Below are 72,089 nucleotides of genomic sequence, written 5' to 3'. Positions count from 1 at the left end.
CATATGTCTGAAAGTCTGTAACAGTTCAAGGTACAATTAGCATTTGAACTTCTAATCTGTTCCTGCCCTGGGACTTTGTGGAAGATGCTACTATCCGACTCCAACATTAAAGGTTGTGACATAAGGCATGAGTGTTGCTATACTCTTAACTGATTAGAAAAACGTTAAAAATACAGCCTTCCTTCATTCAAATTAGAAATCTTAAGAATATAATGGAGTGAGATGGAAGCTGGGAAAGGTCTTAAAAACTTTCTCTTTTTTTAGAAAATCATCATTGAGAAAAGACTCAACAACATGTCTGGAATAAAATGGCCTTCAAACTCATCTCAGTGGATATCTTATCTGAATTAAGTGTTACAAATAATGTTAGGATTTAAAGAGTGACTTCATGCTTTTGTTCAGCAAGTTGGAATCATTTGACAGCTAATCGATGTATTGTGTGTCACAGTATATTTACAGTATATTTACTGTGACACAATACATGGTTTGGTAGTACTGCAGTATTGTACTCTCACCGCTGAGTTAGAAGGTTATAGGTTCAAGCCATGTTGTGCACTTTGTCCCAGAAAAATACTTTATTTTCACTAATCCTTGAAGAAGGACCATGCTCACACAAGGCAGATGATCAATGATCCACTTTCATACCCATCTAGTACACCAATGCAATTATGTACTGCATTAAACACCTCACCTTATGAAAAACAGCATGACTAGGTGCCCTCCTTCAATCGGGATAGTTAAAATGAATATCCCTGGGTACAAGTGACAGGAGTAGTGCCTTCACTTTCCATTGTGCAAGCAATGATATACATCACAGCAATCTTGGAGGAACAATAAGAAACCAAAACAGTCAACAATAAATAATGGCTATGGAATTTCGTACATACACTTAAAGAAAAGGCTCTCAATTGACTACAATTAACATTCCTTCCCATGTTAAGTTGTCCATGATTGCACAGGTCACCAATTTAGTTGAACACTATAGGAACACATCAGTTTTTCATCACAGTTATAGTTTATTACTGTTCCCTATATCTTCCGTTGTTGTGTTAAAGATTAAATATATTACTCGGCAAAATACCTCAACTTTGCAAATTATTATGGACGTTTATTCTTTATGTTTGTGTCATTTTGAACTTTTTGTTTCTCACTTATTAGAGAATTTAGTGCGTGTCATTTTTTGTAATATCTTATCTTGGTGTGATGTGTAGTCATGATGATATGCAATGTATCCTTATAGATCAGTCTCCTCAGTTAACCTAAATACACTGTGACACCAAAGTACCTTTTTTGAAAGTACTTAAAAGAACCTACAAAGAACTGGCTGCAAAATTAATGCTGCATTTACAAATTTGCCAAATTCTAGATGCTCTGAATTGCCTAATAAATAGAATAAATCTAGAGCAGGTGAAATCTCTCCCCAGCAATCTATCATAAATCTTACCCCAACATTCCAGCATAACTGTTGTCTCTAAGCGAGGCTGAACTCAACAGAAATCAATTTACACATCTTTCCAAATTCAGGATAGGCTGAATGATTGAAGAATAAAGACTAAAGCTCTTGTCTTTCAGTGGTGAGTCTCTTTGCTCAATTCTATCAATACCAAAGCTAAGATCAGAATACTCTTATTCATTCATACCTTGAAGGCTGTTTAATATACCCGTTCAATTGTTTGCTAAGGTGTGGTTTGCCTATGACTCCGTCTGTCTCCTCAGTTAGCTTAAATACACTGTGACACTTTATTCCATCACAACTATCCTAAAATTATTGTAAATACACTTCAATAGAATTTTTACAGGTAACACCATGTACGATCACCTTCTCTCATTCATGCAGGCATTTTTGAATGATGCATACCTGGTTCTCGATTTATGCTATTCATCCTTTGTCTCTTTTGTCTCTAATCATTAAGTAATGGGCGCCATTAACCAGTGTTATCACTGGAATTATTTTCAGCCAAGCAATCAGCACAAGCAGAGTCTCGATTTTAGCTGGTACCCAACAGACATCATGGGGTCTCCAAGTCTTTACTCTTGCTAGCCTATGCCTAAATTCTCTGAGATTAGGCTTGTGAGGTGTTTCCCTCTGTCTAATATAGAGTGTGCACACTCTATATTAGACAATTGGAAACCAGAAATATATGGAACTCTCAGTAGGATAGTTTGGTGACTCCTAAGTATGATGATGATTTTCTGTGTGTGTCAGCTACCAAGCTGAACAAAAATAAATTATCAAAGGAGCATGAATCAATTTTATAGTGATGTCAAGATGACTACAGTGAGATTATACAGATTTTATAGACCTTGGATGGTTTATCCTGTTCAACACCAACAGAAGCATCAGGAAATTCACATGCATATTTTTTAATAAATGATGTGCATTGGTGTGTAATGGTGTATGTTGATGTATTTGGTTTGGGTTATGTTCGATTGTAATTTATTGTGGTGTAAAGAGGCTTTGAACCATGATTTCAGAGTACAAAAATCATTCCCCGAGAAGTCATCATTCATACAGTTATCTGGTACAAATAAACCAAAACAGCTTGGTAAGGAGCATATAATTGAGCTTAGGAATGTTGCAGTCACCTAATAACAATAATAATGCTTGCTATGAAATAAAGCCTATAGTATTGAAGCATCTCAAAATGCTTCACAGATAATTGCTGTCAAGTGTAGAGAATGTGCATTCGTACGCAAATACAGCAGCCAATTTTCACACAAAAGGGTGCACAGACAGCCATAAGTTAAATGATCAATTTATCTGCATTATTGTTGGTCAGTGCTCTGAGAGAAATGACCTTCTCTTTTCAAGTAGTTCCATGAGATGTTTAACTTTCACCTGAACAGGTTGATGGGACCTGGGTTTAATATTTCATCTGAAGGACGCCACCTTCAAGAATGAGGTGCACCCTCGGCCTATTTTTCAAATAGTGTCATAGGATCTTTAACATTCACCTAAACAGGCAGGTGGGACATTGATCTTAACCTTTCATTTGAAGATTGGCAATCCAACAATGCAGCATTCTCCCAGCATTTGCATGTGCTTTTAGAATATAAATTCATTTCCTGTCATGGGATTTGAACCAACAATCTTCTAACCTACAAGTGAGAATGCCACCGAGTCAAGTTGAATAATCATGCTCTGAGCATCATTGACAACATGCATGTTGAAGGAATGGAATACCTTTTCATTGCCGACACCATCAACTTTCCTGATGGTTCCCAGTTTCCCATGTCTTCATACAGTACAGTTAGTGTGCACACCCAGTACTCTGGGGAAACTAGAAATAGTATAAATTCTCTGCAGTGTGGCCCATTGTTCACACTTTCAGAGAAATGAATGAATCTGCCAGCCCTCCACAACAGCATATCTATCACCTGCTGAATGTAGATGGACGTGGTGCCAAGAGCAATACTGTAGTAAACTCTATAATCTCTTCCAGGTGTCCAGAAAGAACATGCAGCATATAAATTAATAGTTGTGAATTTTACACTCACAGGAAGAGCAGTGGGAATCACTTGAGCACCCTGCAAATTTACCATCAATATTTGGAAACATCTCTCTGGGTGCCAAAAACTCTTTACTTACTATCCCCCAGATAACAACAACAACTTGTATTTAAGACAACAACACAAAATTACATGTGTATATCGATATAGCACCCCTCATACAGGTTAGTATCTCAGAGCACTTGACAGTGGTGGAGCACGATGCCGAGCTGGGGGGTGGGAGGAGATGACCGTAAGCGCGATTGAAGAGGAAGGTCTTCAGGCGCGATCTGAAGATGGGGAAGGAAGAGAGTTTTTATTTACCCAGAGGATAATTAACAACTGGTTGCCGGGTAGGAGGGCTGAGGCAGGAACACTGGACTCATTCAAAAAACAGCTTGGTATAGTGGTGGGAGGATGATATAGTGGGTGTTCTGGAGAGATGAAATCAGATAGGTCGAAGGGTCTTCTTCATCTGAACTAATTGTGATCATGCAAGACAACACATTATTTGGTTATATAGTTTATATGTGCATCTAGATATATCATTCCAATAATCTAGCCTCCTCTTAGCTCCTGTTTGCTGTGTTCCCCTGTGGTCTAGTTATTTGCATTCAGTGCTCTCACTGCCACAGCCCAAGTTAAATTTCCAGCCAGGAAATATTTTCTTTGAGGAATTAAACACTGCCATAGACTAGTTAGGCTGAATGGCTTCTTTCTGTGCTGTATCTTCTATGTAATCGATCCTAAACCTCCAAAGATAGAATAAGGGATTCTACTTACACAAGAAAGATTTTGGAAGTGAACAGTGTAATAAATGCAAACTATGAATGATTAAAATTATAAAATCACCAAAAACATGATCCAAACCAGTTGATTATTATTGACTCTGGTCCATGCCTTTGTCACCTCTCAGCTGGACTACTCCAATGCCCTCCTCGCTGGTCTCCCATCCACTACCATTCCATAAAATCCAACTCATTCAGAACTCTGCCGCCCGCATTCTCACCCGCACGAAACTCCACTCCCCGATCACCCCAGTCCTTGCCAGACTGCATTGGTTGCCTATCCCAGAGAGGATCGACTTCAAGATCCTCACCCTGTATTCAAGTCCCTGCACTCCACTGCATCTCTCTACCTCTCTGACCTCCTCTCTCCTCAAAACAGCACCCGTTGCCTTCATTCCTCTGGGTATGGCCTTCTCCTTGTCCCCCGAGTCCTCCGCTCCACTCTCGTCGACCGTGCCTTCAGCCACTACACCCCGAGGCTCTGGAACTGCCTTCCTCACTCCCTTCATCTCGTTCCCTCCCTTCCCATTTTCAGGTCTCTGCTGAAGACCTTACTTTTTGACCAACTCCCCCACCATCCCCTGGCTCAGTCCCGGGATCCGAAACTGTAAAGCGCTCTGAGACGCCGTCCAACGTGGAGGGCGCTATATAAATCCAAGTTGTTGTTGTTGTTGACTGACCACAGTGAGGCGTGAATCACCTAATCCCTGATTTTGCAGAATAGTTGCTCCAATGATATTTGAGTGCGACTTCATAAGATCCAGTGTAATTCTGATGACTAGTTTTCAACATGTGGAGAGCACTTCAATAAAGAGAACTGAAAAGGTAGTTCAAAAATCTTTGCTGAGAGGGTGGTTCAAATGTAGAAAGTGTTATATAGAATTGCATAGAATATACAGCACAGAAACAGACCATTCAGCCCAACAGGTCTCCCCATGAGCCTCCTCCTGCCCTTCCTCAACTAAGCCTATCAGCATAATTTTTTATTCTTTTCTCCCTCATATACTTATACAGTTTCTCCTTAAATGCATCTATGCTATTCACCTCAATTATTCCTTGTAAGCAAGTTCCACTCTCTGTGTAGAGAAGTTTCTTCTGACTTCCCTATTTGATTTATTGGTGACCATTTTATATTCATGGCCCCTAGTTTTGTACTCCTCCATAAGTGGAAACTTCTTTATGTCTACCCTGTCAAAACCTTTCATAATTTTAAAGACCTCTATTAGGTCACCCCTCACCCTACTTTTTCCAAGAGAAAAGAGTTTAAGCTTGTTCAGCCTTTCCTGATAGGTATAACCTTTCAGTTCCGGTATCATCCTTGTAAATCTCCTTTGCACATTCTCCAGTGCCTCTATATTCTTTCTATAATATGGGAACCAGAACTGTACACGATACTCCAAGTGTCTAATCAAGGTTCGGTATAAGTTTAGCATAACTTCCCTGCTTTTCATTTTTATCCCTCTAGAAATGAACTCCAATGCTTAGTTTGCTTTTTTTTATGGACTTATTAATCTGCGTCACTACTTCTAGCGATTTGTGTATCTGTACCCCTAGATCCCTTTACTACTCTACCCCATTTAGGTTCTAATTTTCCGGGCAGTATGCGATCTCCTTATTTCTCCTACCAAAATGTACCAACTCACACTTATCTATATTAAAATTAATTTGCCAATTGAATGCCCACTCAGCAAGTTTATTAATGTCTTGTAATTTGTTGCAGTCCTCCTCAGTATTAATTATACCTCCCAAATTGGTGTTGGCTGCAAATTTTGAAATTGTACTTTTGATCCCGAGTCAAAATCTTTAATCAAATTGTAAACAACAGTGGTCCCAATACTAATCCTAGTGGAACACCACTTCCCACCCTCTGCCAGTCTGAGTAGCTACCCTTTACCCCTACTCTCTGTTTTCTGTTTTATAGCCAGCTTGCTCTCCATTCTGCTTCTTTTCCCTTGACTCCACATGCTCTGACCTTATTCATTAGTCTATTATGCAGTACCTTATCGAACACCTTTTGGAAATCCAAATATATTACGTCTACTGCATTACCCTTGTCTACTCTTTCTGTTACCTCTTACCTGTTGTCATAAACCATAATGGTAGCAAAGTCAATACATTCTTCTGAAAGAAAATTGGATGACTACCTGACAAAATCGGGTATAATGGTCTATCTCTATGATACAACATTCCATAATTCTGGAATTCTGTACAGAATAAGTCATCTATTTATAGAGCATGGGAGACTTGCCTTTGAGTTGCTTGAAAATATTTAGCCTTTCTAAAATGAATGCATAAATAAACATACATTAGAAAGAATACTGCACTTTTTTATACTCTTTAAAATGTACATTTTAATATTTGCATAATGCAATAGATATGAAATATAGCAGCTTTAAAAGTTTTGAAACTATTAGAGAAAGAAAAAAATGCTTACCCTAGTTAGATCCTGTGATTTTTTTTTCATTTCAAGCTTTGCACACTATCAAATGGTCTCAAAGAAAGCTGCCATCAGCCTACAGAAAACAGATTCAGCAAATTTTCATATAACAAGGACAGATGTGATTTATTTCCGGTTTTGTCTGCAGCTATTTATTCCTGAATGTAACAAACATGTTGTGCCAGATATCACAGATCCTTTTCTCCACATTCATTATATTTGCATTAACAAGCAGCTCTGCCTCACCTCAGAACTTTTCCTAATTATTTGCTGACACGTACTTCAGAAATTTATAGAAGTATTTCTAATGTCATTAGTAAATATAACAAAATATCGATACTTGTAAATTGCTCTAGCTGAAAATATAACAACAAATGGAGTAAGCAACCCTTTACAAAGACACCAACACTCCTACTCCAGTGAAGATTCACACTTTTATTATCACACTTACAATCGCACCCACTTGTAATGTTTCTCTCAAATTTTAAAGCTAAATTACAATTCCCATAGGCACAGATATCTGCACAGTGATGCCGGATTTATATTACAATATCTGTTCCATAATAGGTGGCTCTCAAGTAGTGGTGCAACATTTGAATTTTCCTCTATTCTTTTAGTATTTAAAATCCCAATGTTTTGCAAGTTTGTATATATTTCATGCATGCACGAAAACTTTGACATGTTTTCTGATTGTTCAATAATTAAATCACCCTTGTTTTAATATTGAAGTAACCCTTGTGTATCAGCTTGGCTCAGTTGGTGGCATTCTCATCTCTGAATCATGTTGGATTCAAGCCACAAGTTGGGGCTTTGAAGTCATATAGTCTAGGCCTTTATGGTTGGCCAACAAAATAAATGATCTTGATTAATTTTTTCTTGATTTTATGCCATACTCAAGAAAGGTGGCCAACATTCTTCCAAGCTGACACTTCAGTGCAAATCTGGGTGTGTTCTGTATTGTTGGAGATGCCAATCTTCGGATGAGACATTGAACCAAGCTCCTGTCTGCCTGTCTAATTGTATGCTAAAGATACCATAGCATCATTTGAAAAGAGAAGGGAGTTTCTCCCAATGGCCCTAAGTTAATTTGTTATTCACTCGAAGTCTGCTTGTAGGACATTGCAGTAAATAAATTGTTTGCCTCTTCACCTATAAAATATACAACAACAACAACAACAACAACAACAACAAGATTCCATTTATAAAGCGCCTTTCACGTCAGGAGGACGTCCCAAGGCGCTGCACAGTTGGGTCATGACCCGAGCAGGGGGGAAATGGTCAGGGTGAGGGGAAGGAAGGGAGGGAGCGAGGAGGGGGGAAATGGTCAGGGTGAGGGGAGGGAAGGGAGGTAGCGAGGAGAGGGTAGATAGTCGAGAGGGGAGCTGAAGGCTCGGTCAAAGAGAAAGATTTTGAGACCGGCCTTGAAGGAGGAAAGGGAGGAGGCGGCGAAGGCACTGGGGGATGGAGTTCCAGAGCCTGGGGGCTGAAGGCCCGACCACCGATGGTAGGGCGGTTGGGGCGGGGGACGTGGAGCAGACCGGAGCCAGAGGAACGGAGGGTACGGGCAGTTAGGTAGGGGGATAGTAGGTTGGAGAGGTAGGAGGGAGCAAGGCCGTGAATGGCCTTGTAGGTGAGGATGAGGATCTTGAAATCAATCCTCTGGGGGATGGGGAGCCAGTGGAGGCGAGCGAGGGTGGGAGTGATGTGGCCGCGAAGCCTGGTGCGGGACAGTACACGAGCTGCAGAGTTCTGAATGACCTGCAGCTTGTGGAGGGAGGTGGCGGGAAGGCCGGCGAGGAGAGAGTTCCCATAGTCCAGCCTTGAGGTGACAAAGGCGTGAACCAGGGTTTCAGCAGCGTGAGGGGTGAGGTAATGCCGTAGTCTGGCGATGTTCCGAAGTCACATTACACTTACAGCAAATCCTGTGAAGCTCTTTGAGATGTTTTCCCGATGTGAAAGGCACTATATCACAGATTTTATTGCTGGAGGCTAAGAGGTGTATCTCAATAGTGAACAGCTTTGCTTCCAGCTTTTTGTTTTCTGATTCAGTTACCGTTATTTAAGCAGCGCTTATGCGTAAAAAAAGAATAAATGACTTCACCATATTCACATGTAGTATCACTGCATATATGATGTGATGCCTCACAGTATATTATATGGCATGTGCTGAAAGAAAAATTGTTGCCATTAATCCACTGACAGTGGGAACTAGTAGTGGGGAAGGCATTCTGTGGCAAGACTAGTTTAGCCATCAATGCCTGAAAACAACCATTATTTTTCACTTTGGATCTGCAGGAGTATCATCAGTGTACCCATAGTTTAAACTCAGTATGAGAATAGTTCACAAAACATATTGCAAACTGGATATATTGGAACTCCACACTAAGCCAATTGACATCTGAAGAAGCAGAGCACGCTAAAAGAACAATGATATGCTCAAGTGGATTTTTAAAAATAATTTCCTGTCTTTTTTCCAATTCCACTGTTATTTTTGACATTAGTTAGGAAAAAAATAAGGAAATCATTATGTCATTGTAAAACTATATTCTAAGCTGCAATATAGGTATTTATACAGTATAGTTTTTATTTTCATATATATTTTGCTGAAATTGATATAAAGTGATATTTTAAAGGGATTTTATTCTGATTTAATTTGACAGGTATTTAATTATTGGAAATGTCCTTAAAGTATTTTGGCAGATTGACTAGCTTGGAATAAAAAAAGACATTTCACTTAGGGACATAGGAAACTTTAAGGACATGAGGAGGCCAGTCAGCATATTGAGTCTGTTCCATCAGTTTATTACATCTTTTAAACTCAATGCTTCGCCTTTTTGCCTTTGTACCTCTCCTACCCAAGTAATTATCTACCTTTCTTTTAAACAGATTCAGTGGGCTAAGTGACATCCTTCTCTGCTGTAAATAACTGGATTCAATTCCTGACAAGTTTCCTTATTTCACACGCCTTTGTTTACCTAGCAATAAGTAGGAACCCGGTTGTTAGTCGATTGGCAGATCGCTTTTCCAGGGGTAATAATTCCTTAAAAAAAAACAATAAATTGGTCACCTTAATCCATGACTGCTTGTGGGAAACTGCTGTGCACAATTGGCTGCCGCGTTTCGACCATAAAAAATACAGTCAATTCACTTTACAGTATATTCTGTGAAGCGCTTTGAGACATCTCAAAGATAAGGCACTATTTCAAATGCAAGGATTATTATTATTACTATTATTATTGTTATCTGACTTTAAGCTCCATTCTCACTTCAGGATCGCCATGCCCCATTTGCACTTTCCCCATTTATATTTTGTATAGGATTTTGCTAATAGAGAGACAGGTAATCAACATACTGCTGGGTTGACTGGGATGTTGGCACTGGGTGCACGCTCTCATCACTGACTTCTCTACAAATAGAAATAGCTTTTCCCTATTTACCCTGGAAAAACCCTTCATAATTTGTGCAGCATAATTTGACCTCTGTCAGGTCCCCTCTCAAACTTCTCTTATGCGTTCTGAGCGTAAGCATTTTTTGTCAGTGTCACAGCTTTCTTGTTTCACAGTCACAAATGGATTGCTCTTTATATACATCTAAAGCCAGAGTTAAAAAACAATTCGTAAATTTTAAAGGTATGACAGGATTTATTCAATTAATTCCCTACACACTGGAGTCACTAACTACAGATTGGGCTACTAGCTCATGTTCAAACATATAAACCATAGAACCATGGAAATTTATTGCATTGAAGAAGGTCATTCAACTCATCATATCTATGCTGGCTTTATTATTATTATTATTATTCCTCAACAGCGAACCTTTAAGTCTCATTTACCTGTACTTTATATCCCTGCAGCTGATGCTTTTCAATAAAACTATAGAAATGGTGACCTGTAGGCAATATAAGACCCTTGAAGGATTGTAGAGGAGACCAACGAGATGAATCCCACTACTAGAAGAATGAACTATCAGTTATGATTAGACAAGCTCAGGCTCTACAGTCTTGAGAGAAGACTACTCAAAGGGGACTTCATAGAGTTGTATGAAGTACCACCAAGACCCTCATACATGCATTCATAACATCCAGGCACGACTACGCAAAGTCCCTGATTTTCAGGCTTCCCAATTCCTCCCTCCTTAGGTTGCAGATCATCCAGAACTCTGCAGCATGTGTCCTCTCCCACACTAGGATCCATGGCCCTATCATCCCATTCTCACCCAACTCCACTGACCTTGGGGCATCCTCCCAATGTGAAAGCCACTTTATAATTATAGCCACAAGCAGTATTGTAATTTTGTATTGTATTAATTGGGATTGAAAAGGTAAACCCAGAACAATACTTTAGGATTCACCAAGGCAGTCCAATAAGATGATATAGGTTGAACATTACAAAGGACAATTTCAGGACAGATACCAAGAGGTTTCCTTTACTTAGAGGATAACTAATGACTGGACCAGATTGCCAGGATGGGTTATTGCGGCCAAGTCACTGGACTCATTTAAGAAGGAGCTTGGTGCAATGGGGTAGATGTTCTGGCGGGATGAGATTGTGTGGGTCAAAGAGGCTTCTTCAACCAAACTAATCTTATGATCTTGTGAGATGGTCATATGCAATAAACAAATGGAAAGGGTTACATAATCAAGTTTTGTTACATACATAATTAAGGGCACGTTGATGCATTTGAATATGTTTAGCCCCATTACACATTTTAGATCATTTAGATCTTTCAGATCAAGTTTAAATAATTTCTATCAAAAAGACCAGAATTGAAAGTAACAATGAAAGTGTAATCCAAATAGAGTTGTTTCCTTTTCAAAGATTCTCTTGTGAAATATCAAAGTCCATTTTCTTTCGGGAGTTATGCCTGCAGACTCTAGCTAAAACGCTTTCAAAAGATGTCATTACAAATGAAGGGTAAATGTAATATATTAAAATGCAGACAATTTTTAGAGTACATCACGTGAAGGTGGATGGATAATGTGCTCCAAGGGGATTGCCTTGTTATGCATTGATGAGGAATCTAGACTTTGAGAAACATTAAATTACACGTGTAATTTTAAAGAACACTTTACTTCACCATGACCTTCAAAAAAAATTCCCAAAACATCTTTTGAAAATGCTGAGTCAATCCGAGTCCTGATTCAGTAGTTACTGCTTCTATAATTATATGTGAATGATAGAAGCACGGGGAATCTTTTAATACTGCCATATGTTCCTGCATCTAATCAGTTGCTGATATTGCAAGTTTAAATCCCTGAACTATTGCTCAAATCCAACCATTTTAAGATGTAAGGTAATTAAGAGGAACCAAATATTATCTCAGTAAAGGAAATACAATGGCTGGTGACCTTTTGTCTGCCACCCAAAGATTGTTTTTCCTTATAGGGATGCCCCATCCTGGAGCAAAGATAACAGAGAATTCAAGAAGCAGTGCATATTATCAAAAATATTTAACCATATGGATTCTTGCAACACATGCTATTGCATGAAATAGGTCGAGAAATACAAAGAACAATGTTAGTAACGGAGAAAATTCCAGCCTAACATTTGTAAAGTTCATGATGGAATTTGGTCGAAACACTGACATTGCTTGTGGCCATCCCTGAAATATCTCAGTACAACTGAACCAGTGCAGAAAAACACCAACTGGTATCACTGTTTGCAATGTTACCCCAGCAGAATTTTGAAACTAATAGTTATATAATTATATAGTTATATATATAAGAACTAACGCATCTCGAATTGGTAAAAATTTGCTCAGCAACTTACCGACACTGAGAGAATGTGCATATTTGTACAAGATTAATTTGTAATGCTTCCACCAAGCATTAATATAGTTTATATCTGAATGGATTTGATTGTTTGAGCACAATACACTTAAACCCTCTCAGTCGGACTAATGTGGTGGGTGGAGGGGGAGGGGGTGGGAGGAGGGATCCAGTTTGGCGAGGCAGAAATTCAATTTTTCAAAAATGCCAATTAATTCCAGTATCAGCATCGTAATTCTTTGAACCCCACAACCAGAAGACAGCAAATAAGCTATTTTATTGAAATAATCTGAGTCAAAGTCGATATCCCTGGCCACTGGGAAGATCAGCAAAGATATTGCTCAGTGCGGCGTTAATGTTCGCTAGGGAAGTTGGGAGTCTACGCAGGGGCCTACGGAAATGTTTTTAATATTTTGTTTACGGACCCTGTCCAGCTAGGTTCAAATTCCAGATACCTGGAGTCTGGTAAGATGGGGATTTACTGTAATCATACTCTGAGTTGCAGAAATAATATCAAGAAGGTAAATCTCCAGAGCTACCAACTATCGCAATGTCTGGAGATGTCTTGATGATGTCATAAGGCACTACATCAAATGCAACGATTATTATTATTATTAAAGCTTTGTGATTGGAAGAAAAAAAGCTATATCTGGATATTATAGGCCAAATAAATAAAGCATACCTATGTTTGTTCCATGATGTTGACAGTACATTGAAATATCCTTTAAACAGAGTTAATAACTATAACATCCATAAGCACCTTGTTTAACACAATAAATGTAACCTTCATTTATTTGGCAGAGTCAACAGCCTTCTGTTCTGAAGTGTATTCTGCCAGGTCATCAACAGGCTGGCTGCCTTGCTGATAGAGCACATGGCATAAAGATTCACAACAATAAAGGGGGTTAGCCATGATTGATTATGACTTCTTTGTCATTCCAGTGATTTATCCTTCCAAAAATTGAAGCTTTCTGTGACAAATAAGTCAATATGGGCAAGCAATGCACCACTGATTTGAGAACAAATATCATTGAATGGATAACACCAGTGACAATGTTGTCAATCCAAACCCAGCACAATTTCTGCTGACATTTAAGAAACACCAATTAGGTGACAATGAGGAATACTTGAAACTACCAGAAAGAAATCAAGATCCTTGTGGTTAATCACTTTCTACCAGATCTAAGCAACATTCAATCACATACAAGAGCTCCTCAAAATACAAAGCTGATCAGAGGACTACAGTCAATTTAATTTGCCTTGTCACTGCAAAGAAAGGCATGCAAAGCTAAAGTCCTCACCATTGACATTCAACAAGGTGGAGCTCAGATGCCAAATAAGGGAAGCTGATGAAAACGACTCCAGATTACTTCCTTGCCTTATATTTCAGATCAGTGTTGAGCTTCAGTTATTTCTTTCTTTATGGTTAGCCACAGAATTCTATATATATTGAAAGCATATCTATCCTTGAACATTTCAATGTCAATATACAGTGTGAAATCAAGAAACTCCACTTTAAATATGGTTTTAAGAGTGTGGACAAATTGTCATGTGTACAACTGTCAACATCTAGAAATGTAGAGCGTGAACCAAGTGATACATTTTAAGTAGATTGAGGTACCGAGTCTTTACAATTCTTCAAATCTTTGTAGTGAAAGCAAATCTCCCAACAATCCTTTGTCAGCTGATCTTTGAATTCAAGACTGGGCATTAATAATTATCCTTGCCTTTGATATAATGGTATATCGCGTCAAAGTGTCTCAACATGCTTCACAGAATATTTCCGCAAAGTGTAGTGACTGTGTACTCGTAGTCAAGTACTGATCTAGAGTGTCAGCCTGGACAATGAATTTAAAGTACCATTGTGGGGCTTGAAACCACAACCTTCTGACTCAGAGACGGAAATGCTACCAACTGAGACTGGCTGATATCTTCAACATTTGAAAGTGTTCTGACACAGAAATGCTGACAATATTGAAATATCTCAAAGCACGATATGCAAATTTACTATTAGGTGTAATGACTGTGTAATTATAGACAAAAACGACAGCCAATTTGTGCTCAGCAAGCTTGCACATAAGAAGTGAATTATCAATTTATCTGAGTATTTTGTTCAAGTAATTGGGAGAAATCTCCATCTCTTTTTGAGAAGTGCCTTTAAGTTTCCTTTTGATACTAAACTCGTACAAAGACTTGAAAGTTAATCTTATAGGAAAATTTCTCAGTATATACAGCATTGAGGTCTGGTTTTGATTAATTGATACCCTTTGCTTTTATTGTACCATCACAAGCAAAAATAAAGCCAATGTCGGGTCACATTGTGAGTTACTTTGGATTCCAACAGAATTCCTTATTAAGAAATACTTTTAAGAAGTGCCCAAAATAGACCCCATGGATTACCTATTAGAGCCCCAGCACTGGGCAGAATTAAGCCAAGCTTGCTGGTGTCTTAGTCACCTGGAATAAAAACAGAAAAATGCTGAAAATCCAATACAGGCTGATAAACATTTGAAAGATAAATATTTCCGTGAAGTCTGATACAAATTGGGAAATCCACCTGACTATGTGAAACATCCAGCAACAGTTAACAAGTTTACTCTAAAAGTAAATTAGGTTGGAGAGGTGTTGCCTTTATCAGTATGGTGATCATCTCTGCTGAGGACCTTTCTTTTCGACTGCGTTTTTGGTCACCTTCCCCTCCCTCCCCCTGGCTTGGTCCCGGGATCTGAAACTGTAAAGCGCTCTGAGACTCCGTCCGGCGTGGAGGGCCATGTTGTTCTTGTTGTGTTGTTGTGCTGTACTTAATGATATTGGAAGGAGACTCATTTGTGTACCTTATCTTCCTTAATCCTGTTGAAGATACATGACCTGGCACTTCAGCTCCATTTGAATAGCTCTATTTGTGCAGAAAATTGTCTATCCACGTGAACAACAACAACAACTTACATTTATATAGTGTGGGATAGGGTCTCGGAGCGCTTAGGTCAGGTTTTTAGGAATACAGAAGTAATGCAACTTTAAAGTGGTCATCTATTTATTTTAAAAAATCTATTACCTTATCATAATTTGAATCAAAATGTATTAAAGCCCAGCGTAAAGCCTTTGTGCTCTGAGACACTACCTTGCGTGAGGGGTGCTATATAAATGCTAGCTGTTGTTTGGGCCACTGACTGACAGCTGAAATCTGTAGTTTTGAAGGTAAACATATAAGCTGGCTTTTTGGCATTGATGATAGTGTCAGGAGGACACAGTCCACCTCCCACACATCCAGGTAATTCATTTTTAATACACAAGGTATCTGTAAATTTAGATTGCAAGTTCAAAGCCTCATGGTTCTATTTTGATGTGATATGCAGCAACAAAATGAACAATGATTGAGAAGAGAAACATATTCTTCAATCTCCTCATATCTAGAACGGTCCTTACAATAAATGGGAGTAATGTCTATTTGATGCCAGTTATATATTTAGTTATTGGATTCAATATGAATGATGAGTAAAAAGGTACAGTGGATATTGGTGAGAAAAAGAGATTAGTGAAAGGAGATTATGTTGCATTCTTATATTCATACCAGTCTGAACCAGAATTTTTAGTCCTGCTTGCATATTGTAGCAACATTTTTTCTACAGTATATATTTCAGGTGCTTCTCTCCTCTTTCCACATATATCATCAAATGTAGAGAATTGATCCCCCTTGTAATTTTACATAAACTTTAATTCCAAGCTAATGTCACACTGCACATTGCACACTTGACACCCAATGAAGCTACAGATTTGACACACGTGTGGAACGACTCTCTATTCAGCATCTGTGAGCAGCAGAAACATTCAGCAATGCTGAAGAGATATCCAATGTCAGAACTGCCACCTTTTTTTCATTTTTTCTTACTCCACAGCCTCTGTTGTTAGTCGATTGCCAAAATGCTTTCCGGGGTTAATAATGCCATAAAACATTTTTGGTCATTCAATCTACGACTGCTGTGTGGAATTGGCAGCTATATTTTACCCACAAAATAAACAGTCAATTCCCTTTATAGTATATTCTGTGAACAAATTACACTTGTATAACGCACAACACGTCAGAAAGACTTCCCAGGGCGCTGGACAATTAGGGGTTTTGGACCCAAGCTGGGAGTTGGAGTCAGAAAGGAAAGAGGCCAGAGGGTGGGGGTGGGAGGGTGGCCGAAGGCACAATCGAAGAGGAAGGTCTTCGGATGGGACTTGAAAGAGGCAAGAGAGGGAGTGAGGTAGAGGGATTGCGAGATAGAGTTACAGAGTGCGGGGACAGAGATGCTGAATGCCCGACCACCAATGTTGGAGAGGTAAGTGTGAGGGACCTGAAGCAGGCTGAGCAGAGGGAGCGGACAGACTGATATGGGGTTATGAGGTCGGAGAGGATGGAGGAATCAACAACAACATCAACAACAAAATTACATTTATAGAGCACATTTCACGTCGGGAGGATGTCCCAAAGCGCTGAACAGTCAGGTGTCGGGTCGGTGTCGGGGTGAGGGAAGGCAGAGAAGTGGGAGGGAGACCAAAGGCACAGTCGAAGAAAAGGGTCTTGAGGCCGGCCTTGAAGGACGCAAGGGAGGAAGCGAGGCGAAGGGACCGAGGGATGAAGTTCCAAAGAGTGGGAGCAGAGAGGCTGAAACCCAGCGGCCGATGGTAAGGCGGGTTGGGTGGGAGACATGAAGTAGGCCAGAGCCTGCTGAGTGAAGGGAGCAGACAGGTTGATAATGGGTCACCAGGTCAGAGATGTAGGAGGAGTCAAGGCCGTGGAGGGCCTTGAAATCAAGGACGAGGAATTTGAATTCTATCCTCTGAGGGATGGGAAGCCAGTGACGCAAGGCGACGGTGGGGGTGATGGGGTCACGGAGCCTGGTGTGGGAGAGGACACAAGCTGCAGAGTTCCGGATGATCTGCAGCTTGTGGAGGGAAGAGTTGGGGAGGCCAACAAAGAGGGAGATTCCGTAGTCGAGTCTTGAGGTGACAAATGGGTGTATGAAGGTTTCGGCGACCTGAGTGGTGAGGCAGTGGTGGAGTCGGGCAATGTTGCGGAGAAAGGAGAAGACAGGGCGAGTCATGACATGGATATGCAGGATAAAGGACAGTTCAGGGTCGAACAAGAAACCCAGCTTCCTAATTGTTTTGGTGAGGTGGAGTGTGCAACAGTGAATGCTGATCAAGCCAGTGCCTGAGGTACTGAGGTGCTGGCACGAGCCAATCAGGAGGGCCTCAGTTTGGCTGACATTCACCTGTAGAAAGTTGGCTCTCATCCAGGATGATGTCAGACAGACTGGAATCGAGGGTGGATACAGAGAGATAGAATTGGGTGTCATCCGCGTACATGTGGAAGTTGACCCCATGTTTGTGGATGATGTCACGAAGGGGGAGCATGTAGAGGTTGAAGAGGAGGGGACCGAGGACAGAGCCCTGAGAAACACCACACAAGCCTGTGCCAGGGCTGGAAGAGAAACTGTTGGCGGAGACAAATTGGAGGTGGAGTGAGAGATAAGAGCTGAACCACTCAAAGACAGAACACGGAAGGTTGAGGTGAGAGGAGAGGTGGTGTAGGAGGATGGCGTGGTCCATGGTATCGAAGACAGCAGAGAGGTCAAGGAGGGTGAAGAGGCAGAGGGAGCGCTGGTCACAGATGGACAAAATATCGTTTGTCACCTTGACTGGAGCAGTTTCCCTGCTGCGAGCATCATGGAAACCCAATTGGAGGGGCTCATGAAGGGAATGGTAGGAGAGGAATGAGTGAAGCTGAGAAGCAATGTCTCTAACAAGCACCTTCGAAAGAAAAGCGAGGTTGGAAATGGGCCGGTAGTTAGAAAGCAGGGATGGGTCCAGGGAAGGTTTTTTCAGTATGGAGAGTGATTGCATCTGTTTTTAAGGGGATGGGAACAATGCCAGATGAAACAGAGGAATTGATGGTGTTGGAGAATAGAGGGATGAAGAGGTAGAGCTGGGAGATAAGGAGAGCGGTGAGGATGGGGTCAAAGGAGGGCCTTGAAGGTAAAAACAAGGATTTTTTTTCTTGATTCTCTGAGGAAAGGGGAACCAGTGAAGCCGGACAAGAATGGAGGTGATACATTCCCGGAGCCTGGTGCGGGAGAGGACATGAGCTCCAGAGTTCTGAATAATCTGCAGCTTGTCAGTAAGAGTCAGTAAGTCCAATGAGCAGGCAGTTAGTGTAGTCTAGCCAGGACCCAATGAAAGCGTGAATCAAGGTCTTGGTGCCTTCCAGTTATAGGCAGTGGTGGAGGAAGGTAATGTTGCGGAGGTGGAAAGGGTCATGGCATGAATGTGGAATTTGAAGGATAGCTGAGGGTCATAAAGTACAACAAGGTTTCGGATTGGCTCGGTGAGGTGAAGAATGCAGCCTTGAATGGTGATACTGTCAGTGGCTTAGGTGAGGAAGTGCTGCTGGGAGCCAAGCAGGAGGGCCTCTGTTTTGCCAACATTGAGCTGCAGGAAGTTAGCTCTCATTCAGGATTTGATGTCAGAGAGGCAATTGGCTAGGACATTAAAGGTCCTGGAGTCGAGGGTGGAGGTGACGCGATGGAGTTGGGTATCTTCCACATACATGTGAAAATTGATCCCATGCCTGCAGATAACATCGCCGAGCGGGAGCATGTATACATTGACGAGAAGGGAACCGAAGACAGAGCCCACACATTGCAGTGCATGGGCTATAGGAGAAGCCTTTGGTGGCCATGAAATATAGATAGTGGGAAAGGTAGGATTGGAATCAGGCAAAAACAGAATCATTGAAGTGGAGGTGAGCAAAGAGGTGGTGAAGAAGAATAGAGTGGCCAACAGTATCGAAAGCAGCCGAGAGGTTGACAAGGTCGAGGAGACAGAGAGAGCCCTGGTCGCAGGTGGACAGAATTACTTTATCACTTTGACCACCTCTGTCTCTGAGCTGTGGGCAGCACAAAACCCAGACTAGAGGGGTTCATGGAGGGAATGCTGGGAGAGAAAAAAGTGAAGCTGGGAAGTGATGACTCATTCCATGACCTTTGATAAAAAAGGAAGGTTTGAAATGGGGCGGTAGTTGTAGAGCAGAGATGAGTCAAGGGAAGGTTTTTTGAGGGTAGAGGTGATTACGGTTGTCTTTAGGGGGATGGGTACGGTGCCAGTGGATAGGGAGAGGTCAAGAAAGTCTGTTAGTAGAGGGGCAAGGAGGTGGAGCTGGGAGGTGAGTAGAGGGGTAAGGATGGGGTCAAGGGAGCAGGTGGTGAATTTCATATGGGAAATAATGGAGGTTAGCGAAGAGGGGGAGACAAGGATCAAAAGTGTTGAGGGAGGGATGGGGGGGAGGGCTGAAAGCGGAGCAGGAGGTGGGTACGAGGTGCCAGTAGAGGGGCTAGAGGCGGCAGAGTGGATCCCCTTGACTTTGGACTCGAAGAAATCCATCATCTCCTCGCATTTGGTGTTGGAGGAGAGAATGGCAGAGGCATGGAAGGGTGAATGGAAGAGTTGGCTTATGGTAGAAAAGAGGAGTCTTTGGTTGTCCTTAGCTTCCAACATGCTTTTGGAATAAAAGGATGACTTAGCTTAGGTGAGAGCAGAGCAGTCAGGCTTGGTGCAGTCCTGCCAAATCTGACGATAACACTTGTGTTAGCATTAATTTACCTTGTTACGTTAACCCAAGGTCCCAGCTGCCTGTTGATGTTAACGATCCCATGGCACTATTTGAAAAGAGTCCTGGCCAAAAATTCCCTAAAGAAAATTGGTAACTTCCTTCATCCTTCCAAAAAACATCAACAGCAAAATTACATTTAGAGAGCGCCTTGCACGTTGGGAGGACATCCCAAAGCGCTGAACAGTCAGGTGCCGGGGCCCGAGCATGGGGGAAGGGTGGGGTAGGGGTGAAGGAAAGCAGAGAGGTGGGAGCAAGACCAAAGGCACGATCAAAGAGAAGGGTCTTGAGACCAGCCTTGAAGGAGGCAAGGGAGGAAGCGAGGTGGAGGGACTGTGGGGTGGAGTTCCAGAGTGTGGGGGCAGAGAGGCTGAAAGCCCGGCCACCGATGGTAGGGTGGGTCGGGCGGGAGACATGAAGCAGACCGGAGCGCGCTGAATGGATGGAGCGGGCAGGGTGGTAGGGAGTCAGCAGGTTACCGTCCTACCATCCCTCATTGCAGAAGTAAGCCACTTCACGGCTATTGATGGGGCAATGCTGTGAGCAAATGTGCTGCCGTATTTATCTATATCCTGTGAAGTGCTTTGAGACTTCCTTCCAATGTGATACGGTGCTATATCAAATGCAAGAATGATAACGGTTATTAGAATTAGTAGTAGTAGTATTACTTATCATTGTGGCTGGTCTTACTAGTTTGTTTTGTCCTGTTTGTTACGCTGATCAATCTTCTCATCGGTCTTGACATAAGGAGAGACATTATACAGATTATTGATGATCCTCATTGACTAATTTCAATTTACAATAAAATGAAAAAAACAATCATTCTGTGAGCAGCAGTGAGGGGGCCACTAGCCCTGGCAGCACAGCAATGCTATATCAGTAAATGTTATAGCAGCAGTGTAGATCACAGCTAGATCTCTGATATTCACAAAACTCCAAAGACCAATTGGCACATTAGTGGAGGTGGAGCTGTGATATTGACTTAATGTCCAATGCTTCACGACTGCCTAAAATCACCATCAACAAAGATAAAGCCTGGCAGAAAAACAACAGCAGATAACTTGTACGTATATAGCACCCTCCTCGCAGGGTAGCGTCTCATAGCGCTTAACAGTGGCATAGCCTGACTCCAAGCCGCATGGGGTTGGGGGGATGGGGAGGTGACCGTACGCTCGGTCAAAAAGGAAGTTTTTCAGGCTTGACTTGAAAAAGGGGAGAGAGGGGGCAAGGTGGAAGGATTGAGGGAGAGTTTTCCTGAGCTTCTGGCGTAGTAGTTGAAAGCACAACCTCCAATGATGGAGTGGAGGGTGCGAGGGATGAGCAGGAGGCCAGTGCCAGGCGAGCGGAGGCCCCGGATGGTGGATTGGGGAGTGAGGAGGTCGGACAGGCTAGGAGCTGCCAGGGAGTGAATGGATTTGAACACGAGTGTGAGGATCTTGAAGTCGATCCATTCGGTGATGGGGAGCCAGTGGAGCCCGGCCAGAACTGGTGAGATGTGGTTATGGAGTTTGATCCGGGTCAGTATATGGGCAGCAGAGTTCTGAATGAGCTGGAATTTTTGAATGGTGGAGAAGTGGGAGGTGACAAACACATGCACGAGGTCTTCAGCTGCATTTGAGGTAAATTACGGTCGGAGGCGGGCAATGTGGCTGAGGTGGAGAAAGGCCATCTTGGTCAGGTACCAGATTTGGCAGTCGATCCGGTCGCCTACATTGCACATGGTTCAATGAGTATGAGGGAGAGCCCAGGGAGGTTGAGGAGTTCAGATCCACAGGCGTGAAGACATTGATGGGAGCCAAGAAGTATGGCTTCCGTCGTGTCCACATTCAGCTGATCTTATATTATCTCCACTGTTATTTGCTCCTTCAGTTACATAAACTCTTGTCTGGAATTGTTTCAAGAAAGATAGGGTTCCAATTATATGAGAGAGACCTTTTATTTTATTTTGTTAAATAAAAGTAGTGAAATCACTGTTCATAATATTTGCTCATAAAATCACTGCGTAGAAATCCTCTTGTTAAGATTTTTTACCCCCTGCCAATTTCCTCATTATTTCCTCTTCTCTCACCCTCCTCACTATTATTATTACTCATTGTAACTTGTATAATTCTGCTATTTTCAAATTCTTAGAGGTATTCACCTTGCTACTTCACTCCTTGCTTTCACAAAAATCCTAAAAATATGTCTCCTCAATCTGCCTTTGGTCATCTATTAAATCTTCATAGTGGGTGTGCACCCTTACACATTTTCAATGCTTGGAATGTTCTTTCACATGAAAGTCGCTGTATAAATGCAAGTTATTATTGTTGTATTCTGTTGTGAAAGAACAATTTGTGGACCAAAGCCTTTACTTCACAGCATGTCCTGAAGTTGCAGAGCAAATTGCAGTGGGCGTATGAAATGTTTCCATAAGCAGTCTGGAAAATGTCATTCTACCAGCACAAGCACCTCACATTACCAAACCTGGCAAATGTCACTTGTGAGGAGTAAGAAGATCACTTCTCTCTCTTAAAAATAGAACCTATTTTGATGTGTGCCACTCTTCAAAATAAAAACGGCACCTTATGTTTAAATGGATTTGCTCTGTTAATCTCACTGATCACAAAGCGCTTTGAGACATCTCGAAGACGTTATAAGGTGCTATATCAAATACAAGAATTGTTATTATTAGTATTATTATTATTACAAACACCACTCTTGGCAGTTCCTCCATTTTGAAAGTTCTGCAGTGAACCATGGTGGAATCACAGCCCTAATAGGCCAGAACTGCAACAGATAACACATTATTACATTAATCTACTTCAGCTCATGTCTTCTGCCTCATTAACTACAAATTCTGGAAGGTAGTTCACATGATTTTTCAATTTCCATTGAATTAAACTCCAAATGCATTGTGGTCCTTTTGCGAATTATTGTAGGCTGAATGAATCAGTTGTATTTGCAACAAAGTGGATCTGTTTTGCAGTATTAATGGATTTGTTAATTGAGAAATTCAAAAGACCAACAACGGCTCATGGGAAGACTGCTCCAAGTTAGGCTATGTTCAAAGTGGGGTTTCTTTGAGTTGGAATGAAATGCATGATATGCTATCACTAAGCAGGAGATCTCACTCAGATTTCTTCAATAAGAAATCCATTAAGAAATACTGCAAAATTGACTGTTTTCTTTCAGTTAATTTAAGAGCCTTCCATTAAATGTAACTTGTATAATGTCAGGGACTGTGTTCTGGTTGCTTCTTGTGACAGTGGGTAACTAATCAACACAGTATTTTAGAAGCACATTCCTGAAACACCTGCTCTCTTTTGGGCATTAATCCAGTTATGGTCACAATGCAGTGAATCAGAAAAACATCTCCAAATGGGTGATTTTTGTCTACTTTAATTTAGAAACAAGTGAACTGAGTTTTCCCGAGTGATTTACATAATCCCTACTGCAGCAATCAGAAAAACTTTTTTCAAGCAGCTATGTTGTCAGGCTACCTTCCTTTCCCTCCGTGACATCCCTTTCAAACTAACAGAGACCTCCCCTGGCATTAACTCTCAGAGGCTCCATGTAAATGGCCTTGCTCTGTATGTGGTGCAAAACACATTGGTTCATTAGTTAACATACACCCTAAAGAGCACACCTTATTGCTGTTACCAGAAACACAGTTCCTGCATTGTGCTGATTTTATGCACGAGTTAACATATTGCATTCATGTGCATATAAAACTAAGATTACTCCCTACTAGAACAACTAGCAAAACACTGAAGGCAGAAAACAGCTATTCTAATTTTGTTTAAAAAAAATATTGTCTTTCCATGAATGTTTCATTTCAAAAGATGATGGTTTCCTTTTTCCCATCAATAACATTATTATATTTTTGCACATGATATGTAAGAAGCAAACTTGCAAAGGCAGCACTTCAAACTTGCCTATCTTTTCTTGCCCTGATATTTTCAGATATGCCAATGTGCCACAGGTTCAAGTTGCAAAGGACAATTTCAGGATAGTCACCAGTAAGTATTTTTTCATCCAGAGGATTAATAATAACTGGGTTACCAGGAAGGGTGGGTGAGGTCAAGATGCTAAACTCGCTTAAAAAAATAGCTTAATACTGCAATGGGAAGATGGTAGGATTGGTATTCTGGAAGGATGAAATCAAATCATCCAGAGGGTTTCATTTGAAACTCTTGTGAGCATGTAAAAAGTACTAAATAGTGGCAGCCTATCATCAGAAACTCGGGAGGCTAAGCCTCCATAATTGTTATTTTATCTATTGAAAGAGAATTTTATTACAATAACCAATAAAGTTGGGTAACCAGTTGTCTGACGTTTCATGATTACTGGAGATGCAATTTACTGGTGCTAAGCAGCCAAATTGTGCTCTGAGACACATCACCATGACATGACTACATGAGAGCGGAAAGGTTTTAATATTTCTGCACAGTTAGTCAGAGAAAGAATAGGTCAACCAGGCTGCATTCTAATGAGGATTGCCATGTATTTTGAAATCACATTACTCACATATGAAGTTGAAATACAAGATTTAGAGGATATTTTCACAGGAGGAGTTGTATTTAAATTGGGTCTTGTGCCCATTTTTGTGGCTGAATTGTCAGTTTGGTTGATAATTGGTTCTGTTGTGAAGCACTCACAGCAGAATGCTAAAAAAGAGAGTGAGTCGTTTACCACAAGACACACAGCAAACACTTGTTTCAGTACCTGAAAATTTCAGAACTGCCTTATATAATTCAAATGCCAAAGTTAACGGTTGTAGTGCTGGGTTCATTGTAGCAAAACAATGGGAAAGGCTCCATTCATAAGACTACAACATTGTCTCACTAAGGAAGAAAGGAAGTTTACTTTATTTTGTCAATTTTTGTTATTTCTGTCCTGAAGACACCAACACTTTACTGGGAATGGGCTCCACAGCCCTCTGCTCCTCACCCAAATGGGACTTCTTTATGTGTGACCCTTTACAGTGAGCATTAGGTGGTTGTAGGCATGGGGGCCAAAGCCTGATTCAGTGTGGCACTCAATATCTACACACATACTCTGTAATGAGGAAGCAGTGTGCGTAAATGTACATGTGTGTGTGGGGAGGGAGGGGTGGGATGTGGTTCATTGACTAATGGTCCTGGAGCAGGAATCTTTGCTGATTTTACCCTCACTTACCTGGGGTGCAGGATGCTTCCAGTAAAATGTATGGATTTTTTCTGTTAAAAGCTCACACACTTTAATAAATGTCCTGATGGCAGAAGAATCATATGGTTGAACATCAAAATGTTTTAAGTTTGGGCACAGAACTCAGGGGAATGCGAAACCAAGCCTTGCTTTAACCAAGACATTCTGTAGTGTAGTTTTCTGTGCTGCTCATTATAGTAGGACACAACAGTTTCTGGAAGCAGAATTTACAGGGGAAAGAAGAATTAACACAAAGCAAAATATTTGGAATGAAATAGCTCATGTTCAAACATGACAAATGAAGGTTGCTCCCCTTCTATGGTACAAATAATAAGCTAAACAAATCAGAGAAACGTTTGTCTAAAAATTTATTAAATTGCTGCAGTGTGTGTTATGATAATGTAAAGTCTGTCAGTTTTATTATGTCATGTAGCTTATTACAAACAACCTCCAATAAAATTGGAAAAGCAATCAGGTAAGGACTCTCCCAGCACCCTTAATGATTTTTAAATATAAGCGGTGAGTAATTGCACATTTAAGAAAAATTCATTATGCTTTGGAAAATCATTTCCTAAAGCAGATTGGTGTTGCGTCCATTCATGCTGTGCTGCTGTAAATGCTGGAGTGAACAGTTGACTGTGAACAAATCTGGCATTTCTCCAGCGAAGCAGCCCCATCAAAACAATAAATTGTTGAAATGTGTATTATCGTCCATCATTTCACTTTGCCTATGCACCCTTCTCATGTTGAACACTGCCAGAGTCACAGCTGCCAATTCCTATTGTTTTTGAATGCTATTTTTGATGCTATTTTTTAAAAATCCTCTCCAATTTTCTATCCTCCTCTGCACAATGTACTACTCATTATGGTGTTCCACAGGCACACACTTTCTTTCACCAAGTAACCATTCCTCACGTGTGAGCCCAGAGAGTGAGTTGTCAGTCAGCAGGCTATACCACCATGGGAGCACAGCAGTCATCCTGTCTACACCCACATCAACATGCATGCATTTTCCAGTCATAGGGGTGTATGGATAATGATGAAGATCAGGCTAGCTCAGTGGTTACACTCTCACCTCTGCGTCAGGAAGCTGTAGTTTTGAGCACCCCAATGGGAATATGAACTCATCGACTTTGCCAGGGTTGCCACTTGCCACACGCGGCAAATTTAGTAAATAAAAAATGAACAATAAACACTATTTTTGGGCATGTGGTCTCAATGCACATATCTATTTTGACCTTTTCGTGAATTTGTTGGTGACATGTTAAGACAAAAAGCAGTAAAAGTGTGTGCTTCACTTTCCTGGTTACTGCTTACAAGTTATCTGCTACAATGGTGTGTAACACGGGTGAAAAGGGCGGAATCAGCATCATGGAAACACCAGCAATATTATATGGTGAGGGGAGATGTCAATCCTGGTCAGCCCGATCAATTGGAGTAACCACTCTGGGCCAGCAAAAGAAAGCTAGTCCAGCCAATAAAGAGCAGCTCAAACAGGGCCCATCATGGCAAAGGGCAAACAACAGCCAATCATGTTCTGGATGGAGAGCAGGGGGCAGGTCTGACATGCCTAAAAAAAATGGTCCCTCAATCCACGACTGGTTGTGGGACATTGCTGTGTGCAATTGGCTGCCACATTTCGCCTACAAAGTGCACAGTCGATCCACTTTACAGTATATTTTGTGAAGCGCTTTAAGATGTCTCAAAGATGTGAACACCTTGGGACATCCTCTCAACGTGAAAGATGCTATACAAATGTATTTTGTTGTTGTCTCACAGCAACAAACTGCTGTGTTTGCCTATGAAAATACAGTCACTACAGTTTACAATAATATCCAATGAAGTGCTTTGAAACATCTTCCTTATGAGGAAATGTGAGGATTATTATCAAAAACGCACATGTGAATTCTACCTATCCCAGAGGTTTTGAAGCAAATTTACAGTAAAGCACTTTATGACACCTTGATGATGTGATATAAGACTATATAATATGCAAAGATTTTATTAGTATTATTATTATAAACAGTCACTCCACTTGATAATAATTGACTCTAATGCACTTTAAGATATTTCAAATTTATGGGTGCTATACCAAATTCTACACAAAAGACAAATTGGCAAAATTTAGCAAAGAGAGAACAGGCCGGTAGATGATCAATAAATTTGTTACATTTAGTGCAGAGAGCAGAATAACACTCGGCGTTTAACCTTTAAATATGAGTCTAGATTTGCTGAAGTGCATCTTTAGTCATTGTACACATTTTGAGCCTGACATGTTTATACACTAAAGAAATGACGCAGAATTGATTAAATTTTGCACAAGATGCATGTGTTTTGTGGAATACCTGGATATTAACTCTAAATAAGCTATAATTCTCAATTTAGACCTTCACATGTTCTGCCGTGGGTCATCAAGCACATGAATGCACCTAGTTTTATCTTTTGGAACAGTTTTTTACACAATATACAATAACTTGTGAGGATCATAGACATTTATGTATTAGTCAGTACTTAAAATCTAGCTAGTCATAATTTTGTTTTACCTCAAATTACACGTTCAACTTCTTTGGTACATGTAAGGCTTACATTTTATTGACAGCATAATAATAGTCAACTTTCAGTTCATAAATAGCAGGAACAGTGAGAAAATATATGGATTTTTTATATTTTTAATTAAAACAAATGAATGAAGATAAATTTTAAAAATTTACACTTGCTTTTGTGCCTTTCACGTTGGGAGAAGGTCTCAAAGTTTTTCACAGGATTTATTGTAAAGTTGAGTGCCTGTGGATTTTGCAAGCAAAAGTGGAAGCCAACGTGCACAAAACAATATCCCACAAATAGCCATGAAAGTTTCCTTCCCACTCCCAGGCATTTGTGGACTGAGACCAATTATGACACACCTAGTCCAAAACCAAGCTAAAGTAACCCATGGTAGCAATGATAGGAGCTCATCAAACTTGGGCTCTTCCTCCACCTGTGTGATTCAGTTCAACAGTGGACAGTAAATTCACCAACTGACCAACTGACCATCAGCAGAGCTACACATTTCTGTTTACAAGCAGTATCCCATCGTTGCCAATCCTTTTGATATCATTTTGTGATGTGGCATAAATCAACATTGGCAGTTTGATATTAAAATTTGAATTGTACAACAACAACAACAACAACAAGATTCCATTTATAAAGCGCCTTTCACGTCAGGAGGACGTCCCAAGGCGCTGCACAGTTGGGTCATGACCCGAGCAGGGGGAGAATGGTCAGGGTGAGGGGAGGGGAGGGAGGGAGCGAGGAGGGGGAAATGGTCAGGGTGAGGGGAGGGAAGGGAGGGAGCGAGGAGGGGGTAGAGAGTTGAGAGGGGAGCTGAAGGCACGGTCAAAGAGAAAGGTTTTGAGACCGGCCTTGAAGGAGGAAAGGGAGGAGGCGGCGAAGGCACTGGGGGATGGAGTTCCAGAGCCTGGGGGCTGAGAGGCTGAAGGCCCGACCACCGATGGTAGGGCGATTGGGGCGGGGGATGTGGAGCAGACCGGAGCCGGAGGAATGGAGGGTACGGGCAGGTAGGTAGGGGGATAGTAGGTTGGAGAGGTAGGAGGGAGCAAGGCCGTGAATGGCCTTGTAGGTGAGGATGAGGATCTTGAAATCAAGATACCAGACTACTGACTCACGTCTACAGTTTTATCATTTTTAAAGCAAAACACTACAGACAAATGACAACGAAAACATCCAGGACAAACTCCTTGAAATGTAACAGATATGTATTATACATTATGGGATATAGCACGTAGGTAGTTCGGGACATATGTGCATGTAACCACCAGGCAGGTGGAAAGTAAACTAGATGGACCTTGATCGTTTTCGTTTTCATTTCTTATGTTCTTATTTAATGGGGAAAACAGAACCAGGAATTTTAAGGATTTTTTCCACAAAGGATAAAACTTTTAAATATTGATTTAAAGTAAACCTTTTGTCTTCACATTCACCTGTAAAATCATCTAAATTGGAGAAAAAATATATATACTTCTTGCTCTTTCAAGAGCTTAATTATGCAAAGCCAGTAAAGTTTTGATGTAGCTGTAGAACTGAAAGTGCTTACAGCGCTCAGCTAACATTAAAGACGTTAGTGGCATTCAAATTAACTCAAATTAAACAAGTACTTTTGACCTTTTAAGAGTAAAAGTTTGTTGAAATTGGCTACCCATTAATTGGATTGATTTTGAGTTTGTGGTTGATTCAATTCTGAAACCAGAACACTTAGAGATGGTTTTGGTATTGGGAGTGGGCCTTAAAATTTAATAGGTGGGCTTAAGCCTATACTTTTTACAATGATTCAAACAAATATTGTGTTGAATCGATGCCAAAAGTGCTGCACAAATGGAGTATGAGCCTATGTTATGAATAATACTATAACCAAGAATCCCCCAAATAAAAAATTGGTCACTCAATCTATGGCTATTTGTGGGACATTGCTTTGTGCAAACTGGCTGCCACGTTTCGCCGACAAAATAATCAATCCACTTTACAGCATATCCTGTGTAGCACTTTGAGACACCTCAATGATGTGATAAGGTGCTAAATCAAATGCGAAGATTATTATTATTATATTCTTACATTCTTATAACCATTCTCAGTGCACTGCAAATCATTTAGTTTCAATGCCATATTCCCACAATGTCATAGAATCACAGAATTATACAGCACAGAAGGAGGCTTTTCTCTTTGAAAAGCGATTCCTGGCAGGGTGATACCTTGGGCAAGTTTCGTTACTCCACCCAACTGATAATAATCCCTCAAAAAAAAGCAATAATGGGTAATTTCAATCCACGACTGTTTGTGGGACACTGTGGTGCACAATTGGCTGCCACATTTCGCCAACAAATATAATCAATTCACTTTACAGTCTATTCTGCAAAGCGCTTTGAGATGTCTAGAAGATGTGAAAAGTTTTATTTCAAATGTAAGGATTATTATTATTATTAAAAGAGCTATCAAAATAAATCCCACTCCCACGCTCTCTCCCCATAGTCCTGCAAACTTGTCCTCCCCAAATAATTATCTGGGGAGGTCATGCCACAAAAACTAAATTATACATCTCATTGTATTAGCAATAAACACACATAATTATAGCATCATAGAATTATGCAGCACAGAAGGAGGCCATTCGGCCCATCATGTCTGTGTCGGCTCTTTGAAAAGAGCTACCCAAATCAATCCCACTGCCCTGCTCTCTACCTATAGCCCTGCAAACTTGTCCTCCTCAAGATGCATTTTATATAAGCAGCTGTGCACTGTGTTTTTGCTTCTTTCAATACAACAAATACATTGGTAAGGCTAAGAATATCAATATAATAATCTTTACATTTGATATAGTGCCTTATCACACCATCAAGATGTCTGAAAGTGTTTTACTTTCCAAAGTTAGGTTCCAATGAGTCAGTCAATAGAGACGTGATCCAATGTCAGGGCTTTGAACTTGCATAGTCGAGGACTAGGTTTACCTCTAGTGGTGATGAGCACTGTATTGTCAGAGGTACTGCCTTTACATGAGACATTGAACCAAGGTCCTGTTTGCCTGTTCGGGTAGACATTAAATGACTATTTGAGGAGAAGGGAGCTTCTCCTGTTGCCCTGGCCAACCATCTCCCCAAGATAAAATTGAGCGTTCATTTCACAGTTGTTTGTGGGACATTGCTGTGTGTAAACTGGCTGCTGCATTTGCCTGCACGTACACAGTTCATTACAATTTGTTGTAAATCCTGTGAAGTGCTTTAAGAGGTTTTGATGATGTGATAAGCCACTATATCAAAAGCACAGATTATTATTATTATTATAGTGTTCCATCAGATCATGTACACCAATATGCTATTGTAAATCCCATGCACAGAGTCTGCCTGCTCTACCTGGAATAGTCTGTCAGTACACTCATAACAGATCCTTCAATTTTGCCGGGATTTTGGAGTAGACTGTTTAAGGATCATGACAATGATTTAAACTCTCAAGAAATAATTGGGTTGACAACAATCCGTTGATCAGCCCTGGATTCCCTAGGGCTAAAAGAGATCATTTGCCAGCCAGGACATCCTACTTTTTGGGATTTATAGTGCACACTTATGAACTTGATAAAGTACTGCTGTATCTGAGGTGCATCCGCCATGCTTGCAAAACCCTCTACTGTGAAAGAACAGTCATTCTTAACTAATTGTCAGCACAGAAGTAAAATGACAGACACAAGACTCAACAGCAGTGTGGAGCTGTCTAATTAGAACAATGTTGACTGGCATTCTGGAACAATGCCAAATATATGCAGATTGAGAGTAATAAAAAAAACACTACTGTGTCAGAAATATACTAACATCACAAGAAATGGCAGCAGTAAGTATAGGTTTTCTAAAATTAATTTATCATGGACCAATAGCTGTATGGCTTTGACATTTGGAGCAGGTATGAAAGATCTCAGATAATATAAACGTGCTTCTCCCAGCATGAAGAGCTGAGTGTGCTTGGCAAAAGTACATAATTTTGTCATTTTAGGCAAGGAAAGAATGATCCAAAGACCCCCCACTGCTTGTGCAAGCAGCTAGAGAGCTGTAATGAGTACAAGAAAGTTTAAGTGTATGAATGGCCCTGACTGGTACTGAAAACTTTTTCAAAAGAAGCACTCATCAAAATCATGTTGCAATGGCAATAGAGAGTACATTGTCCTTAGTTGAGAAAGAGAAGTGCGGTGCAGGAAAAGGACCATTACTGTGAAGCTGAAGAGCATTAACCTGTGCAACACATTTACCCTGGAATGGGTTTCTTTGAAATAAAACCATTTTTTTGATTGTATATTAATACCCTGCAAAGCGCTTTGAGATGCCCGCCAATGTGAAAGGTGCTTTATCAAATGCAAGGTTTATTATTATTATTTTATTTACACATTTGTAAAACAGTCTCTCTCCTTGATTTTTTTTTCCTTTGCAATTCGCTTGCAACGAAACAAATCCAGCAAAAAATCATGACTGCTTTAATGGCAAACAAAGTACATTCACTTCAGTTATTTTTCATACTATTGTGGAAAGAATTGGTGTGAACACGAGTGTTGCGTAGAAGTTTCTGGAAAAAAATAACAGGAAAAGTAATTAGAGCACAGGAGCTTTATGCCAATTTGACCTATTAAGTGATCCATGTGAGCATAATTAGTTTGATGTGAAGTGAGCTTGTTCCATGTGAGACCGATGGTTGATGTGATGCATTGGTTTCCCCTGTGATCTATCGAGGCACAGGTGTGGGCATGTGACTGAACAATGAAAAAATGAAAAATACTCTCTGGATTACTGTGTGGGAAGTCTCGTGTTTGCCGGAGTTTGTGTAAGTTCAGAGATTTACAGAAAATTTTGAAAATATGAAATGGCAGTTTTATAATAAAGTCGCTGTCGTCTTGAAGGTTTTCCATAACGACTGTGTTCTTCCTATGGGGACCTCCTGAATCAAATTTACAAAGTTAGAATACATTGTTTGACCTTTCTCCTAGAGTGTGACACTCGCTCGGAAAGACAGATTTGTGTTGGACTTGCTGACAACCAAACACAGGGCTTTTGTCGTGTCCTAGTGCCTGCTAAGTTAGTGAAACTCCAATCACATAGTGAGGTGGTGTTTTGTTACAATCTGCAGTCTTTATGTCTATCGCTCATAACTTCAACAGCAAATTGTAGGATGTTGGCATTATAAGGCAATATTTAGCTCCCATAAAATACCAGCCTGTCTTATGACAGGGTACAATACAATTTACATTTATATAGCTCCTTTTCAGCCAGAAGCACCTCTCAAAGAACTTAGAGGAACAATTTGAGATGTACCTTAAATGAGGGGAGGGAGGGAGCAAGCTCAAAGTACTCTGAGATTGAGTTCCAGAGAGTGGAGGCAGAAAGGCTGAAAACCAACACGCCAGTGGTGGGGTGGATAGGGCAGGAGGCATGAAGCAAGCCGATGGTCACTGAGCGAAGGGTTGGTGTGGTTGGAGCAGGCCATAGAGGTAGTGTGGGGCAAGACCGTGGAGGGATTTGAATGTGAGAGTGGACACTGTGCAGTGCTCTGTTTCATGATGCCACAGATCATAAGACCGATGACATCAACTTACATATGCCCAGAAAGCCAGCCAGATGTTATTCGGTTGTAAAATCTATTGAGTTTTGAAGGACAACAACGGATCTGAAAAATAACAACATAAAGTGAAGCATAGCAATAGGTTTGAAGCAAAACCAGCATATGTGAAGCATATTAAATAATATATAATGATAATCTTTGCATTTGAAATAGCACCTTATCACTTTGTTAGAACGTCTCAAAGTGCTTGATTGGATTAAAGTGTAGTGACTCTGCATTTGTAAGTGAACAATAACATTATTTGACAGGGTTTAAAGCAGAATAATACAAACTAAAGCATGAAGAAGGAATTTAATTTTTAATTTTCAGACAACACAACCCAATCACATTATAAGCAAAGCCACATTACAATAAGGCATGGTATAACAGGATTTACACACCTAACCTCTGGATCTTTGGCCACCCTGCACCCTCCCTTATCCCAATCCTCCCCACCTAATTGTCCAGCGCCTTGGGATGTCCTCCCGGTGTGAAAGGCACAAATGTAAATTTTTATTTTGTATTGTATCTTCCTGCCTCAACCCCTCCGGCTCATCCCTCTTTAAATCCCACCTTAAAATCTACCTCTTTGACTGTGCCTATGGTCGCTTCCCCTCTCCCTTCTCCCTTAATTTGCTTCCTACCCCTCCATGGTGCATCACTTTGAGATGCACTACGTGAAGGGTATTTTAGGTCCCATAAATTTAAGTCATTGCTGTTATTGTCCCATATTGCCATGCTGCCACTAAATGGCAGTTTCAGCATTAGGGGACTTTGGTGGTGATATTAACATGAATTCAATATAAATCTAATTTTGCTGTTGCACTGAAACCAATTGAGATATTAATTTGATTTACATATTGCTTCAAATTCCATTATATGGTAAACTCTAACTGCATTATAAGTTTTACTCTTACCTCGGGCACTAATCTACTGTAACTCACAGTTCCACCAGACTATACTATAATCATATTTGAACTGAGAATTTGTAAGATGCTGTTTTTCTTACTTTAGGTGCAGCCACCATCAAAGGATCTTCCACAGAGTGACATGTTGGGTCAGACCATACCTTAAGCACAGAAGGATACACACTTCTAAAACTCTGCAATAAAGCTTTTAGGCGACAAGAGAGAGAGAGAGAGAGAGGGAAGCTCTGAATGACAACGTTCTTGAGCCAAGAGGAGGAGGAATGCTGGTCACCCACTAACACAATGAACAGATTGAGTGGAGACACAATTTTCTGCCCACTAATACCCAGTCCAATTTCAGTATATTATGCAAGTTGACATTGTCACTGTGTTCTAAAACTGCAGAATGCAAAATAGAACGGCAACATTTAATGGTCTGATGCTTCCTAGCCGAGCAGCTCCTGGAGGTTGGAGGTTGACTAAGTAATATATGGTCTAAACAGTTCTTGCTTCTGAGAATCTCAAAGTGTCCCTGCAATAAGTCTCCCACGTCTGAGTGCCATACAGAGGGATTTCTGTAGAAAATGTTGTTTATGTCATAAATGCCTGTGACCAAATAGCAATGGCATTGTTGCACAGCTTTTTAAATGTAATAGTCAACTTGTCACTTCCTGAGGCAGTAAATTTCAAAGACTTTCATATATTGTCTTCAATTAATGCTTTGGGTGAAACAATATATGATGCATTGAAATTTGCAATGTTTCTTTGGTGTTTGAATGCATGACAACTACCTAAAATTGCAATACAAGGATTAGTATTATTATTAAAGTTGAGACACCAACTTTAAGGGCTTTGAGATATCCTCCTCATGTTAAAGGCGCTATATGAATGTAAATTGTTCTTGTACTGTTGTTGCCGCACCACCTGTATTTTAAATGGATATGTTGATTTGGAAGGATGGGGAAAAAATACTAGCTTTAACAAATTTCCCTCTTTAAATATCTCTCTATCTAAGCAGGGTCTCCTTGGAGCTGAACTGGCTCCAAGGTGACACGCCTAGCAATGGAATGTCGAAATCAAGCCAGCCCTATGTGGTGGTGTCGGAAGTCCAGTTCCTGAGCCAGGTGGATTTGTAGTATTCCAGGGCACTGCTGATGCCAGCCCAGCACAGTCTGGGTCATCGGCAGGACCTGGAAGGGCAGACCAGTCACTGGGGGCAGAGAGTCATCCCACTCAGCTCTTGTTAACCCTTCAAGCCAAAACCCTAATCGGAAGGGTCGTCCTAGCTGGACAAGCAGTGGGAAAGCTTGCCAGAAAGCAATATCAATGGCAAACTATGTGGTTTTTGTTGGTTAGACTCCATCAGTGCCCCAATACACACTCTGGGCTCCCCAAGCATTGGCTCTTGCCAAGGAATTAGGTAAGCAGGGTTCGTCCCTCCAGGGAGAGAGTGCACATTCCATTCCAACAATCTATCTCTGGGATTTCCATGTGCAGGTGGATGCATGGATTTGTCAGCTTGGTTTGCATACTTTTAAGCATAATGATGCGTTTCCACATGTGTCAGCTGACCCCCATAAAAGAAAAAAATCTCTCTGTTCTCAAACTGACACCTGAATCACAAGCCTTCTGCATCTCAGGAGAGGACCATTGGGTCATCCAGCTTTGAACAACAATGCTGCTCTGGCAAGTAACTAGGTGGAAGTGCACCTCTTAAGCCTGAGAAAAGCTGTTTCTCTTCTATGTTCTCTTTAATGTCCTGATTATGGAAACTCATCACATACAATGCAGGCAGGTTCAAATGTCAACTGTTACTGACATTCAAATACTTTGCAAAATAGTACAGAGGAAGCATTAAGCATTAATCATTAATCCGAAAAAGTATTCATTGAGATTTTATGTTGTACCTCATGGTGGCAAAAACAATTAAAACTGAATTAATTTCTGAGACATTTATGTTTGGCTAATTCTTGTGTTATCTCAGACATTCCTGCCCTTTAGACCTTCCCAGTTCTGTGTGATTAGTTCTGCCTAAATCCACGTCTGCCCTTTGTGTTAAAATAATTCATGCAATAGTTCATGCAATATAATTAAAGATTCTTTTCCCCCTAAGATTTCTCTGGTCTTTCTCGTCGGATACGTGTGGTCATAATTTCCATCTGTGTTCATATGCTGAATACATTGCTGCTTGCACAGTCACTGATTGTTAGGCTCAGAAGATTTTTCAAATATCTTCTGTCTCTGTACAAAATATTTAACGTCCATCTAGTCCTATCAGGCTGAATGACTTTCAAAATTAATTCACTTTTTTATCTCTTCAGATGCTGTCAGATTTAATCAAATATTGTCAAGCATCAATGGCTGATGAACACAAAAATATACCAAATTTCTTATTTTACTGTAACAATATTCATATCATTTGTATTATTTATTAGAATATTGAATATGTTATAGCTTAATTTATGTTAAATCAATAATAGGAAAATTACAATGCAAACAATAGTGATTTTATAACGTGCCCTCCGGTTACAGGGAAACTACATAAAAATGTTAACCAACTTGATCTCCATTTCAAGTTAAAGTAGTTTTAATAAGGGTAATTGCAGGCTTCATTGAGACCTCTGTGCAGCAGCTTTTGAGTAAGGGAATACTTACATCTGAAATATAAACTGAAAACCGAGGAGATATACAGCAGGTTCAGTGGCATCCAGAACTCTGCTGAAGATCTGATGAAGGATCCCACCAGAAACATCAAATAGTCTTTCCTTTTCGCTGAATTGATTTGCATTTCCAGTCCTGTAGCTCAGTGGTTAAAGCACTTGCCTCGCAAGCAAGAGACCTGGGTTTGGTTCCCAGGCAGGGCGAAACAATGGGCAAGTTTCCTTACTCCACACACCTCTGTTTACCTAGCAGTAAGTAGGAGCCCAGTTGTTAGTCGATTGGCAGATTGCTTTTCCAGGGCTAATAATTCCTTCAAAAAAAATAATATTAATAATAATTGGGTCACTCAATCCACAACTATTTGTGGAACACTGCTGTGCACAATTGGTTGCCACATTTCACCCACAAAAATATAGTCAATTCACTTTACAGTATATTTTGGGAAGCATTTTGAAACTACTCAAAGACGTGATAAGACGCCATATCAAATGCAAGGATTATTATTATTATTTCTATTTTTACTTCATATTTCCAGAATTCATGATAATATTTTTGTTGCCAGTATTTAAATGCTATTTTCTCACAGAACTGAGTTTATTCTTATAATACATTGTAGAAAAATAAATCTTCCTTCTCAGTCTTAACATAATGTCAATTTGCTGAAGGTTTGGACAGACTTGAAAAAAATATAAGCTTTTAATAGCAATAATAATCCTTGCATTTTCATTTAATATCATCAGATTGTCGAGCTGTCTCATGGCAATTCACAAAAGTGACAAACAGAAACAGAGAGCTCATTTGTAAACTGTAAAGTGATGTGACTTTTCATTTTGTGGGCAAACAATAACTTATGCTATCCCCAGTACTCTTTGAAGATTAATGGTATTTAAGAATGGATCAAGCGAAACTGTCCCAATCCAATCGCTGAATACAGCAGTAAGCCTATATCCAATTCATTTTGTTTAAATTATAGTTCCAATAATAGATGGAGCTAAAAGTGACAAACAGAAACAGCGAGTTCATTTGTAAACAGTGAAATGATTGATTTCCTTTGCATACTGTGTCACAATAGACAACATTGTTATGCAATACATCCTGTCTTTGTACACTGTCATGGGGGAAAGGGCATTGACTGCCATAGCACAAGACGCAACATATAATGCCTAATAGAATATCACAGTTGCACTCAGGTGGAGCTCGGTGATTAGAGCACTCGCCTCACAAGCGTGAGACCTGGGTTCGATTCGCAGCAGGGCAAAGTGTTGGACAAGTTTTCTTACTCCACACGCCTCTGTTTACCTAGCTGTAAGTAGAAACCTGGTTGTTAATCGATTGGCGGCTTGCTTTTCCGAAGGTAATAATTCTTTCCAAAAAAAAATAATAAATTGGTCACTTCAATCCACGACTGTTTGTCGTGCGTAGTTGGCTGCTATGTTTCGCCCACAAAATACACAGTCAATTCACTTTACAGCATATTCTGTGAAGTGCTTTGAGACGTCCCAAAAAGTAATCCGCCAATTGATTAACAACCAGGTTCCTACTTATTGCTAGGTAAACAGAGGTGTGTGGAATAAGGAAACTTGCCTAACATTTCTCTCTGCCAGGGAATCAAGCCCAGGTCCTCTCGCTTGTGAGATGAATCCTCTAACCAATATGCTACAGGACTTCACCTAAAAAGAGAGGGAGAGAAAAAGAAGCATACGGTATGAGAGAGAGAAAAATACACAAATGTATGCACGCTCTCTTCTTCCCCTATTCTTGGGAGAAGGAATTGAATCTTCTTTTGGTTTGATGACACCTATAAGTTCAGAATTCACCAAAAGCTCAGTACACACATTTTATATGGGATATCAGAATTTTCCCTCACTCCTCAGAAGCCACATAATTCTAATATGGTTTTATTTCTCTTATGTTCTCCTAGTATGATAACTGAGTTAATCTATCATCAATCTGCTGAACCAATTATTTACCAGTAATAACTTCACAAAGCGGTTCTCTTGCCTCATAATGATTCCTTTAGTACTTGATCTACTAAACTGACTTAAGGTTGGTGGCTCAATTTCCAGCCTCACAATTGAGACTTTGAGATCACAGTCCAGGGTAACATCAAGATGCTGCAGAGGGAGCGTTGCATTGTCAGAGGTGTTGTCCTTTGGACAAGATGTTAACCTAGTCCTGTGTGTCTCTACAAGCAAATATTAAAGATCCCTTGGCACCATTAATACAGAGCAAGGAATTTGTCCTGGTGTTCTGGCCACGAATCCTCAAATAAATCTGTTCATTCACTTCAAGTCTGTTTATGGGACATTGCACAAATTGGCTGCAATGTTCAGCTACAAACTTGCAATCATCATATGTGACAGTGAAATCCTGTGAGGTGCTTTGAGATGTTTCACAGATGTGATAAGGCACTATATCTAATACAAATATTAGTTTTTATATTCTATTCTATTTTGATAGATGGTTACACCTGAAAAATTAACCATCTTTTTCTCTTTCAGCTGCTGATTTTACCTACTGTGCATTTTCATCATTTCCCAGTTTTATTATAAAATAAATGTAATGCCTTGTCACAAGTTAGAGTCCTAGGAGAAATTCAGATTAAGAAGATGAATTTTCACAGGAGAATTTGGGATTCATTTTTTCTGTCATGATTTGATACAACAATGTCACTAGCATGTTCTCTTGAGATGAAAACAATAGGTTATGAACTGGAAAAAAAATGCAGTGATATTTCATCAGGAATGACAAGGGAAGTAATGTCTAAAGATAAATGTTAGTTTGGCCAAACTAATATCAGCCAGTATGGCTGTTGATCTTCAGATATGTTGTATGTGGATTCCTGCTTTTGATATGTTTGTCTTCAAATGTTGTTTAACTTGAAAGTATTTTTATTTTAACAATGGTAGCATCCTGTGTGCCACTGTACTTTCTTCAAAGGTTCATTTTTACAATGAGTGTAAATGTGAATTGGCATTTATGAAAAAGGTTCTGTCAATGATGCATTTTATACTGACCCAAAGAAGATACATACAAATCACATGACTTGGAATAAAAGCAAACAGCATGAATCTTGTTGACATAAAAATTCATGACATAAGGTGTCATAAAGTACAATAAATTGATGTCATAATGTGCTAGGGTTTATTTCATTTTCATACAACTATATTTTGATTCAGTTTCTCTGTACATTAACTCACAACTTATTATAGAGTCTTAAGAACTGTTGCAAAATGATAGAAAACATTCAAGGTAGAGAAGACTCAAAACAGCAAACAGGATTCTGGGTTTAGAGTTTACATACAGAGTCATTAAATACAGATATCACAGTAAGGAAGTGATGATGAATCTGTATAGCACCTTAGAACGTCCTCCCAACATGAAAAGCGCTCTATAAATGTAATTTTGTTATTGTTGTATTAGACATTGGTTAGACTGCAGAACGAATATAAAGTGGAGTATTGGGAGTCACATTCTAATAATAATAATCTTTGCATTTGATATAGCGCCTTGTCACATCTTCAAGATGTCTCAAAGTCCTTCACGGAATATCCTGTAAAATGAATTGACTGTATATTTTGTGAGCAAAACGCGACAGTCAATAGCACACAGCAGTGTCCCACAAACAGGCGTTGATTGAGTGACCACANTTTTTTTAAGGGATTATTATCCCCAGGAAAGCGATCTGCCAATCGACTAACAAGCAGGTTCCTACATACTGCTAGGTAAACAGAGGTGTGTGGAGTAAGGAAACTTGCCCAACCTTTCATCCTGCCGGGAATCAAACCTAGATGCTCTCACTTGTGAGGCGATTGCTCTAACCACTAAGCTACAGGACTCCACTGATAGATAAGAAGATATTAGTGTTCTGGAAAGGATGCAGCATAGGTTCAAAAAAATGATAACAAATAGGGAAGGAAAAAGCTAGGAGAGACTAGATATGATGCGATTCTTTTTATTAAAGTAAAGAGGTTGAAGAGTCATAGGATAAAGGAGTTTAAGATAACATATGAGTTTAAAAGAGTTAATTACAAATAAACTTTCTGCTGGTGGGGATTTTGAGGACAAGATGGCATGAATTCAAGATACATTTCCTCTGCATTTGCTTTTTAACTGTTTTACAAATGTCCCAATCCAGTCTGCTTTAACAGTCACTTCTGGAAAATCATTCCTTATTCTGATTACCTTCCAGAAGAACCAAATCTTCTCCTTTTACTCCCTCAGTCACAATTTTCTGTGTTGTAACAATGTTTATGGGAAAAAAGGAGGGTATTGGTCTTAGGATAGATAGCACATTATATTAAGAGCTGTGGAGATGGTGCAAAATAGGTTCATGAGGATGATCCCAGAGATGAAAACGCTGCAAAATAAAGGCCGAATGGCCTGTTGCTTGTACATTTCTATGGTTTCTATGGTTGCTGAAGTTATTGGCTATCTGTATGTGAATCCAGGTAAAGTCACTTGGATTACTAAGTCGATCAATGCATGTCCAGAATCAATTTCTTTGCAATTTGATGTATTTGTCCAGGAATTGCATTTGTCAGGTGATGTTGTCACTGGAGATTAGAGACTAGAGCCTAATAACTCATAGACAGGAAGCAATTGCGAAACCCCTGCCCCTAACATGGTTTGTTACATCATCTCAGGTATCAGACAGGCTCAGTTCATAGCACTCTCACCTCTATTGTCAGTAGGTTGTGGGTTCAAGCCAACATTGACTCTTGGAACTCGTATAGTCTAAGATGACACTCCAATGAAGTCCTGGGGTGTGCTCCATTGTTGGAGGTGCTGTCCTTTAGATGAGGTTTTAAACTGAAGCCCCATCTGCCTGTTCAGCTGGACATTGAAATTCCCATGGCACTGTTGAAAAAGAGAAGGGAGTTGTTAGCGATGCCCTGGCCAATAAATATCCCAAATAAACTAAGTCATTCACTTCATGTCTATTTGAGGGACATTGCTATGTGCAAATTGGTTGCTGCATTGAATCTTTGCCTAGTTTCTTTGGTTCAGTGCTTCACCAGATGGTACTTTTATCTGTTATGATTTCTGAGACCTCTAGGATGAATCATCTGGATATTGATTGCTGTATATTGTGCACGTACCCACTCTTGCATGGAATCCCATTGTAAAAAAGGCATGCAGAGACTTAACTTTGATATTCTGTATAAACTGCTAAATAGTAAAAGGATTATAGCATTCAATTGCATGACAATCAAGTATCAGCACTTTCACTGAGCTCAGGAGAGTCCTATTGGGCAAAGCATTTAATGCATCAAATATTTTTCCAATTGAAGTCAAGGATACCTGCACATCTTTACCACAGCCAACACACAATACTACCTAAAAGCTACATAGAGAATTCCATCTGGATGCTGGTGCAGCATAGTATTTCTATACTGTACTTGTGACATGTAAATGTGAAGCTGCCAGTTTGGTGTGCCTTTCATAGAATTCCATAGAATCTACAGCAGTGTATCAGGCCATTTAGCTCAACTAGCCATGCCATGGAGTATTTATACTGCACATGAGCCTCTGCCCACCCCTAGCCTTTCCCTTCGCCCATTTATTCCCTTCCCTACATCATTATCAGAGCTCAGTGTCTGTGCAATAAAGGGAAATGGTACAATATCAAATGCAAATGCTATTTGTTATTATGATTACGTATGATTTTATAAAAGCCATAAGAAAGTAAAAAATACATCTGACCTTATTTTTTGAGGAACATTCATGGTATCAATTCAATACAATTTACATTTATATAGTGCTTTTCATGTCGGGAAGACGTCTCGAAGCAATTAACACTGCTGAATGGGCACCCAAGCCTGGTTGGCAACCAAAGGAGGTGGAGAGGGGTAAGACGACTGAAAGCTCTGTCAAAGGGGTATGTCTTGTGATAGGCCTTGAACAAGGTGAGGAACGGAATAAGTCAGAGGGACACCGTGATGTAGTTCCACAGAATGGGTAGTATTCAAAGGAATCAGAGCCAACTCAGTATCTCTTTTTATTTAGGAATCTATCCATTTCCTTCTCTGAAATCCTGTGTTTGTTCTAAGATGTGTGGGTTGTACTTTTGGCTTATTCCTTCAGTTGAAGTATTACTTCATGTCTAAAGCAGTCAGATCCTGTTATTTTACCTATTTTACCAGTGCCTTGGGACGTCCTCCCAACCTGAAAGGCGCTTCAAAAATACAATGTTGTTGTTGTTGCTAGTTCACTAGTTATGTTCCCCAGTTGTGTACTTCTGCTATGGCAGAAAGAATTATCTATATTCATTTACTCCTTTTTTATTTTAAAAATGATTTATGATATTCCTAGAGGTAGGGTAATGTGACAATTATTCCAAGTGATCATAACTACCAGCAATGATTATCACATCATGGGCCATTCATCTCCAGGAGATGTCCCACTTGATAGTCAATGTAGAGAAAAACCCTCCCCTTAACTTCATTCAAATGGTTCTCCCAAAAGCCACTTATTTTGGCTTTTATTTGATCTAAGCAGCAGTGCCTTTATTTCTGCCATGAATTAGATACCAGCTTTTCATTGCTTCTTGTGGAATACAAACTTAACTCAATTTCAATTTGTGCAGATCAGGAAGATCAGAATGCTGAATGGCTCAGTAGCTGAAGTAACTTTGTTTGGTGCAAATCTATTTGAGCATTGTCGAGGAATATTCTCCAATGGAGAATGTCCGAAACTCTGACTGTATTGGCCTGTCATCATTGATGGCCTCAGCACACATGTGAAGGATGAGTGAGACATTAATTGTGAAATGAGTTGAAATGTACCTCGGCAGAAGTCTACCATTTCAAGAGTTCAGGAAAGAAAATTGAAGAGAAAAACTCAAAACAAAAATCTTGGGCCAAAAAACTACATCTTCCAAAAAAAACTGAACAAGATTTCTCTTTATAATTAGAATTTGGACAAAGCAATAATATAATCCCCAGTAGACAATGGTCAGGAAAAATAAATGTAAAGTAGGATGTTAACATTTCAATGAAAAGCAATTCCTACAGTCTTTGAGCAGAACTCCGGTTAGTACCTCGATGATGGAAATGATCGGAAAATAATTGACAGTGTTTAGTTGCATTGTGTACCTTGGATCAGAAAGCATTGTAGGTAGCTTTTCAATGCAGAATATCTGGGAAGAGAAAATGTTGAAGGGAGAGCCCTGAGAGAACAAATTTAAAAGAAGAGTGTCTTAAAATAGTAACTGTGAAAGGAAGCCGCAGAAAGGGAATTAATAAGAAGTGAAGGAATTCAAAGAAAAGCTTCAAGCATTGCCTTAAGATAGGAACTATTGGAGGTTGAAACAGTCAGTTATTGCAATCCAAATAAAGAAACTGAATGTATGTATATCATCATAGAGAAGAAAGAGTATCTGCTCAAAATAAGAAGCCATCAGTGAGGAACCAAGCAATGAGAGATGGTGAGAATGACAACTGTTCGAGAAACGAAGAACAACTCAGAAAGAAAACTGTTAGCATAAAGGAATGAGAAGGGAAGTTATTGGAAGTGTGTGGCTAGAACAGTTTTCCAATAACTTACAGAAGTATATCTGATAGGATTTTACCATGAGGGTTGGCCAGAGAACCAAGATGTTGCAAGAATAGATTTCTTTTTCATTTGATATGTCAACAAATTACTCTCTGAATTCTATAATTTTGCATTGCTTTAATAGCACCAATCATTTACAACTGTTACTTATTGTTACAAATGTGCTTCAGCCTGATGTAGAAGAAACTAACATTGCTTGTTTAGAAAGAGATACAATGAGAAACATGTTCATTTAACATTCTTTCTTTTCACCATTTTCTGCTTTCATCCGTAAGTTTCTTTACCTTAGACTGAGACAAAAGTCAGTTCTGTCTTCAGATGTCACTCATCTCTTGCCCAGACCAAGTTTTGCACAAAGAATGTCATCTCACATTGTTTTACTGCCCTTGAGAAAAGATAAGCCTGGAGGAAGTAAAGTCATTTGACTCGTTGGCTACAACTGATGTGATGAGGATGCAGAGTTACGTAAGAACTTAAGAAATGTTAGACGAAAAAAGACCAAGGTCCATCTAGATCGCCTTCCACCTTCCTGGTGGTCGCATGCACATATGTCCCAAACTAGCTATGTACTATATCCCATAATGTTATTTCCTAAAAGAAAACAATATAATCTGTCTTTGAAAGAATCAACAATTCCTGCTTCAAATGTCTCCCTAGAGAACATGTTCCACAGGTTCACTATTCCCTCAATGAAAGAGTGTTTGCATAGATTTGTTCTGAATTTACCCCCCTTCAATCGCTGGTCGTGTCCTCTTGTTCTACTATTCTGGGTATGTTGAATCAGCCTCTCATGATCTATATTGTCTTGCTCCTTTAGAATCTTAAAGACAGCAATTATGTTGCCTCTCAATCTTCTCTTTTCCAGCGTGAACCATGCCCACTTTACTCTAAGTATGGTCTCACCAATGATTTATACAGTGGCAGGATTACTCCACTATTTCGGCTTGCTATTGATCTTTTGATACAACATCTGGTTTGCTTTCCTCACTGCCACAGAGCATTGTTGGGAGAGCTTTAATTTATTGTCAATCAGCACCCCCTGGTCCTTTTGATTTTCCATACATAGTATCTTCCTTCTGTTCAAATAATAGTCTCTTCCAGGTTCTTTGTCCCCATGTGAAGTACTTTACATTTTCCCACATTGAATTTCATCTGCCATCGATCTGCCCAATTCCCAAGTATGTTCAAATCCTCCTGTAAGTCATCTTCTTCAGCTTCTCAATTTACCACCTTCATTATCTTGGTGTCATCTGCAAATTAGCCAATGTGCTTGTGACTCCTATTTCAAGATAATTTATAAAAATATTAAAGAAAAGAAATCCCAAAACAGACTCTTGTGGAACTGGTAACATTTTCCCAGTTTGATGACATTCCCTGTACCACCACCCTCTGGTTTCTTCTGGTCAACCAATTGCATATCATTGTAATATGAGTTTAGTACAGATCAGTATGAAGCAGACATGTTACTTGGTCAGTATTAAAGAAAACATTGTGAGGGTCCTTAATATAGATTACCTGGAGTTTAGCAACAGTGTACATCATGCAATAAGGACTGAGACAGATTGCTTTGCTTTGTGATGACCAGCACCTTGACATTTATATAAAAAAGCATATGAATCATGAAAAATATAACTATTCTAGTTCTATGCTATTCAAAAATTGAACTTTTTTCCTTTTGAAGAGCACATATACCTAAGATATAGTTATTATCTTACAACCCCAAATGTACCATTTATTCTGGAGTTAGTTGATTATAAATTAGCTGATAAAACTATTAATTATTGTTGTGTTCCGCTGCATAAATTATGTTGCTAACAGCTCACAAGTATATTAGGGCACGTCAGTGACACAGCTTTGTAAATTGTTTGAATGAATCTGTTGAGCAGAAATTGTTCAATGTAGCATTAAAGTGGGAAGCTCTAATGAATACTTGATTCTCATCTTGAATTTAATGAGTAGGTTGCTTTAGTTCCATGTAATTACTAGTGCAAAGCATAGCATTAGGGATTGACTCAGCTTGACCTCAGATTTTTCAGTAATAGGATAAACAAGAACTAACAAGCCATGTGCTGACACTTCTTGACACAGGCAGCTAAACAAATCAAAGTGGCTTTGACAGGAACATGAAAAATGCTAAATGTGACTGAAATTTCAGGCAATGTATCATTTTGAAACAAAACTGGAGTGCAGTACAGATACACCAACATTATCGACTAGTTTTGAGATCACATTTGTAGATGTTTCACCAAAGCGTCTGCTACTATGCTGTCTATTGGTTAACTTCCTGTCAGTAAACAGAAGCAAGTGGTTGTGCGCATAAATTAAATGGACCCAGTTATTCAAGCATATTAATTCACTTCAAATTAAATGAAGACACTCACCGGTTGAATGGCTTGGAATGTATTAATTCAATTAGTCTCATTATGTAAGGTTAAATGCAGGAAGTGTGGAGCCCACTTTAAATCAACTCCAATAAATTAGTTCTGTGTTAAGAAGAACTTATTAAGATACTCATTTTCACTGCAAATAATATTGCATCTTCAGTCAGCTGGGTTGGAGCCTATCAAATCTTAATCGAGATGTTTGTGATTCATTTTGTTCAGATGGAAAACAAGAAGAAAAGCTATCAGTGCCTTGAATTCTTTTTGATATGAAGATATTTTGTGCAAATGCAGCAGTGGACTGACTTCATTGTGATATGAATAATTATACCCTGTTCTTTAAAGCAAGTAAATGAAAGGCCAATGAAAGTTATCCAATGATCTGTAACTATCCTCTGGGCAGGGGAGGAAAGCTGGCTGGCTCCAAGGTGACATGTTTAGCACGGAAATCAGAATTGAGTTGACCCTCAGGGGCGATTTGAGTTGTCCTGCTCCTGGACCATAGTATTCTAGAGCGCTGATGATGACAGACCAGCCAACCTGCCTTATCAGCAGGACTTGAAAGGTCAGAGCAGCAATTTTTCCCGCTCAGCTCCTGTTAACTCTGCAAGTCAAAAGCCTAAAAGGTAGTGTGGTCCTAGCTTGGCAAGCAACAGGAAACTAGTCAGACAGTGCTCTCAATGACAAATTATGCTATTTTAGCTGGTCAGACTCCAGCAGTATTTCAATTGTGAAGTCCTGTAGCTCAGTGGTTAGAGCATTCGCTTTGCAAGCGAGAGACCTGGGTTCGATTCCTGGCAGGATGAAGACTTGGGCAAGTTTCCTTACTCCACATGCCTGATAATAATCCCTATATAAAAAAAAATTGGTCATTTCAATCCACGACTGTTTGTAGGACACTGCAATTGGCTGCCGCATTTCACCCATGGATGTACAGTCAAATCACTTTACAGTCTATTCTGTGAAGCACTTTGAGACATCTAGAAGACGTGAAAAGCGCTATATCAAATGCAAGGATTATTATTATTAATGCACACTTTGGGATTCCTACATCGTGGCCTTTGCCAACCTCCATTTAATGCTCCCTGGAATTGGATGAGAGAGTGTGCATTCCATTCTAGACCCTGGGAAATATTCAGGTGTAGGTGTCATGCATACATGGAATCCTCTGTCTAATTTGGATATTCATAAGTATGATGATAGGTTTCTGCATGTGACAAATGCTTTGTCCTGCATGAAAGTTGATAAATAAACAGAAGTTTTAATGTTGTCAGAAACTGGCTGACCAAAACAAAAGTCCATTGAACTTGCAAATCGGTAAGAAGTAATGCCAATTTACAGGACACCAGTTTAACAATCCGATGGCTGACATGTCTAACACAACTACAGAGGGCGGCTTCAAAGCCAACCACTGTAATGCAGTCACCTTGTATCCAGCCTTTAGTTATTGAGACTAAAATGTACATCACTAGCTAAGGTACCAAGCTAGGATTGTTAAATGCCTTGGACATACTCCCGATGTGAAACACGCTGTATAAATGTAAATTTCTGTTGTGCCTGTATTACATCAGACATCACAATTTTCACCCAATGTTTCAACGCTACACAGCAGGGTAGCACAAATTTAATATTTGAAAGCGTGGATGTTTTGGTGAAAATACAAGATTAATGTATTTATTACAGTATGATGTGTACAATAAAAATTACAAACAATATTTATAAATAAGCAATATGTAATTCATTGGATAGATGAGCTGGCTGTATTTTGTATGGGTTGCTAAGCATTGACCTCAGAATATAAAATGTGTGATATCATTAGCGGTTTTTAATTTGATTCTACAAGTGTTTTGTTGATTATAGAAACAGTGTCCTTTTCCATATTAATGCAGAGTTAGAACTGTGACCAAATTAGTTGTATTTTTACCCATAAAAATAATCAGTATTTCCTCCCTATCTCTCTGGAGAGAGCTGTACAGGAAGAAATAGATTATACATCTATGCATTTCTTTCGACATTGAGGAATAACTAAAATTTCAGTATTTCTTGTCTTTATTTTTGCTGAGATCTGATCGTTTCACAATATTATTGCAGCAAAATTCGAAATAGCAGGTTTGTGAGAAAACTATTGTTTTAGGTTTTGTTATGTAATTGCATCTGGAAAGTTGAGGAAAAAACTTTTGATAGATAGCTCAGGGTTTATTAATAACAGTTATCTTTGTATAAAATAACAGCTGACAAACAGATTATCACTTTCAACTGTCAATAACTTTGATGTAATATATACAAGAACATTGCGACTTTATTTAAAGCTCTTAAAGATTTCTAATGCATGTTTAAACAAAACAGACATTAACTCTTTTCCAGCCAGGCATTTTAGGTTTTTTACATTACGAATGCTCACTGATACTTAACCAAGAAGCTCAGTGAAATAGAAATGCCTCCAGCAGGGTTATTATTCTAAACTATGGTTATAAAGAGCTAGTTGGGAAGACTACAGCACAACCCGCATCTCAACATCAGGAAAACTGACCTCAGAACATAAATTGCCTCTCCTCCCAAAACCCCAAGTGTTTATGTCAATCCTAGAGATCATGGTTCCATTTATCCTAACATTTTTTTCAGCATCAAGGAGTAATCGTGGAGTCCTGTAGCTTAGTGGTTAGAGCACCCGCCTCACAAGCGAGAGGACTTTTCTTTGAATCCTGGGCAGAGAGAAACATTAGACAAGTTTCCTTACTCCACACGCCTCTGTTTACCTGGCAGTAGGTAGGTTATTAGTCAATTGGCAGATCGCTTTTGAAGGGGTAATAATCCCATAAAATAAAAGGGCTCACTCAATCCACGACTGTTTGTGGGACACTGCTGTGTGCAATTAGCTCTCACATTTTGCCCACAAAGTATACAGTCAATTCACTTTACACTGTATTTTGTGAAGCGCTTTGAGATGTCACAAGACGTGATAAGGCGCTATATCAAATGCAAGGATTATTATATTATTATTATATTGATCATGTTATTTTCACAGGAATTCTTTTTAAAGCGTATTTCTGACTGAATTGTTCATATATATTATGCATATGTTTGATGTAGATGCAGGTTAAAAGCCACCAGGTACCACATTGTTAACAATGGTGTATAACTTTCAGCAAGAGAAGCTTAGTAAGGCAAATAGAAATAGACAGAGGGTGTCAAGGCAAAAGGATGCACATAACAATGTTTTGAGTTACCTGTCAGTTAGTAAGATGCAGCATATAGTGGGACACAAGACAACAGTGAATAGAGGAACAATAGGATTGACCGTGCTATTTTGTAATAGCTGTTCTATGAATGAGAATTGTTAGCTATTTTGAATTATGCTGGGGAAACAAAATTAAATGCTAAAAGCAATTTCATATTGATAATTTAATGAGTTTGTGATATAGAGATCCACTTTTTTTTTAAAAGTTTATCTAGATACCTGTAGATTCACCATCCAGCTCCTCAAAGTAATTGGCCTTTTACATCCTTTTTTTAGTGTCTGCGGGATGTCTGACACATGTGGAGAACCCATCACCCTGCTTTTTACACCCTTTTTGATGATAACTACTTGATCAATTGTAGTCTATTTTAATAATGTGACAAGCTACAAACTTAGGTTGATCAGAGATTGTCATTTGCGTAATACTGTTACTGCGCGTGTTGTGACATCGACGTCCTTCATTCTTTATTCCTTTATTCTCTGCAGACACAGAATTATTCACTCGATCATATTTCGGAATCAGCAGTTTTATATCCTGTTGCCCTGGGCATGCTAGTAATAGAGAATAAATATACAATCCTTGGGTCAGGTTTTAAAGAGGATTGATGTTTTAGAATTATTTGTCTCAAAGAGACGGGAGCTCATGAATAATTCATAAGATGTTAACTCCTATCTGCAATGCATGTGATTGAAGCATATGGTTTGTAGGTTGTAGGTTGTGGAAGAACAGGTGGACAGAGACATATAAGGGCAGGCTGGCAATGTCCTAGAAGAAAGGGGAAATAAGTTGCAGGAATATCAGTGGGTCTGAAAAATAGACTAACAAACCAAAATTATGTTCATGGCACAATGGTTGCCTGATTATTGTTTAACTAATCTCATTTGGGTCCACTGAACAGATACAAATGTACCACGAGTGCTTCAGTAAAGATCAATCCAATTAAACAATTCCTGTTTTCTATCTGTTTGATCATCCTAGAAGAGCTGAGAATGACTTCAATTAGGATTTTTTTGGTGTAATCCTGCAGGAAATAAACATGAACATTTAATCTGTAGATACAACAACAAAATTACATGTGTGTAGCGCTTTTCATGTCGGGAGGACTTCCCAAGGAGCTGGACAGTCAGTGATTCAGACCCGAGCTGGGGATCAGTCTTGGGGAGGGTGGAGAGCAGTCGGGGGGGAAGGATGGTGATCGAAAGCATGGTCAAAGAGGAGGGTCTTGAGATGGGTCTTGAAGGAGGCAAGGGAGGGGGCGAGGGGGCGAGGTGGAGGGTCTGCGGGATGGATTTCCAGAGGATGGGAGCAGAGTGGCTGAAGACCCACCTGCCAAATGTAGGGCGAGCAAGACTGGGGGATGAGAAGCAGGCCAGAGTCTGCTAAGCAGAGGGAGTGGACGGGTTGTTAAGGGGTAAGAAGGTCGCACAGGTAGTGGAGAGCAAGGCCATGGAGGGCTTTGAAGGTGAGGACCAGGATCTTGAACTGTATCTTCTGTGTGATGGGAACCCAGTGGAGTGGGTGAGGAAGGGAGTGATCAAACTCAACATTTAAATAGTTTAATTTTGTATTTGGATAGAAAATTAAACTTTAAAGATTGTATGTTTTCCTTTCCTTTGATCTATTGCATTGGTTTTGCTGTACAAAGTTCCACAAAAGTAGATAAAAGATACAGTGTTTACCAATATGTTAAAGGTATAAAACACAGCAATGTCAAACAGGATATTTTGCATTCAAGAATGTGAGTGTGAATACTTATCTGTGACTAAAAATATATCAAAATATACCTCCGGGAAAGTTTCCCAAGGTAAATTGAGTCAAAGAGACTTTCTGCAAATCCATATGATATACTTCCCAGATCCCTCAATGAAGGAATATGATTGGAATTGACCATATTTCAGACTCAATTGAAAGATTGCCAAATGGACAAGATATTTATTGGCCACATCTTCTATGCTTGTAGATAGGAATTGAAGTTGGTTAATAGAGGTAAACACAACATTGGGAGACTATGATCACAAATTGTGTCAGTAAATTCTAGAGGGAATCTAATAGCTATATAGTGAGGAAATCAATTGTGAAAACAGAGTTTTGTTTGATTTTCTTTTTACTTTGGGATTGGACAGAAGGCCTTTTTCCAGCCCAGGATATTCCTATTTTCCCACGTAACTTATTCTAAAGAGAATGATTAAAACTCAGGAATTAGGATTCAAAAAATTACTTTGCAAAAATGCTTATGTGACCATAAATGCCCCATCTTTTCCTATTGGTAGATAATACAGATCAGGCTATTTCTGGCTTTGCCAGTGAATGAGGCTACCTGGGGATTCTAATGAAGGCAATAGTGGCTCTTTAATTCAATTTGAGGGCTGGATAAAAAGGAGAACCTGGTAAAATATTGCTTCATGCAATGTTGAAATCTCTAGAGTCCTTGGACCCATGTGTTTCGTTTTCAGAACATTAGTGACTATATGTTCGGAACATTGAGCATGTAATTATGTAAATAAATTGCTTTTTCTGCATGAAGTACTGCAATATTTATATATCAGCATGGTTAATTCAGATGGGCAGGTGTGCACAAGCCATTTACTTACAAAGGCAATTTAAGAAAACATTCAGTAGAGTAATGCACAGGTGGAGAGCAAAGAACAATAGCAGTAGAACAATGTACTCCTTTTGCAAGAGAGTCAGAATTTAAATCCTAATCTCAGTTAACACCTGAAGCCTTAACATCCTCTGGAGAGGACTTAGAGGAGCATGTGGTGGCATACAGCTGCATCTCAAAGGGAGGGTAAAAGCACATCTCTAGTTATTGACCAATTCTGACAGTGAATATCTCTGGCATAGACCAGCATGGTTTCCAATAGATAATAGTGATTGTTACCAAAATAAAATAGAGAATACATTTACAACCAAATAAAAATGATTTAATTTGCCAAACAGTGCATAATAACACCTGGAAAATCAATGGGATTGAAAACGGTCTACTGCTGCCTAGTCACCAGAAAAAAGCAACTGAAAACATCAAGTGTATCTCCAGCAGGGAATCCCATGTCAAAACTAAAGACTCTCAAGTCAGCATGAAGCACAAGCAGATGTTGGAGACACAGTTTACATTGGGAGGATCTTTTTCCGGTGGCAAGGTGCCAATAATCCTGCCACTTTCCTGAGGAGCAATTTTCAATCCCTTTGTTGCTTTTATACATCTGTAACTATCCTTTGTTTATACCCATAGTGCTGGCTTGCCTAAAAATCAAAGTGGAAATATTTCACTGTGAACCAGACTAGCAAGGCTATAGTTGTTATCCTGGTGTTAACTAGGCTCAGCGGGTTGTTATTATAACTCTAATAATTCTTAAAGAGAAGGAAGTTTCTCCCAGTATCCTGGTCAAGAATTCTCCAGATAAAATTGATCATTCACTTCATGCCTATTTGTGGGACATTGCTGCGCACAAATTGTCTGTTGCATTTGCCTATAAAATATATAGTCATTACACTTTGCAGTATCTCCTGTGAAATGCTTTGAGAGGTCTCACTGATGTGACAAGGAATCATACCTTAGCATGAGTTTTTGCCTTCTTAACTAGGAGTAGAGAAAACTAGGAGAGGAGAGAGGTATCTTAAATATAAGGATTTGATATTTTTTAATAAAATGATTCATTTTTAAGATGCTTAAAATTCTTTATCTGTTCTTTTAGTCATAGATTGCAAATATCAATTCTGTGTGCACTTCATACAGAATTCCTTTGTGACCAGTTTTGACTCTGGCTAGTATATGGGAAAGTAGGAATGTAAAGGATTAGAAAAGACCTTTGTGGTTCATCTCGCCTATCCCAAATGAAAAATAACTAAATAGTTCTACAATACTCTATCTCCCATATCCTTTCACTTAATCATGAAATTGTGAGTTCAATGCATCAATGTTTTTTCCATTAAGCTCCTGTTGCAGCAGCTCAAATTGTACCTGCATGTGGTTTAATGCATCATTTCAACCACTGTGTTTACACTATATCAATATTCCAGCAATACTTGTTAAACAGACACTTGGTCTCAGATCATATTTGTTTATTTTTATGCTCAGTTTATGAATATTTATAACAAAATATGACCTCCAGGGTGTCTTGCAGTAGATCTATATTTTTCTAATATTCACACAATAGAGACAGTATAGAATATTCTGCTTCTGAATGCTTTGAATTTCATGCTCGTTTAATAGTAACTTAATCCCATGAGAGTGAGAAATGATCTGATCTGCAATTGTAATAATTCTCGTAATTGATATAGTGCCTTTCAAATCCAAAGGCGGTCTCAAAGCGCTTCATGTGAGATACTGTATATATAGTGCGTATGTATACAGTATATCATGTGAAGATGATGTGCCTTGAAAATATACAGTCACTGCATATATAGTGACTGTGTATTTTTTAGGCAAATGCAGCAGTCAATTTTCGCATGGCAATGCCTCGCCACAGTCATGTGAATGCATAACCTTATTTGAATGATTGCTGGCAGTGACACTGGAAGTAACTTCCTTCTCTTTTAGAATAGTGCCATGGGATCTTTAACATCCACTTGAACTGATAGATGGGACCTCTTTTTCCTGCTCACTTAGTCCTTGGGTACCCCAAAGTGTGAACTGGGGTACAGCTGGATATTAACCAGCTAAAACCAAGTAACTTACCATTACAGAGCACTGGTAAACTTTTCAAGTGCTTGATCCAGCTAGGATCATCCTACACATCAGGGCTTTGGCTTGCAGAACTAACAAATCCAAAGTTAATAAGCAACCTGAGTAACACAAGTTGTGAATCCTTCCAGAAGATGGGAATACATCCCATAGACAGATAGGAACTCTGTTGCAAACCAACTTGTTTCCAGGACAGAGTTACCACCCATTAATGGGACTCCTCAATATAGATTCCAATTACAGATCTCATTCATACAGTGGAACTAATAAGAAGGACTTCAAATTGGACCTTATTATTGCAAGTCAGCTCTCTCTCTCTTGCAAGTATTATCCATCTTATTGTTCGATCATACACTGCCTGAGGAGTTGATGCTAGATTAAATTGTGGTCCTGACAAAATTTTATCCTGTTTTATTTGTGCAAAATCAATTTACAGAGAACAGCAAAAGAAATCTTCCTTATCCTTTTCAATTTCTCAAGGATCTACCATACCTCACTAATAACTACTTCTGTTTAACTTCATTATTGCTAATATTTATTTCCCTGACAACCAATTCAGATCATGTTTTAGAATCACCTTCAAACTATATCCTTCAAAAAGGTGCAGATCAGTCATTGAATACCCTTTAATTCAGGAAAAATGCCCTCAAGTGACGGTGCCTCATAAAGAAGCTCAATACATACAACATTCAATTAGTCTAATCTTAGCATCACCTCTAGTATCTCAATGCCAAGTGGCAGTATTTTCAATCAATTTCATTCAATCATAAATCTATCCCCATGTAGTATAATTTGTTGCTATTTTTAAAGTCACTTTGATAAATGGTCATTTTAATTAATATTCACCCATATGATACAAACTGCCTTTTTAGCTCTTTCATGACATCACATAGAACAGATCAGTCAAATACTCTGCTCCTTGGTAGGAATTATAGCATTATCCTGTCAGTTAATCTGCTTATTTATTTTGAAGCCTCTGTGATGGGAACAACAACAAAATTACATTTGTATAGCACCTTTCACATCAGGAGGACCTCTCAATCAGTGTATCGGCCCCGAGCTGAAGGTCAGGCTCGGGGAGGTGGAGGGCAGCGGAGGATGGAGGGTGATCAAAGGCACGGTCGAAGAGGAGGATCTTGAGTTGGGTCTTCAAGGAGGCAAGGGAGGGTTCGAGGCTAAGAGACTGCGGGAAGCAGCAAAGTTTCTGTTGGGGACATTATGTCCCACCCCAAAATCTGTCATTCACATTGGTTGAAGCTCAGAAGCATGTCAAAATTGTGAATTTTTAGTTATCTTGCTTCAAACAGAGTACAACACTTCAACAAGGACTAAAGTAAAATTATTTATCAGACATTATTTTGTATCATCTCATGCACATAAATGGTGTCCGTCTGTACCGAGAGTATTGGGATCAGTCAGTGTGAAGTGCCACTGTGTTCCCATTTAGTACAATGAACATGAGCTTTCATTTACCATCAATGTGCTCAATGCATGAGTTGAGAACACAATGGCTCTTTACACTGACTGATCATAATAGTTTATCTAGTGAACTGAGACTCATGGTGAGCCCAAAAGAGATACAAATTAAAGCATTTCCTCCACAAAATGAGAGGGATGTTCATAATGACTAGATTCCAGACCAGTTCTCATTAAATAGCAATTTAACCATCAATATTTTGAATACAGAATATTCTACATTTTATTCTACATTTACAAGAGTTCTTCAGTTCATTTAAGAAGAAACTCTTTGTTTTCCACAACAAGGGCAACTGTGTTAGTGAAACCAAAATGTATCTGTCCTGCATCTAAGAATGCTCTATTATTAACATGTTGGCTGAGAGAGATGATATATATTCATAATTAGTTTCAAAGTATAATTCCATTAGATATATCATACCAACCTGATGTGCAAGGCAAGCACAACAACTTGCACTTATATAGCGCCCTCCATGCAGGATAGCATCTCAGAGTGCTTAATTAAGGCAATATTCCAAATGCAAGGATTATTATTATTATCATTATTATTATTATTGTTATTATTATATGGTTTGGAATTGGATGGAATTCACTTATAAAATACACAATCATTACACTTTACAGAAATCATGTTAAGTGCTTTGAGACGTCCTCCTATTATTTCACAGGATGGTATTTTATGTGGTATGGAATATGGAGTTTAATACAAAAGTTTGACAGCAAAGCATCTTTACTGTGCATGTTTAGTTCATACAGCTCATCGCTGGATTTCTGGAGATATGTGCTTATATCTGTTGATTGAAGAATTTGCTACATTTCTGACCTAGGATTTATTCACTCAGGAAAAACTTGGTGATGATTGTGTGAGGAGGACCCACAACACTCTATTTAGTCATTCCTCCAGTTATTGTATCTTAATTGCATAATATTAGTTGTCTGTACGTCTATCATTATGTAGATGCTCCCCACATACTAGAACTAGGAGCTGGCAACAGATCAGTTCTGCTGGGCTTGGAACAAGATGGCATCAAGGTGGAGCTAATTTGCTTAAAAGAAACACCCGTATTATGTAACAGCGAATACACAAAGACGATGAAAGTTATTTGAAAGTCACTTTTCTGAAATAAAATGGTGGATTTTAAGACAATTCTTCCTTTGTGCTTTATTGCAATCAATCAGACACTGGGAGAAACTCCCTTCTCTTTAAAATAAGAGATTATTAACGTCCTCCTGAACAGGCACTTGGGTCCTTGGTTTGTAGGCTCATCCGAAGGACACCACCTTTAACAATAGAAATGCTGCTAGCTCTTATGTGTGGTGGCATTACAAAATTAGCTAGTTATTAATCAGGTTCAAATTTTAAATTGGTATTATTGGGAGGATAGTCAGTACGTAAAATGGCAATTAATCTATGACTCCAGATCAGCATTAGAGTTAGGGTTAAAAGGATACTGAGAAGTACAGAGATATGTGATTAGAGAAAGTAGCTGTTCTGGATAGGTAGAACAATACAAATATGATGCAAGGAATGCCCTGCATCTGAGATGTAATATCAATAAGTTTCTACTGTTGAGGCAAACCTAAAGGTTGCACCAATAATTACTTTGACATATCCACAGTTATTGTTGCTGGAAATACATTCTTGCACATATCTTCATAATCAGCTTCAGGACTTCAGCACTCATTGCCACTGAAATGTCAACCAACAAGGGAAAATCAGAACACAAGACAAATGGTTTTGAAAATGTTTGCAGAAAAATTGGCAAACATACAAACATGATGAATAATACCTCAGTATTAATGTTGGCTTCCAACGGAAGGAAACTCACTTAAAATATCTCTTTTACAAATGTTTTCTGCAAATGTGAAGCTGTCATTGGAAAGAGATATTGATTATACTGAGCTTCCTGCTTAACGTATGAAAAGAAACTTTCTAAATTGAAGTTTTTTTCACTGTAAAAACAGAGATTGAAGGGGATATGATAGAGGCCTCTAATGTTCTGAAAAGCTATGATAAGGTAAACCATTAAAAACTATTTCCTTTTGTTGGGACATCAATATAAAGGTGGAACAGTCTCAAGGTTATTGAAAGAAAATTCAGTTGTGAGGTTAGATGGAATTTCTCTACTCAGATTGGATCTCATTACTACAAGTGGCTATGGGGGCTGGATCAATAGAATCCTTATTGGATAAACAACTGAACAATAAAATCTTAAGACATGTGGAAAGAGCTGGGAAATTAGATTAATAAATAGATTATATAATAATGCAAGTAGCAAGTATTTATGTTTCTATGTTGAAGTTAGTATGAAGCTTGTCCCTTGGGGGTTTGTTTCCTACTCAACTATTTCAACAGACTTCCATTGTCTCCACAATTGCTTCCACTCCACAATTGGATTCGGGTGCAAAGTTGTTCCCATTTACAGTATTATCTTAAAGTGGACTGCTAAGCTACTTCAATAGTGAGCAATTCTCATGATCAAAGGGAAATGTTCATTGGTTGCTATGTTTTTATGACCAGCAGTGGAATTGCAATTCGAACACTCAGCACTCAGGAATAGCACCAATCAGGCTCTGAAAGTTCATCAAATCGATTTTTTTGTTTTATGAATTTGAAACCCAAAGTTTTGATTTATATTGTTCTAGCATTGACAATATAAAGTGCAACATGTACCAATTGTATCCATGTAATTCTGCATCTATTAAAATCCATGCATTCCTCCAGAATTTTTACCTACCTCTCCTACTCTTGCTCGCTTTCTGTCTCTCTCTCTTGCAAAGTTAATACCCAAGAAGAACATTGATCATAAATGCATCTGCAAAGATCTTAATCTGTATTTTGGGAGGGCGGGGGTGGGGGTAAATGGGAAATTTGCCCGAGGAATCATTTGATCAATGGTCATTAAAGTAAGTATCCATAAAATTGCAATCAAGGATAATTCGAAACAGCTCTCATTTTTTGTAAAAGCTCAGGAGTTATTCAAAAGAGATGATATCCCAAGATTGTCCCCAAACTGTCAACACCACAGTCTCTTCAGCTATTTTTATCAAAGGGAATTTGCTGATTTATGCAAGGCAGAAGCTAGAATCTTAAATCCAAGCACATTTTTGCAAGAGTTCTTCTGTTCGAAATTGTTGAAAATCTTCCCTGGTATTTTTCACCCAGCAGTCCATCAGCGCAGAGGATGTTTAGGGAAAAGAGAAAGATTACATAAATAGGAAAGTGAGATTGCAAGTTCCTCCTGACATGTTACTTCTGTATTCCTTATAATGTACAGATCGTCCTTGTCTATATGAAATACAAAATAAATAATATAATGAGCAATCTTCAGTGACAACCTAGCTAATAAGTACTTCAGTCTTTACAGAATACTAAATTTTTAATGTATTATTGCTGCCCCACAGAGAAAAAGGCAGCATATTCCAACATTCTTAATCTACCATGCTGCTATTAGCTAATGGCATTTTATTAATTTGCTATAACTGTTCATTTACAATTCTTTATGCCTAAATAGGTGACCCATTAAGGGGACCAGACCATATAAAATTCAGGATCTCTGACTGGGTTTTCTGGCATCTTAAATCCAATTTCTATGACAAATTTGTGCCAAAGTAAAGTTGGCATTTATTAAGTGCTCCTCCAAAAACCTAAAAGTATAAATTCTGCCAAATTGTGCACTGATTACTCGCCAGTATGAAAAATTATCCCTACAGGGGCTGGTTTCATGAGAGTACAAGCTCATATGCACAGCAATGCAAATTCTGCCTCTAATCTAAACTGATATCTCTCTATCTTAGTAGCCTCAGGGTACTATTTCTACAGATGTTCCCTTGCTGGCATCTGTCCAATAGACAGTATATTTTAAATAAAAATTCACTTTAAATCTTGCAGAATTAATAGGTTATAATTCACTATTCATTCCCTGGGTAACTGAACTACTGTTTGACAGGAACATACTGATACTTAGGTCTGATGGTTCGCTTTCTTATGGTTACCAATGATTCAGTGCAGTCTATCATCACTGAGTTCCTACTGCTTATGGAGGTAACCTTGGGAAGCCACAGTTATTCGAAGATATAAATGTTCAGCTCAGCCTGTACACTTTACCTTCTCCAGAGATCCCTCCTTTGTTTACTTGTTCGCAGTCATGAATAAACACTCAAGGATTCAGTATGCACAGAGCCAGTGACAAATGGAACTGTGTTTCCAAATTCAAATACTGCAACAGTGCAGAGAAGTAATATGAAAGAGACAAAATAAAATCCCTCTGTTTGCTCTTGAGAAACTCATAATACATTAATTCTAACTTCCTCCTGTCACAACACAAATATTTTTCACAAGGGTGAAACAGGGATTGAAACAACTCCAACATAAGACATGTTGCCACACCAAAAGAGAAACTTACCACCACTACTTAATCTTTAATACTAATAAAATAAATTGCCTTTTATTTTTAAGCTATTGTAAAAACATTGTTTTCATTTTTGGGGGGGTGGAGGGGGAAGGAGCGAATAACTTAGATCATCTGTCACCTATGCCCTCATAAATAATTGTAACAAAGTGTTATATTTATGGTTGGATTTAACTGGGAAATTAAATTTCATTGCAGTTATTTGTAGGTGTCTATCAGCAAAAATGCTATGTTTAGCAAGGACAGCAGAAAAATCCCCATAATGAATTCAACATGTATATAAGAACATAGGAAAATAAGTCGACCATTTTAGACTAGGCATTCTTGAGACACTACTCCACATGAAGGTCGCTATATACATGCAAGTTGTTGTTGTTGTAGACCATTCAGCCTGTAAAGCGTGTCCCTCCATTTTATTAGCTCATTATTGATCTTCACTTTATCACATTTCCCTGTCCTTTCACCAAACACTTAATAAGTCTGACTACCATATTCATCTACCTCCCTCTTGGATATTTCAGTTGACACCGACCACAACACTTTGGTGCCGTGAGTTCCAAATTTCCACAGCCCCTTGTGTGGATTTTAATTTTTTTCTCTGATTTTATTCTTAGCTGCCCTTGTGTACTGGATTCCTCCACCAGAGGAAAATGGTTCTCTATCTCTTTATCAAATTTCATTATGATTTTAACAGCTCAATCAGAGTACACCTTAACCTTCTGAATTTGCACTGCATGCCCTCTATGCCAGTAGGTTTTCCCTAAGGTTTCAAAAATTGATCACAATACTCTAGATTAGGACTGACCAGAGATCTGTACAAATGAACAATCACTTCCTCAAGTTTACATTCCAATTGGCCAACATCTATTACATCAACAATAGTTTATATTTATATATAGTGTCTTTACACATCTCAAAGCCCTTTCTACAGCTGACTGGATATCTGAGCTGGAGGTTGGGGGAAATGATAACTGAGAGTGTGATCATATATACAGGTCAAGGGGTGCTTTGAATTTGAGGAAGGAGGGGTTGAGGGGCAGAGGGACTTGGATGAAGTTCCAGAGTCAGGGGCAGAATGGCTGAAAGCTCATCCACCACTGGTGAGCTGGATCAGATGGCGACCATGAAGTAGGCCATTAACTGAGTGATCTGTGTTGTAGGAGATCGCAGAGTTACAGTGGGGCAAACTGGCAAGTCCAGTAAGCAGGGCATTGGAATAATCAAGCCTACACTATTACATCCTGTTGAACTCCGTCTAACCACTCTTTCAATGTAAATCTGTAAATAATATAAAGCTGCAATAAACTACTCTGCAATAAATGATTGTTCTTTGGATTGTGAGTGTATTGTGTATTAATTCATAATAGATTGCCAATATCTAATTTGTTGTTCCCTTAATTTCACACCATGTTATTTTAAGGAATAATTAAGCAATGCACAAATTGTATCCCTATGTGTGCAATAGTTTACTTTCATTTGAATGAGAAGGGTCTTAAAACATTCACTGAACATGACGAATGAGACAGAACATGTATTCTTCCTCAGTATGAGCTGTAATTGTTGAAGTACTACATATTTGATGTGCTATTCAGTACTCATTTCCTTTGATCATTAGTATTTGTGTCATGCGCAGCATGTTCTTAGCAGTAGGATTCAAAAAGCTAATGAAATCCTGATACTCTATCTTGTGTTTTCACCTTGATGAAACACTTTGCACCAAAGCTATGTAAATTGCATTTTAAAATCATTCTAGTTTATGTGCAGAGGATAATTGATCCTCACATGCAAAATTCCACATAAGTTGTGATTCTCTCTGGCCCTGGTACGTATTGAAGTGTATTGGATTGCTTTGGAAATTTGTTCACTGGTAGCAATTACTTTGAACCAGTGTTGGTAAGGGAACAATCTGTTGAATTCTGATCATGAGATAGTGCAGGGATACATTTTAAATAGGTAGAAACAGCGTGAAAGGCAGCAACATTTGTACTCCAGGCTGAATGTGAGAGGCAGATAACATCCCAGGTAGCACCATTCTAGCAGTCAGATAGATTGCTTAAATCCCATTGAGCAACAACCTCTGTACTGTTTAACGATGGCTGGGGGAGACTGTGAGAGAATTGTTGGAACTAGTATAGACCCAAAACTAGGGAAAATGTACATTTAGCACAATATTGCTTCTGGCTACAAAGATTGCAATAGCCCTGGACATTTATGCCTGTGGTTCTTTCTAGTGGGGCAGTTTGTGAATCAGTCAGTACACTGTCAGTCTACTGCCTACAGTGCACTAAAGAAGTGATTGATGTTCCAGAGTCAATATCAAAGCCACATTGCATGTAATGTATATTATGCGATTGGGCAAGAGCACACACATACACACTCAAGACTTTAGAAGGAGAGAGAGACGGAACTAGTATAACACAGTGCTGTATTCTTAAACCAAGAAGTGACTTTTTGAAGACTTTCTGACTGAACTGAACATTTTGGACTTGACAGTACATAGATTTGAATTCAGACTGGCTCAAAATTTGGACAGGAGTTTATTTTTCATTATGTTGTGTATAGGGGTCAGTGACCACAACAACAACAAGATTCCATTTATAGAGCCCCTTTCACGTCGGGAGGACGTCCCAAGGCGCTGTACAGTTGGGTCAGGACCCGAGCAGGGGGTAAATGGTCAGGGTGAGGGGAGGGAAGGGAGGGAATGAGGAGGGGGTAGAGAGTCGAGAGGGGAGCTGAAGGCACAATCAAAGAGAAAGGTCTTGAGACCGGCCTTGAAGGAGGAAAGGGAGGAGGCAAGGCGAAGGCACTGGGGGATAGAGTTCCAGAGCCTGGGGGCTGAGAGGCTGAAGGCCCGGCCACCGATGGTAGGGTAGTTGGGGCGGGGGATGTGGAGCAGACCGGAGCCAGAGGAACGGAGGGTATGGGGCAGGTAGGTAGGGGGACAGTAGGTCAGAGAGGTAGGAGGGAGCAAGGCCGTGAATGGCCTTATAGGTGAGGATGAGGATCTTGAATTCAAACACACATGTTGCCTCAGGACTCCCTCCAGCAATGCCTTATCATATTGTAAGGAATCACTGAACATCTATATTTTATGGGACCATTAATGGTGCATAATGCATGTGAATGGCAGGTATCTTGAGGGGAACCCTTGTTGCTTTTAACCTCTGGGCATTTTCCATCCCTTATACGTATGAAACAATATGAATTCTAGTGGGATGGTTTCTAGGTCATTTGGGCAACACATGACTGATGACTCTTTGCTACAATCCTATATTACCGCGGAGCATGTCTGTGCTGTAGCCAGGTGTATTCACATACTAGAATCCTCAGAGAGGACTCATGATAGCATGAAATTTGCCAGGTCCAATTTAAAATCCATTTCCATGACTCTGCTCGACAGACACCTGCAGTTCTTTGGACATCAGTGGAATGATGTATAGGTTCACTGTTTACTGTACGTTTAATTGTTTTGTTTCATCTAGGCATGGTTTGAATGGTTCTCATGCTTCCTTTTAATGGCTGGCAATGATCAAAGATGTGGTGGAATCTAATGAATTCTGATATGCTATTGTTGCCAAAGTGTGAATGACAATTGTGATGAATGACAGTGATCTGTGGAGTCCTGTAGCTCAGTGGTTAGAGCACTCGCTTTGCAAGTGAGAGAGCTGAGTTCAATTCCAGGCAGGGCGAAACCTTGGGCAAGTTTCCTTGCTTCACACGCCTAATAATAATCCCTCTAAAACCAAAAACAATAATAAATTGGTCATTTTCAATCTACGACTGTTTGTGGGACATTGCTGTGCGTAATTGGCTGCCGCGTTCGCCCACAAATATACAGTCAATTCACTTTACAGTGTGTTCTGTGAAGTGCTTTGGGATATCCTCCCGATGTGAAAAGCACTATATCAAATGCAAGGATTATTATTATTATTATTATTATATTTCTCTCAAGTCCTCTGCATCTTCCTCTGTGTTCTGTTGCTGTTCTGCTACAACCTCTTGTGAGAATAAAGGTCAATAGGAATATGTGCCATTATGTTTCAGTAGGGAATGCAGAGCACCAAAAGTAGCACTCCAAATTACGGTTCAGCGATGGTACCAGATTGTACTTCTTTAGAAGCAGCTGCAAACTCTTGGCAGTCAGTGACTTAACTCAGCCAATACAGAATGTGTGAGTGAAGGCCCAGAACTGTCAGTGTTAAGAGAGGGGATTGCTCCACACTGGCCATTACTGGAGAGTATTTTGCTCCTGCCAATCATTGTATTCTCTGATGACAGAGACGACAAATACCTATTTGCAGTCATCATAGTCCTTCAATATAGTTGCCTGCATTATAGAATAGTTGTTGAGATGGGAAATGCTCTGCCAAGTAAGGTGCCAGAGGCAGAATCCATTGTAGGTTTCAAGAGGAAGGTAAATGGGAATATGAAAGATAGACACTTTCCTTTTCGACTGTGTCTATTGTCACCTGTCCCTTCTCCCAGCTCGGTGTCAAACTAGGCCATTGAGAATCTCTCTGAGATATAACACTGCGTGAATGTCGATATATAAATGCAAGTTGTTACTTTTTGTTGTTGTTCAAGAGGTATAGAGATAGAGCCAGGCAGTGGGATTTAATGAACAGTTTCACCTGAGAGCCTGTGCAGACTCAATGGGCCGAATGGCCTCCTTGATAATAGATTATATATTGGCAATTGTGCTATCACATCTGTCAATAAACATTGCAATACAACCTACTCCTCCTAACTTTGGCACAATGGTTGGGCGTGAAGTGTGTTTGAAGTGTGTTTGAAGTGGTTTCTGCACTGCCATCTTTGTTTTCTACTAGCAGCTACGATTCTTGTTAATAAGATCGCAAGAAAAATTTCAATGAACAAGTTCCTTCAGCCCATTTGGCATTCCAAAATACTTACCCTATCATCCTATAGTATCTGTCTGCCATCCCAGCTTCAACTATTTTTCCTTGTAACCCATCGTAACTCTTTGTATCTTGCTCCCAGGATCAGAATTACCCTAAGGCAGTATCTCATGGAGAATGAAAACAACAATGGGAATGACTCAAATTGAGACTTGCAGCTCACAATCTCAGCAGACATTCCAGTCCAACAGTGAGGGAGCAAATCATTGTCCTTTGGATGAGGCATTAAACCAAGGCTCCTTCTACCTGTTGAAGTGGACATTAAAGATCCTGAGTTCTTATTTAGAAAGTGGAGTCCTGTGCTGCTGGGAGTACATGGCTATGCATAAATTGGCTGCCAAATTTGACTACAAATGCATAGTCATTAAGTTTCAAAGCTATTCCTTGTAAAATGCTTTAAAATATTTTGGGATTATTGTTGCTGTATAAAATGTAAAATAATTACTTGGCCCTAACCATTGTGCTGAATTCTGGGTAGAGTGACTTTATACCAGTCTTTAGAAATGTTTCATAGCAGATTTGGTGACGCTTGCAATAATTATCAAAGTGGTTCTGAAACATCATATTTTAACCCCATGGTTATTGATTCCACACTTGACATGGGCAATGTAATGTGTTTTGTTCCCCTTGTGAAATATCGGCAGGTATTATCAGACAGCATTGCAAATGCCATTGCCAAAAGCATTTTATAATTTATTTAACTATTGAACAGATCATAAATAATTCTGTTACTACCAAATGACTTCTCATTTTCAGAACTCTTACATATTTTCCAGATTTGGTCATTCACTCCATGGATGTCTGTGGGACATTGTTGTCTGCAAATTGGCTGCCCCATTCACCCACAAAATACACGCAGTTGTACCATTTTACAATAAATTCTGTGAAGCTCTTTGTGACATCTTAACAATGTGAGTAGGTGCTATGTCAAATGCAAGGATTTTATTATATTATTATTATCATGTTCATATCAATACTGAATATTACAATGTATAACTTCAGAAATGGATGCAAACCAAGGAAGCAATAGTGTGGTGCAGAAATGTTAACCTTCAGGGTTCAAATCATTCTTCACCTGAAAACCAACATCATTGACAAAGTACTCAAGATGTGAAATTCCACCCAGATTTAGCCTTTGAGACCTTCCTCTGTTAAAAGACTGCACAGAATTATGGAACATTTGGAAGTAAGCTCTCTTTCAAAACTGCAAGACCAGCTTTTAAATTAAGGCTGAACTTAAGAATATTCTACAATTTTGCATGGTCTTAACTTTTAAGACAATATGGTCTTACCAATTAAGACTCAATGGAATTCCTTGCCTTCAGTCTTCTCCAAGATGAGCCTTGAATAGCTGCCAATGGTTTCACATGTTTGCTGTTCCACACACAAGCATCTTAGCAGGATGGACAGCCAAGGGCCCTAATTTAAGAACCATCACATTTTACTTTGGAAAAATGCTGTAAGCGGCATAATTTTTGTGACATTTGCAAACTACTTGAAACGAAAAATTGTGTGCAAGTTTTAAAAAAAAGACAAAAAGGCTGCAGCAGTCTTTTTATTTCTAAATAAAATATGTTTTCCCCTGCTGTGAACAGGAAAGTAGAGAATGCTAGTGCCAAGGTCACTTTGCCAAGGGACAAATACAATCTGAACCCTGTAAAATGAGGACATTTTATTGCAAATGCAAATATTAGAGAATCACAGCTCCCAGTACTCCTCCAAATGTGAACAATGGTCAGAAATCTCTTGTGTTGGGTGGAAAGGTTAACATATAAATACGCTCACTGGAAACACTATTTCAAGTGAGCGAATAGTAAATCTGTGGAACAGGCTCCCTAGAGAGACAGTTAAAGCAAGAAGTGTTGATTCCTTCAAACAAAGATTAGATTGTTTTCTTTTAGAAAATAATATTGTGGAATATAGCACATAGGTAGTTAGGGACATATGTGCATACGACCGCCTGGAAGGTGGAAGGTGAACTAGATGGACCGTGGTCTTTTTTTCGTCTAATATTTCTTAACTTATTATGTTCTTATGTCATGTTACTTGCTTTTGCCTCTGCTTTTGTTTTTTCTTTGATCAGCAAAGAAAACAATAGTCTGCAATATTTAAATATCATTGAAATGAAAACTGCAATTGTTAACATAACAATTCTGTTTAGAAAGGGCAGAATTTCAGTGCAGAATTATTAACTGTTTGGGGGCTGTGAATATTACCCTCCCATCCACTTTGGCACAATAATTCTTCCACTATCTCAGAGAGCTGTTTATTGGCATTTGGCCAAAAGTATTTTTTTATTGACTTCAGAGACAGTGTTTGAGTGCTTCCTCATAGATGTTAGTGATAGGATACCCGTGTGGTTAATCTGCCATCTTTTTAACTGCATTTCAACAATCAGTACCATGGAAATCTTTGACACTTAACCATTGTTGAGGCTACAAACCTCCTCAAGGATAATACTCCAAGCAAAATATATAACCACTGCACTTCACAATGTATCCTGTGAGGCTCCTTTGAGAAGCCCTCCCTATGATGCTAGATCAAATGTGAGAGAAAATTCATTAATGTCCACTGTACGTAGAAAAAATGAAAATAGAAAGTCCCAAGTCTGCACTTCCTTCACATGCTACATATATATTGGTGGTAACTAAATCTAGTTTAAATTATTTGCTTAAGCTTTCCTTTTTTCCCTAATCAAAGTTAAGGTCTGACCAAGCTGCTGGCTTTCTCTTTCTGATTGCTTAATAAGGCACTTATATGACTGGCTTGACAAGGTGCCTGTTGTATAGCGATGCCAGATGCCAACTTGGAGTCACTGCTGCCTCTCCATCACTGTCACTCTGAGCTGACATGTTCAGTAATTGTAAACAGCACGTACACAGAGCTACGAAAAAGCTATACCTGAACTCCGGTTCCACTGTAACATACTTAAAGCAATGGGATGCATTTTTGCTCTCCATTGGTTCATGATTAAAACATCTTAAGAGCGGTCAAACTATTAAAAACTTAAAATGTGCAATTTTTTGTGCATTAAATTTTTCACAGTTATATTGCAGTTAAACTACAGTTAAACTACAGTTGATGCAAAGCTGAGGTTATCTTACCAGACGATTTAGACAGGCCATGGCCCATCATAAACGGCAGTACTATTTCAGAGGGCACATTAGTTAGATACTATTATCATCACGTCCATTTGGTACAAACTGTGTAGTGTAGCTGTCCTATAAGATTTTATCTATCAAGTGATAATTCCAACGAGCGCATTCTTCTTTCATTGTGTCTTCTTTGTCTGTGCTTGTCACAGTAAAGTAATGTCCTTGCTTATATGAAAATGTCAAATCTGTCCATTTCATCCGAGCATGTTGAAGTGTTTGTCTTTAAGCATCAACTCATAACAAACTCCTGCTTTGCATACAATGCCTCATTTGTTCCATTTCCTTGCTGAATTGTCTCCTGTCAACTTAATTCAACAAGTCAGGTAATTCATATACGGGAACATAATACTAGCTGTGACTACTAAACCTTTACAAACCTGGCCGCTCCCTCCTCTTAGCTCCAACCCCAGCCCGGCCCCCACCCCCCACCCCCCCCCCCCCCGCCCGCATCACCATGTATTTTCTTCTGGCCGCAGACTTTTCCCGACCTCTGGAGAAAATTTGTAAAGATTAATGTAGGAAGGGCCTAAACCGCTGGTGGCAGTTCAGTCTGCAGTCCAGAAAAAATCCTTGCTACCAGAGCCAGGAAGGGTATGAAGGGCACTATACAAATGCAAGTTGTTGTTGTTGTCTCTCTATTAATTCCAAAAGTATAATGAAAGCTTGTGTTGGGCTAGGTTAGCCACTGCCTCAGGAGGTAACATTGCAGCGTTGCTACCGAATATTCCCTTTGAAAAACAGAGCCGACTAGCATAGTGGCTTATCGTGTGTTTGGCCTCTGACATACAAGTATAGAGTGAGATTTCGAATAGATCCAATCATAAGTTTCTCATCATTGTGCTGAATATATAGTAAGCTACCACAACAAAGATTTATAAAAAAATTAAATTGCTATATTCATCTCATTCTCGTTTATGGGATGTCTCTGATGCAAATTAGCTGCCCCGTTCGCCGACATCACATTCCTAATTATTATCATTTTATGGACCCCTGTGAGAGATTCACCCATGTTGAAAACTTCTGCAATATAAGGGCAGGTTGTTGTTGTTTTGCCTGAAAAACTAGTGTGTCCAGGTAGCTGGAAAGCTTATCTGCACAAGGTTGAGATAGTAGGGATATGTGGAAGAAGAGAAAAAGTTTGCATGTGCGTATGTTAGCTAGTTGTTTCAGTGAAAATCCTTCACAGTATTGAGGTGAATGTACATCTGTATTCCTCAATGCTCTTGAAAAGCTCATTCACTGGCCTGTAAAATCAGCATTACAATTTGATTTTAAGCTTCATGAATAATCACAGCTTAGACCTGGGAGGAAAATATCATCACAATCCTTTTTCCACTAAACTGGAAATATTATTATTTATATAAAAGTGTATAGTACCGCTTGGAGGTATTTTTTGGCCAATTTATTTTAAAATGTCTCCAAATGAGATTAAGAAAAAATTGGATGAAAAGGTCAAAGAATGCTAACTAGATATTTTCTTCCTTAAAGGAAAACTCTACAATCCAAATAATTTTTATTAGATGAAATGCTCTACATGCTTCCTTGTATCAGCTTACTCTTATCGAGCCTCAAAACATCATAGTTAAATGTGAGACATTTTTTAATATATTAGATGCTCTACTGATCACTGTGTTTTCAAAGGGTACAAACTTCACCACATGTTTTCCATCAACCTTGTTCAAGTTAAGAGGGAACAGAATCTGAAAGGAACTGCATTTTAAAAGTACACAGGAAAAGATTCCAAAGGTTACTCAGCTCAAAGTATTGAATTTTGGATATGCACTATATGGAGCAGGACGATCCCAATAGAAAGTTTCATTTGCATCATTCAAAATCAACCTGGTAGAGATTTCTCATTCAACAGGAATTACAGATTTGGGGCTGAAGAGGTAAAATGTTGAAGAAGTTGAAGAGGTTGTGACTGATAAACTAGAGCTCGATGAGTGGAACAGTCTTTTTCTCATTCTTCTTTCATAAATCGGAGTTGCTCTAAATGCCTCCAAGTTCATTCGAGCTCCAAGGCACTGTTAGTGAAGGACCAGATCTGTGCCTATTAACCCTGCAAGGCAAAGCCCTAATGGCTAGGATGGTCCTAACTGGACAAGCAGTGGGAAACTTTCCAGTGTTCACAATATAAACTGTTTAGTTTTAGTGGGTTAAACTCCAACACATTCTAGCCTTGGCTCTTGCCTAAAGTGTCAGACACCCAGGTGATCCACTAAAAAAATCTTACATGTATTTTTAAATTTATTTTTCCAATATAATAGAAGCTTTCTTTCACAAATAATTATGCTGAAGGGAAGGGCAGTCTCACTTTTAGTTGGTGAATGTAAGAAGAGCACGTAATCACCAAAAGCTTTTTGTTGATTTATCTCGCCTTCTCTCCTGCCCTTTTCAACCTTGCAACAGGGGCCTTGGCCCTTTACCTCAGTTCCTCAAAAAATAAAATGTAAGAAAACTCAGCTAACTTATTTTCTCAACATCCAGTCCCTCAGAGACTCCCTGAACTGCTGAACGCTGTGGATAATTTTAGATTAGATCTCCCGCCACAGAAAAATGAAAGCAAATGCTCTCGGGCTCGGTCAGTGGGACATTATGGTGAGCAACAGTGACTGCAACAGTGAACGGCTGAGACTTTGGCCACGTGCATCACTTTGGTTCACTGCTGATCAACAATGACTTCATGCCTGGAAATTTTGCAACTGACTAATGCATAAAAATGTAAACAATTCCTCAGAAGATTGCATTTTTGTCCCTGAAGTCTGTTCCAGATGCTGGCTGCCTGCAACACAATAGGAAAGCAGTTTATCAGCCAAGTTCAACAGTAGACTCACAATTCTTTTGTTTTTCCAGGATCTTCATCTTTGATCCTCAATTATCATATTATCAATTACACCTCCAATCACATTTTTTTTAAAGATAAAGGATTGGTATTTTGCATTTTAGATTGTGCACTGTACATACCTTAGTTAAAGCAATAATATTTCTCTGTTGAAGTGCACAAGCTCTATCAAAGCACTACTGTTATCGGAAGAGAATAAAGATGGAAATATCCTTATATGATGGAAACCTTCAGGATCCGTACTGTCACATCTCAAATGTATAAAGTACTAATCTAAACTAAGGGCAAGATCTACTGTGAATACAGTATATGAAAGAACAGCTCAATTCTATCACTATTTGCACTTTATATTGTAGTAGCCAGGTATGAAATCATGAATAACATTTGTCTGGCATATATTTTTATTGTTACAGTCAATGTGGTATGCTGGATTATG

The sequence above is a fragment of the Callorhinchus milii genome, unplaced genomic scaffold (assembly GCF_018977255.1).
Source record: "Callorhinchus milii isolate IMCB2004 unplaced genomic scaffold, IMCB_Cmil_1.0 Scaffold1, whole genome shotgun sequence".
NCBI lineage: Eukaryota > Metazoa > Chordata > Chondrichthyes > Chimaeriformes > Callorhinchidae > Callorhinchus > Callorhinchus milii.
The sequence above is the reverse complement of the archived record's forward strand: the minus strand, read 5'-3'. Positions refer to the sequence as shown.